The 72,089-nt window shown below is 32.8% G+C and overlaps 1 protein-coding gene, 3 long non-coding RNA genes and 2 pseudogenes across 5 annotated transcripts; 4 read left to right on the top strand and 2 right to left on the bottom strand.

Annotated features, from left to right (window-relative positions):
- The first annotated feature begins 6,336 nt into the window (after positions 1–6,336).
- LOC120116587 lies at positions 6,337–7,816 on the top strand (annotated as a pseudogene).
- Positions 7,817–12,463: 4,647 nt separating this feature from the next.
- On the top strand, positions 12,464–12,842 carry LOC120116525. The gene is made up of 3 exons (XR_005515560.1): positions 12,464–12,475; positions 12,606–12,691; positions 12,772–12,842. It is a non-coding gene; the product is annotated as an uncharacterized LOC120116525 (long non-coding RNA).
- A 29,729-nt stretch (positions 12,843–42,571) lies between these two features.
- Positions 42,572–43,663, top strand: LOC120116524. The gene is made up of 3 exons (XR_005515559.1): positions 42,572–43,256; positions 43,337–43,487; positions 43,628–43,663. It is a non-coding gene; the product is annotated as an uncharacterized LOC120116524 (long non-coding RNA).
- Positions 43,664–44,124: 461 nt separating this feature from the next.
- LOC120116522 lies at positions 44,125–46,238 on the bottom strand (annotated as a pseudogene).
- A 5,660-nt stretch (positions 46,239–51,898) lies between these two features.
- LOC120116586 (calmodulin-binding protein 60 D-like) lies at positions 51,899–54,896 on the top strand. Its single transcript, XM_039137030.1, has 9 exons — positions 51,899–51,924; positions 52,032–52,114; positions 52,185–52,344; positions 53,223–53,415; positions 53,493–53,542; positions 53,653–53,752; positions 53,850–53,908; positions 54,250–54,343; positions 54,870–54,896. Exons 1-9 carry the CDS (start codon positions 51,899–51,901, stop codon positions 54,894–54,896), a joined length of 792 nt encoding a protein of 263 aa, XP_038992961.1.
- A 2,744-nt stretch (positions 54,897–57,640) lies between these two features.
- On the bottom strand, positions 57,641–63,654 carry LOC120116477. Of its 2 annotated transcripts, XR_005515553.1 has the most exons (6): positions 63,551–63,654; positions 63,009–63,072; positions 58,472–58,520; positions 58,291–58,362; positions 58,085–58,166; positions 57,641–58,005 (listed from the first exon to the last, which is right to left on the bottom strand). It is a non-coding gene; the product is annotated as an uncharacterized LOC120116477 (long non-coding RNA). The 2 variants fall into 2 exon arrangements; XR_005515552.1 differs by lacking the exon at positions 63,551–63,654 and having other exon boundaries at positions 63,009–63,212.
- Between the last annotated feature and the right edge of the window lie 8,435 nt (positions 63,655–72,089).

Raw genomic sequence — 72,089 nt, 5'->3', positions numbered from 1 at the left:
AGTTATTTCCACGGATTTCATTCGTTCTTCTAAGCTCTTGATCTGTCTGGTCAATTCTTCATTTACTTTTTCTTTCTCATTCAGCTCATTCAAATCTGGGATTAAATGGTCAGCATTATAATCCCCTATTTTCACATCTGATATAAGTGGATTTTTGCTTGAAGATGCAGGATCCACTTGTCGATTTTCATGTGGTTTGGCTTCTTAAAATGTTGATGTGCGGGCATTGATTTGTATAGGTGTAGTACCAGAGTGATAAATTGGTTCTGGTGAAAAACCTAAAGGATACATAGGTTCTTGGTCGAAAGATACAGGATTTTCATGCATTTTTCCAATGATAGCCTGCCTTTTAAACATGTCTTCTATTTTCTGCATCATGTTGTCTTGTGAGTTTGCAATACTGGCTTCAATTTTCTCTAGCTTCATTCTCATTTCTGCTTGTTCTTTATTATGTTGTTCCTCAATACGTTGTATTTTATCCTCCATAATTCTCTTAGTATCTTGTCTAGTACCGTAGTGATGTTGTATTTCTCTTTTGGCCAGAATAACTGCGATTGAAAAATCTTCTGATATTATTATATTTTTTTTCAAATTTTAATTAATGAATTTTATCTTAATAATAAAAATTATACATAAAGAAAATCATGAAATGAATAATGAATGTATGCAAAATGTATGTATGCAAAAAGGTATTGATCCCAAAAAGTTAACTGTCATAGAACAACTTTCATCGGCATACAAAAGTTTCTTTATAATAGTTCATAACTATAGATAAGGCGTAGCTTTCCTATTAAGCTCTATAATTTCTTTCATTAACCATGACACCTTCTTTCCGAACTTAGAAACTGGATCAACGTGATGCTCAATTATTTTAGCTTCAACAGCTAGTTCCCCAACATATCTGGCAACTTCCCTCATTTGTACCATGGCCTCGAATACCATATTACTTCTTTCTTCACTTCTTTCTACATAGAAATCAGTTGACTTTTGCCATTGTTCATTAGTTCCTTCAAGAGTTTGCTCTAACTCAGTGATCCTGACTTGACAATTGTGCAGAGTTTTTTCAAGATCTCTAATGCGTCTTCACAGTGAAGCACTTTCCTAATTACTTTCTTTGAGATCATTAGGTCCTAGACGAACCTTTTCTTGAAATAATGATTCTTCAAGTTGCAAAATGTAAGCGTTAAACTCTGAGTTTTTGTTTCTAGACTGATCCAGATCTTCTTCAAGTTTTGTTCGTGCTTCTTGCGTTCTTTGATTAAGCTTCTGGATTTGAACATTCTTGTTTCTGCATCTTTGCATCCAATTGCTAGCCATTTCTTGCTCTACCTCAAGTTTGGTGTTGAAATTCTTTCTTTCCAGCTCCCATTTTTCTTTTTCAATATTGAACTCTTCAATCTTTTGGCCTCTGACTTCAAGTTCGGCAATCAGCTGGTTCATTTCAGATTCAAATCCCTTGAACATGATATTTTTCTCACCCTCAAATTTATCAAGAATATCACTCTTCATCTCTTCTAAATCTTTGGCTCGATCCCTTTCTCTTTGCATTTCATTCATGATCTCGCGGTGTTCAGCTTTGTGTTTTATAATTCGCTCTCTTCTGTCAACCTCAAAATCTTCCATTTTTTGCTTTCCTTTCTCAAGGCTTTTGAGTAGACGGCTATTCTTTCCTTTCAGATCTTCAACTCGACTTTTCTCGATGTTCAATTCTCTGGTCATTTGTACTGTTGATTGGCTTGGTCCTGATGCTTTCCGGGATTTATATAACTCCTGGTAATTTATCTTTAATGCTCTAAATTCACCATCAACTTTTTCTTTGTTTTCTCTCAACATTGCACATTGTGATGAATGAAAGTCAATGTCAACACCCAACATAGCTTTATCTCATCTCATTTGCTCTAATTCTCTCGACCAGCCTTCTCTTTCTGCTTTAAACTCAGCTCTCAGGATTTCAATCTCTGATGGAACCACCTTAATGCGATCTTCCATAGAGATATCCTCATTTTGATCTGGTAGAGGAATATTTTCATTTTTCCTGACAGATCTCTATTCCTCATAATCAGGAGTTAGCATTTCTTTTACTGCTTTAGCTCGGATACAAAAAGTTGTTTTCCAAGCTGTAAAGGCTTCCATGATATTTATTTTATAATTTTTGCTGTGGAATGCGAACTCAGATGAATGTAATCCAGCAGTAACAGGTACAAATTGACGACCTTCATACTGTCTTATGACCAGAAGTGGTGCATATCCAATTCCTCCCCACAATCCGAGAAGCATTATCCAATTGTAATCACCACATCTGTAAAAGAATTCTCTTTGGATTTGCCATGGGGCTCGCCAAACAATGTCATTGCTTTGCAGATTTCGAAAGGCATTAATCCACATATCTTTCTTAATTTCTTTCGGCCATTCTTGCTCCAGAAATTCTTTTAATGGTGAGTAATCCGTATTAAAGCGTCGGTATGAAACCTTTTCTGTCCTCCAGAAATGGCTACGGATCCAAACATATAACAATTGGGTACACCCTGAGAATCGTCCACCTCCTAGCTTTCTACAAGCATTTAACGATCTGAAAGTCTTTGCTAGAATTGCAGAAGCAGGATTAATCTTTTTTGGTAGCTGCTCAAACAAATCTACTACTGCAGCTTCAATATATCCCAATACTTTTGGGAAGATTACCACACCATACATACCCAGAGCAAATAGATCTAATCATATTTTAGTGTCTGGATGACTCTAAATAAGTTCTTTAATGTTGGTCCAAGCAATGCCTTCGCTTTCGCCCTTTTGTTTTGTACGGGATGCCACCCATTCTTCTCGTACCCCGGCAATCTTTGCTAATTTAACTCGAAAGGGTTGAGTTTTAATTGACTTTGAATAAATTCGATTCTCCAAAGCCCCTTCTATATGTAGCAAAGTTTTGTATTCTTCAATAGTAGGGACCAAGTCCTCCTTATTGAGAGTGAAGCAATTGTACCCGGGATTCCAGAATTGAATTAGGGCTCGAAGTAAGTCATCATCAACTTCGACATAGAGCAAATATGGGATGTCTCCATAAGTCTGATAAAACTGCAACTTTTTGTTTGATTCCCAACTTTCCCAAATGCTTCGCAAATCTAGCATTTCATTTCTTTTTAGCGAAACTGGAGCATAACTGGCTAAGTCAGATACATAGTCATCTTGCAGACTGTCTCCTCCTTGTCTTTGTAAGTCCTCAGCCCATTGTCTTACTTCTGAGTTTAGAATTATTTGATTTGAACACTTTTTATCCATGGATGAAGGCTTTCCAATGAGACAATTAACACGGGGATCAATGCCTTTTATCCTGTATGATGCTATGCAAACAGAAGAAATAAAGAACACACAAAAAGAAATGAATTAGTTTACATAATAAAGAAATTTAATAATAATATCTACCTAAATATCCTTATTTAAACATGCTTTTTTCATAATTTAAATAATTTAAATTCACATGTAATTTAATCAGTAAGAAAATAAATAAATAAATTAAAAGGAAAGTTAGAATTCATTTCTCCTGTGTGTACACCTATTTTGGACAAAATTTCGGCATGGCTTCAGATCGGAAGAGTTTCTAGGGTTTATTATATGCAGGGTTTCAGATCTAAGAATAAAGGTACCCGAACTGTCCTTGTTGATGCCCCCTTGGGCTATCAAACCCTCAATCCTAGTCCATTACAGACTTTAAACGGATCGAGTTCAATTCGAGGGGACACATTTCTCTATGCCTGACACGGAGAATAAATTCTCACGAAAACATAGAGCATATGAACCCCGAAAGTTACTTGCTAGGTCTGACACGGAGAATAAATTCTCACGAAGACGTCGCTTTCACTCCCACTTAAAAGGGACAAACTCAATTATAGAGCTTTATGTTATGCAATGCAAGTGTTGTGTGTGAGGAGAAATGTTCAAACCTCTGACAGAAAAAATAAATAATGAAATAAAATACTTGTAAATAAAATGAAATATAAATAAGAAAATATATAAATGCTATGAAAATAATAAGTATATATAAAAAATTTGAAAAGAAAGAATTATAAATCAAATATATGAATTTTTAATTTATAATTAATAGAGACAATTTATAATTGATTTTAAAAGTTTGACGTTCCCCAGCGGAGTCGCCAAGCTGTCGTAACCGGTTTTCGTCCGGGCAAGAAATATTTATTTGGAGGGAAAAGTGATGTGAATAAATGGTTTTAAAATAATTTGGGAGTCACCATCGGCCTTTCGGGTCAGGTAGGTCGAATACCTAAAAATCATCCTTTAAAAGAGTTTTTAAGAAAACATCGATTAAAAGATAAACTGATCTGCGCTTTAACCAAAAATTCGTTCTTTTTAATAATAAAAAAAGGGATTCGTGGTCGGTTACGTTTAGGGAAGGATTAGTACCCCTACAATGCCCAAAATTGGTACTTTTTAATTAGAAATTGTCTCTATTATTTAGAAATTAAAAAATCAAAATATATTTAATTTATAATCCTATTATTTTAAGATTATAACTATGAAAAATATACATTAATTTATATATATTTATAAATAAAATATTTATTTAGAAATATCATAAAAGGACTTCTAAGTGCCTTAAGACAGCTCTTTTCTTTGATATTAATAAATATTATAATAATTAAAATTTTTTATAATATTTAATTTTAAAATACCAAAATAGGACATCCAGTTGTATTAAGACTGCCCTTTTCTTCGATATTGAAAAATAAATAAATAAATAAATATTAAAATATGATAAAAATAATTTATGTAAAAAAATATAAATTATTATTTATTATATATATCTTTATATGACTATATAATAAAAATAATATTTAAATATATAAATAAGTAAAATTAAAACAATAAAAATACAATTAGAACTATATATTTAAAAGCATTAAAATAAATGAAAATATTTAAAATTAGTGACTAAATTATAATAAAATTAAAATTAAATACCTAATTCATAATTAATTATTTAAAATTATAGGGATTAAATATGCCATTTTCCTTATTTATTAATTTGGTGACTAAAATAAAATTATATAAAATTCGAATATCAGATTAAAATAAATTAAAAATATATACTCAGGATTAAAATATTATTTATTAAAACTAAAGGACTAAATATGTATTTTATCTAAAATATTTATAATTACGGTTAAGGGCTAAAATATAAATAAATAAAATTTAGAGACCAAATTAAAAGGATTATAAATTTGATTTAGTGACTAAAATGAAAGAATTACAAGTTAAGGGACTGCGGACGGGATTTAACCCTTAGTTAATTACACAAATAGCCCTCCCCGAAACGACGTCGTTTGGGAAGGGCTATTTAAAGCCCGAAACCGGCTGGCCCGAAGGGCCAGCTCTCATTTCCTTTCTTCCCTCTCTCTCTCTTCACTGAGAGAATTCAAAATTCTCTCGCTTCTCTCTAAAACAAAGAGAAGCACACCGGCCGGCAGCCATTCGCCGGCGTTGACCCCGCCGCCTTCGGTGGCCGGAAAAAAAATTTTACACTAAAACGTAGATCGGACCGTTCTAATGACGGTTCCGGTGTTCTTTTCTTTTAAATAGCTCCCGATCGGAGCAAATCTAAGAAAGTACCTTCGATTTTCGAAGGTTTTTGGTGACGTTTGAAGAGGTCCAACGGTCGTGGCTTCCTCGGTAAGCTTATCTCCTTTCTTTTCTTTTGTTTTTGGTTGCTGTGTTGTGGTTTTTTTTTTTTTTTTGTTCTCCGTTCTTCCTCTCTCCTTGTTGGCAGGGGGCTCGGTGGCTTTTATAGCCACCACCGGTGATAGCTTTGGACCGGTCCAAAAGGGGTTCTTCGGTGAGTCACCAGACTTCCAGTGGTGACTCACCGTTTGGGGGAGACGTGTGCGGCTGGAGTAGTTCTTCTGGAAGCCTTCGACGAGACGTGGCAGCGGTGGAGATGGTGGGAGCAGTTGCGCCGGCCGCGTGCCCCTAGGGTATCATACCCTAGGGTTTGCATCTGGAGGAGTGTGGACCGTTGGATCTCTCAGATCCAACGGTTGAGATTGAGGCGGCGGCTAGAGCTAGGGTTTAGAAACCCTAGTTGAAACCATAAATGTTTAGGGTTTCCTTTTGGGTTTGGGTCGGTTCTGGTTGGGCCTGGGATTTGGGCTTGTAACTATTATTTTTTTAATAATAATAATAATAATAATTATTATTATTATTATTATTATTATTATAATAATAATTATAATAATAAAATAAAAATGGGTAAAAAAGTTAGTATCTTCACACCGGACGCTTCAAGATGTGCAATGTCAACTAGCAGTTATATCATCACAATTGGGATTGATGTCCCAAGCACAACCTGAAATCTATGAATCGGGGAAAGTGGAAATCAAGCTAGACGATTCAGGCACAAAGCTCCACCAAGTGTTCGACAAAATGTCAACATCAGTTAACACTAAAACTTTTGATCAACTGGTTCAGAAAAATGAGGGACTTGATTCTTTAGTTCGTCAACCCAATGATTACGGGCTCTCTGACCATGGCGAGGAGATGAAGGGTAAAGAATTGGTAATCCATGGTGAGGAGATGAAGGGTGAAGAATTGCTAAACAGGACGGTGAAATTAGGTATGACGACTGCATTTGATAATAACTTTCACATTGAACAATTATCAAACACTTGCCAGACACATCACCAAGAACATGAAATCAGTTATTTAATGATTGAAAAAAATTATAAGGGTGCAATGGACAAGCCAAGTGATTTTTATATGTTATATGTTTTAAGGATGAAATTGCTCCCGAAACCACCGACAAGTGTTATTTAGGAATTGTTCATGCTTGCACTAATCGGCATGGAAAATCAATGCTTATAAATTTTGATGAGTTTATGGTAGTGCAAGACCCTTATGGATTTAGGTTGTTACTAATGGACAAAGATATTGCTTCATTTCAAGGGGGATTATTAGAGTTGTGGTGATAGATGCATCTCTAAATATAAGAGAGACATGGTTCGAAGAATGATTATTGAGGCAGCATTTTATATTCATGATTACATGTTGTCGGGATCATTTGGTGTTGTCGAATGAATGACTAGTGCCGCCATTTATGAACTAGTTTGTGTTGAATGTGTGAAGATTGGAACAAATGCACCTTATTTTTATGTTGGTACTAGCGGAGGAAATTACGAGCACCTACCGGAAAATGGCTCTAAAGTACCATCCTGATAAGAATAGAAGTGACCTTGTTGTAGTTGATATGTTCAAGGCTGTCACATTTTCTTATAATATATTGTCTAATCCAGCTAAAAGACAACAGTATGACACCGCTGATTTTGAGGCAGTTGAAGCTAATAACCATGTTTGATGCACTTTTTAGTAAACTTGGTGTTCTAATTAAGACCATTATGTTTGAAAATGTTTTAAAGGAGGCACTTAATGGAATAGTGACTATTTGCCCACTTTTGTTGGGGCAACCTATTTCTAGGTAGGTTGAAAAATAATGTGCTCATTTTTATTATATTGCGGTAACAAAAGAAGAAACAAGAGATGGGTTTGTTTGCCAAGTACAATCGTATGATAAAGGAAAGTTCAAGTTATTGTATTTTGATCTAGAAGATAATAGTGGATTAAGACTTGCGCTACGGGAGAATAGTGCCAAGATGAAAAAAGTTACACGATTACATCTGCTGAAATGTATGCTACATGTATTTTCCGTCTATGGTGACAACTTTTCAAAAGTGCAAGTTATTCAATAGAAGTTATTTGTGCCGCCCCTTTCATAGAGGAAAAAGAGAACCTTAGACAGGTGCTTGGATGCCTATAGAGGTGTTTTGAAGAACAATACCAGCTAAGAACCTTGAGGACAAGGTTCTTTTCTGAGGGGATGGTATTGTTATGAACAAGGGATTAAGAGAGAGCAACCAAGTCGACTTTCATAACCACTACAGTTGTACGAGAGAACACGTGTCAAGAAATAATTAACCTTGGAATTCAAGAAGCCATTGATGATATTGTTGATGTAATATTTGTATCTTTGGCAAGACCAATGAAGTACCATACAACTTACTTTCAAGAAAAGATGAATCTTAGAGCTTTTCGTGCCATTAAAAAAAATATTGTGGTATGGTATTAGCTGCGAATTTGGGTGATTAAGTAATAAGTTTCATACCACCCTGGGTAATTATAGTTGGATCATATAATTCTGGAGGTAGTTTATAACAAATATTGAGTTAGGAAGTCGAAAAATATTGAATGTTATTTTTATTTCATATCTGAAACATATAATACTAATTAAGTTACTGCTTATTTTTAATACATATATTTTTCACCATATAGGGAATTGGTTCATTTATTACTTAAGATCAAGAAAACCATGAACATGAAGTTGTTTTGTGTTCCAAGTAAGTTAATTATCATTCATAAGATTTTAATTTTTATATTTTAATAGATTGAACTACAAACATTTTTAATAGATTGAACTACAAACATGATTAATGTCTTGTAGTTGTTATAAAGAACAATTAAGGGAACAAGCATATATGCAAACAAATGTGGTTGTTTGTCATCACATGGGTTTTGCGATAACTTTTACTAGGTTTTTGGTTGGTTGATTGGTATTCTAGTTTTCTTGAATAAGTTTGATCCTTTTAAAATAAGCCTAGTGAGAATTAAGTGTAATTTGTTTTCATTTTCCTCTTTTTTCAACAAATAACCAACCTTTCTTTAGCATTAAGGTCAAGTATGCAACATTTTTTTATGTAGAAAATCTTATAATATTTTTGGTTTTCAGGTCTTCTCCAAAATGGTTTGATGGTCTAGATGGAAGGAGCTTACAACTCCATTTCAGATCCATGTTGTCCCTTCCTATTTTCACAGCAGTAAAGGTAAAAACTTTGTGTTTATATAAATATGATATCTCTTTCAATCTCTTCAAAATCTCTAAAATTCTATGACCCTAATTTTTCAATCCTCCTCCATTCTCGATCGTTTGTAAAATTTGAACAATTAATTATTCGATTGATGAATGCAGAATATAATTATCCAACAAACAACATTTAGGATGCAAAAATTTGGAATGAACAAGCAAATACAAAAAGAATTGGAGGTCGAATATAAAATTTCAGAATATAAAATTTGCTTTTCAATAAATTATTTTTATAAAAAGTAATTTTAGTTAGCTGATGAAAAGAAATTTTTTTAAATTCTTTATAACTAGTAAAATATATGAATTAATTTTGAATGAAGAAATAAAAATTTTACCTTATGTAAGGAACTTTTATATGACCATCTTTCCATTTTCGTTAATAATATAAAAAAATATTCTTATCGTGAAATGATATATGATTAATATTTATGCAAGAGTCAATGATCCCAATAACGTTTCTATTTTTATCAACATCTGAAATTTTATATTCGACCTCAAGTTCTTTTTGTATTTGCTTGTTTAACCCAAATATTTGCATCCTGAATGTTGTTTGTTGGATAAGTGTATTCTGCATTCATCAATCGAATAATTAATTGTTCAAATTTTACAAAACGATCACGATTGGAGGAGGATTGAAAAATTAAGGTTTATAGAATTTTAAATATTTTGAAGAGATTGAAAGAGATATCATATTTATATAAACACAAAGTTTCTACCTTTTGAAAATAGGAAGGGACAACATGGATCTGAAGTAAAGTTGTAGGCTCCTTCCATCTGGACCATCAAGCCGTTTTGGAGAAGACTTGAAAACCAAAAATATTAGAAGATTTTCTACATAAAAAAATGTTGCATACTTGACCTTAATGTTAAAGAAAGGTTGGTTCTTTGTTGTAAAAAGAGGAAAATGAAAACAAATTACACTTAATTCCCACTAGGCTTATTTTAAAAGGATCGAGCTTATTCAAGAAAACTAGAATACCAATCAACCAACCAAAAACCTAGTAAAAGTTATCGCAAAACCCATGTGATGACAAACAACCACATTTGTTTGCATATATGCTTGTTCCCTTAATTGTTCTTTATAACAACTACAAGACATTAATCATGTTCATAGTTTAATCTATTAAAATGTAAAAATTAAAATCTTATGAATGATAATTAACTTACTTGGAACACAAAATAACTTCATGTTCATGGTTTTGTTGATATTCAGTAATAAATGAACCAATTCCCTATATGGAGAAAAAGTATGTATTAAAAATAAGCAGTAACTTAATTAGTAATATATGTTTCAGATATGAAATCAAAATAACCTTCAATATTTTTCTACTCCCTAACTCAATAGTTGTTATAAATCTACCTCCAGAATTACATGATCCAACTGTAATTACCCAGGGTGGTACTTCATCATCCAAATTCCCAGCTGAATAGCATACCATAATTTTTTTTAATGGCACGAAAAGCGCCAAGATTCATCTTTTCTTGAAAGTAAGTTGTATGGTACTTCATTGGTATTACCAAAGATACAAATATTACATCAACAATATCATCAATGGCTTCTTGAATTGCAGCATCTGAAATTCCGTCTATGTTGATATGTAATGGATGTTTCTCACTTATGACTGCAGCTGACTTAGACATGACTGTGAAACCTGAAGAAATTGTAATGGAGAATGAAGAAATGGAAGGTATTAACCCTGGAATTCTATTATTTTCCTTTTCAAGGCTTCTACCTTTCACTTTCTCACTTAGCTATTTTGGATTTTATGGGGTTTTTATTTTATTTTATGGAATTTGGGAATCCACATATACTGTTATTTGGTTGTGGTGGATTTTATGCTGCAAAAGAATTAATAGGCACCGGTATGCCTTAAAAGTGTTGTGGTTATTTTTTATTTTAACTTGTCTGCTACTCATTGAATACTTTAAGTGTTGCAGGTGCCAAAGACGAGGGGGTAAGAAAGGTTGGTTTTACTCCTTTGGTTTATGGTTGATGATTTTCATATAATTGAATTACATGATTTTCAAAGAGGATTATAAATAGTTGACATTACTATTTCTTATGTGGTGGCTGAATGTGCAATTGCAGTGGTACGATGTAAATTTGTTTCTCAAAACGCCACAAAATATGAGAAAATATGATAAATAGGATTATAAATAGGACACATATTTTAAAACAACTATTTAAAATTATAAGCGAAAAATAAATGTATTGGAACAAAATCATGTTCGGACAATTAAATCATAAGCAAAAAATAAATGTTCCAAGTCTCCTCAGATCATAAGCAAACAAGTTTCAATGGAGAAAAGAAAGGATTCGAGAACCTAGGGTTTTTAAAACTATTAAGGTCCGAATAAGGGAGGAGATTGGGAGTAAAACAAATTTGAGGGAGTAAAAGCAGTGAAGACGGTGGTGTTAATGAAATATATCTTTGAGAAAGAGAGGGAGACACCTTTTAGCCTTTCAATTTGTTTTTGTAGTTAGTATTTAGAAATTCATACAGATTGTATCGTCAAGTATTTTTCCTCTGTTTGTTGCCTGGTTTGTTCAATTTTGAATCATAAATTTTCATTTGACATGTGAATTCAGATGAGTCACACAATCCAAAATACTCAGATGGACGAAGATATTTCAGAAAATGTAGAGAAAATTGGTATTCAACGACCCTCTATCTTTTTCCTTTTTTGCTTTTGAATGATATGTTTCTGCAGCTGATTCAGACATGACTGTGAAACCTGAAGAAATTGTTATGGGGGTGAAGTAAAGGAAGGTAATCCTAGAATTCTATGCCTTTCCATTTTCCTCTTTAATGCTTCGGTGTTTCACTTTCTCACTCGGCTATTTTGGATTTTATGGGAGTCTGTGTTCAATTTATTTTGATTTTATGGAATTTGAGAATTCACATATACTATTATTTGGTTATGGTGGATTTTATGCTACAAAGAATTACAAGCACTGGTATGCCTTACAAGGTTTACAAGTGTGGTTGTCTTTGATTTTAACTTGTTTGCTTCTCATTGAACACTTTATGTGTTGCAAGCAGCAAAACCCTTGAACCTTAACAGAGCACAGACGAGGAGGGAAGAAATGTTGGTTTACTCTTTTTGTTTGCTCTTTTGGTTTACCCTTAGAATGTTTTTCAAAGAGTGATTATAAATAGTTGGCATGATGCATTATTATTATTTTTATGAGGTAACTTGATTGTGCAATTGCAGTATTACACTGTAAAATTTTTTTCCTGGTTTAAGTCGTTACGAACAGGAATTGGTTTTTTACGTTCTTAAGTTAGAGTGATGAGTTAGTTTTTTACGTTCTGGTTTTATGGCTGCAGTATGCTATATGTTTTTAAATCTTATGTAAAGCATTCTAAAACTAGGAATTGGTTGTACGTTATGATTCAGAGTAATGAAATTCAGAGGTGCTCTAGTCCTCCTTCCTATGTCCTTCATGCTACTGATATAACATGTAGGATATGAAGGGGGTTTCTAATGAGGCCTTTCTTTTATAAAAAAAAGTCATTACGAATAGGGGTGCTTGATTTTAACCACACTTCCCAAGTAAGCATGGTTATTCCACTTCCACTTGATTCGGTTTGATTATTATATGTATGTTTAACTGCTACTTTGCATTGAATTGGATTGGATATTGAAATTGCTATTTTTCTTTTCCTATGTTTTTCATCGACAGTGAAGGAGTTAGTTATATTAGCAGCGTCAAAAATCCAAGAATAAAGGAAGTTTACATGACTGAGGAAGAAGCTGATAAAATTGCTGGTCCAGTTTACTAAATTTTAACTAATAAATTTGTGTGTTATATATGGAAATTAATGCATATGTTTATTTTGTTTTTCCAGGGTTAGCTGATGTTGAATTTGTGATGCCTGGGGAATATCATGTTCTATTTCCAAAGCCACCTACTCCACCTCGTGCAGAAGATCGTTATTATCCATGTTAAACATCTTTGGAGCCACCCGGTCCAGAAGCTGCTGGTGCAACCCCGCAAATATATTTGAATCCTTTGTTAATTCCGATTTTGGTTCGGTAATTTAGATAGCATTTGAAGGATTGAGTTAGATATTTGATCACTATATCCATGAATTTAGCCTGGTTGTATTAAGTGGATTTTATAATTGGTTGGTAATAGGGATGGATGCTTGGATGTTGACATAATGCCACCGTGAAAATATGTTGCTACATTCATCTGGAATTGAAACTTTGTTTTTCCATTGATTTAGGGTAAACTACGTGTTTAGTACCAAAATAAAACAAACAAAATTTTAGGTATGATTTTGAAAAAAATTGAAATATTAAGTACTAAAATAGATCAAAATTGATAGTTTAGGTACTAATTGTGTAGTTTACCCTTGAATGTATTTATAGGCCTGTGAGGATGATATCCTCTAAGAGGCTTGCACGTTCTCAAAGCAGATTATAAATAATTGACATGCGTGACACATTTGTGTGGTAATTGATTATGCGGTTGCAATTTTCAAAAAAAATAAATAAATAACTTCATGTTCATGGTTTTGTTGATCTTCAGTAATAAATGAACCAATTCCCTATATGGAAAAAAATATGTATTAAAAATAAGTAGTAACTTAATTAGTATTATATGTTTTAGATATGAAATAAAAATAACCTTCAATATTTTTTCACTCACTAACTCAATATTTATTATAAATCTACCTCTGGAATTACATGATCTAACTGTAATTACCCAGGGTGGTATGAAACTTATTACTTCTTTATCATCCAAATTCCCAGCTGAATAGCATACCACAATATTTTCTTAATGGCTCAAAAAACTCCAAGATTTATCTCTTCTTGAAAGTAAGTTGTATGGTACTTCATTGGTCTTGCCAAAGATACAAATATTACATCAACAATATCATCAATGGCTTCTTGAATTGCAGCCAGAAGTTCGTCATCATTTACAGCTATGTATGATTTTTCACGTATGTCTGATGCACTTCCATAAACCTTATAGGAATCAATCTGTGCATTTGGATTATCACCACTGATTTCCTTTGAAATTCCATCGATACCTTAAAGACACTCTAAACTTAAAAAAGAACCAACATCAATTGATGCAATATTAGTTCCATGACTAGTCCTATCTTCTATTAAAGCAGAACCAACCAAATCAAATAATTTGTTAAAATTCTTCAATGACAACATTTTTCTGCATTATAAAACAATACAAATGTTAATAAAGTAGAGTAATTACAATAAATTATTTTTATAACAAGTAATTTTGGTTAGATGATGAAAAACAAATTTTTTAAATTCTTTATAACTATTAAAATATTTGAATTAATTTGAAGGAAGAAATATAAATTTTACCTTCTCTAAGGAACTTTATATGACCATCTTTCCATTTGTCATCAATAATATCAACAATATTCTTATCGTGAAATGATCTGTGATTAATATTTTTGCTGGTGTCAATGATCCCAATAACTTTTCTATTTTTATCAACATCTGAAATTTTATATTTGACCTCGAGTTCTTTTTGTATTTGCTTATTCATCCCAAATTTTTGCATCCTGAATGTTGTTTGTTAGATAAGTGTATTATAAAATAATCAATCGAATAATTAATTGTTCAAATTTTACAAGACGATCGAGAGTGGGGGAGGATAGAAAACTTAGGGTTCATAAAATTTTAGAGATTTTGAAGAGATTGAAAGAGATATCATAATTATATAAACGCAAAGCTTCTACCTTTCCTGCTGTGAAAATAGGAAGGGACAACCTGGATCTGAAGTGGAGTTGTAAGCTCCTTTCATCTGGACCATCAAGTCATTTGTGAGAACACCTGAAAACCAAAAATATTAGAAGATTTCTACATAAAAAATTGTTGATACTTAACCTTAATTCTAAAGAAAGGTTCTTTGTTGGAAAAAGAGGAAAATAAAAACAAATTACACTTAATTCCCACTAGGCTTATTTTAAAAGGACTGAGCTTAATCAAGAAAACAAGAATTTCAATCAACGAACCAAAAACCTAGTAAAAGTTATCGCAAAACCCATTTGATGACAAACAACCACATTTGTTTGCATATATGCTTGTTTCCTTAATTGTTCTTTACAACAACTACAATACATAAATCATATCTGTAGTTCAATATATTAAAATGTAAAAATTAAAATCTTATTAATGATAATTAACTTACTTGGAACACAAAACAACTTCATATTCATGGTTTTCTTGATCTTAAGTAATAAATGAACCAATTCCCTATATGGTGAAAAATATGTATTAAAAATAAGCAGTAACTTAATTATGATTATATGTTTCAGATATGAAAAAAAATAACCTTCAATATTTTTCCACTCCTTAACTCAATATTTGTTATAAATCTACCTCCGGGATTACATGATCCAACTGTAATTATCCAGGGTGGTATGGAACTTATTACTTCTTCATCACCCAAATTCCAAGCTGAATAGCATACCACAAATTTTTTTAATGGCACGAAAAGCTCCAAGATTCATCTTTTCTTGAAAGTAAGTTGTATGATACTTCATTGGTCTTGCCAAAGATACAAATATTACATCAACAATATCATCAATGGCTTCTTGAATTGCAGCCAGAAGTTCGACATCATTTATAGCTATGTATGATTTTCCACGTATATCCAATGCACTTCCATAGACCTTATAGGAATCAATCCGTGCATTTGGATTAGCACCACTGATTTTCTTTGAAATTCCATCGATACCTTTAAGACACACTAAACTTAAAAAAGAACCAACAACAATTGACGCACAATTAGTTCCATGACTAATAATATCTTCTATTGAAGCGGAACCAACCAAATCAAATAATTTGTTAAAATTCTACAATGACAACATTTTTCTTCATTGTAAAACAATACAAATGTTAATATAATAGAGTAATTGCAATAAATTATTTTTATAACAGGTAAATTGTGTTAGATTATGAAAAGCAAATTTTTTAAATTCTTTATAACTAGTAAAATATATGAATTAATTTCGAATGAAGAAATAGAAATTTTACCTTCTGTAAGGAACTTTTATATGACCACTTTTCCATTTGTCATCAACAATATCAACAATATATTATCGTGAAATGATCCGTGATTAATATTTATTCCGGAGTCAATGATCCCAATAACTTTTCTATCAACATCTGAAATTTATATTCGACCTCAAGTTCTTTTTGTATTTGCTTGTTCATCCCAAATTTTTACATCCTGAATGTTGTTTGTTGGATAAGTGTATTTTGCATTCATCAATCGAATAATTAATTGTTCAAATTTTACAAAACGATCGAGAGTGGAGGAGGATTGAAAAATTAGGGTTTATAGAATTTTAGAGATTTTAAAGAGATTGAAAGAGATATCATATTTATATAAACACAAGGCTTCTACCTTTCCTGCTGTGAAAATAAGAAGGGACAACATGGATCTGAAGTGGAGTTGTAAGCCCCTTCCATCTGGACCATCAAGCCGTTTTGGAGAAGACCTGAAAACCAAAATTATTAGAATATTTTCTACATAAAAAAAGGTTGCATACTTGACCTTAATGCTAAAGAAAGGTTGGTTCTTTGTTGAAAAAAGAGGAAAATGAAAACAAATTACACTTAGTTCCCACTAGGCTTATTTTAAAAGTATCGAGCTTATTCAAGAAAACTAGAATACCAATCAACCAACCAAAAACCTAGTAAAAGTTATCGCAAAACACATGTGATGACAAACAACCACATTTGTTTGCATATATGCTTGTTCCCTTTTTTGTTCTTTATAACAACTACAAGACATTAATCATGTTCGTAGTTCAATATATTAAAATCTAAAAATTTAAATCTTATGAATGATAATTAACTTACTTGGAACACTAAACAACTTCATGTCCATGGTTTTCTTGATCTTAAGTAATAAATGAACAATTCATTATATGGAGAAAAAATATGTATTAAAAATAAGCATTAACTTAATTAGTATTATATGTTTCAGATATGAAATAAAAAATAACCTTCAATATTTTTCTACTCCCTAACTCAATATTTGTTATAAATCTACCTCCGAAATTATATGATCCAACTGTAATTACCCAGGGTGATATCGAACTTATTACTTCTTATTCACCCATATTCTCAGCTTAATAGCATACCACAATATTTTTTATTGGCACGAAAAGCTCCAAGATTCATCTTTTCTTGAAAGTAAGTTGTGTGGTACTTCATTGGTCTTTCCAAATATACAAATATCAATGGCTTCTTGAATTGTAGCCTAAAGTTCGTCAACATTTATAGCTATGTATGATTTTCCACGTATGTCCAATGCACTTCCATAGACTTTATAGGAATCAATCCGTGCATTTGGATTAGCACCACTGATTTCCTTTGAAATTCCATCGATACCTTTAAGACACTCTAAACTTAAAAAAGAACCAACAACAATTGACGTACAATTAGTTCCATGACTAATAATATCTTCTATTGAAGCGGAACCAACCAAATCAAATAATTTGTTAAAATTCTTCAATGACAACATTTTTCTGCATTGTAAAACAATACAAATGTTAATATAATAGAGTAATTGCAATAAATTATTTTTATAACATGTAATTTTAGTTAGATGATGAAAAACAAATTTTTAAATTCTTTATAACTAGTAAAATATATGAATTAATTTTGAATGAATAAATAGAAATTTTACCTTATGTAAGGAACTTTTATATGACCACCTTTCCATTTGTCATCAACAATATCAACAATATTCTTATCGTGAAATGATATGTGATTAACATTTACGTCGATGTCAATAATCCAAATAACGTTTCTATTTTTATCAACATATGAAATTTTATATTCGACCTCGAGTTCTTTTTGTATTTGCTTCTTCATCCCAAATTTTTGCATCCTGAATGTTGTTTGTTGGATAAGTGTATTCTGGATTCATTAATCGAATAATTAATTGTTCAAATTTTACAAGACGACCGAGAATGGAGGAGGATTGAAAAATTAGTTCATAGAATTTTAGAGATTTTGAAGAGGTTGAAAGAGATATCATATTTATAACACAAAGCTTCTACTGTAACATCCCCAACCCATACCCGACTTGGATACGAGTCCGAAGTGTCATATTAACTTTTCAAAGCTCATACATTTATATAAAAAGACATAGAAAATTTAAATTTCTATTAACACAAAAACAATATTTACATAATTGAGTTCAACCCATTACAAAATTGATCAGAGCATGCGTAAATTACACTTTTGTACATGCCAAAACTTTTAACTCAACCAAAATACATATTATGAATGTACTTCTGATCTGATCTCTGAGTGAAGATATGTTGTTCTACAAATTCTATTCTTGATCCTCTTGCTCTTCAGAACCTACGTGTAAAAACACTTACACGCTAAGTCACAGACTTAGTGAGGCATTATAAAATATAATACACTTATAACAAGTAACAATGTATGCATACTATATTCTATCATGTTATCCAAACTCATTTCGTTTCATCACATAAGATAAAATCATCTCAAATTACGTATCAAGAAATAAATACATATGCATAGATCATTATTAATCTCCTTATCTATTAACTACATATTCTTATACCTTTATAATATATATTTATATTCCTAACATATATTGATCAATACCTCTTTATTAGTTCATATGCATACATGATTCAATACAAGCAATGGTAACATACCATCATACAAACTCTTTTCATATCTTTTATAAGCCCATGCACATTACTGAGAACTCAAGGTATATGAGTACTATGAGGTTGTGCACACATATGTTGTCACCACAGCTCGTACAAAAATCCACTAAGTGGCATATAAAATTTGTGTCTCGAAGGACATGTCCATATGTTCCTAAGAACATAGGTAAATTATCCATATGTCCCAAAGGACATAGGTAATCCTATCCATATGTCTCAAAATACATAGGTAATCTGTCCATATGTCCCAAAAGACATAGGTAATCTGTCCATATGCCTCGAAAGACATAGGTAACCCTCGACTCTTGGCATGCCAACTATACCTATAGCTCTCATGTCACCTATCATGGGTAATATCATTATAATTTATACCATTGCTCTTATGATCACATATTTCTTTTCCTCTTTCACATACTACATGTATGTGTAACCATCCATCTCATATCATATAACATATATCACATACTCATACCATTCATACAAAACATATCACATATACAATAACATATAACTCATATAACACTTCCATATACTCTCATAGTTTATTTCACTTTCTTATGAAATCATTTATATCATATAGTTTATACTTTGTCCTCCTATATTCACATATATCACGTAACATATATGATTACATATCACATGTTCATTCAATTCCTCATATCACATAGATCCAACACAATCATGTAACATATATAACCACATATATCATTTATATACTCATTCACTATTATATTAACTTGTACTCATGTATATCATATAGCATATGCAATAACCATTAACATACATACATCATGTCAAACATATGCATGTCAAACATATGCTCCTATTACGAGTTCATACATCATATTCTAGGAAATAGACTTATCGCAAGTCTTATTTCCATGAAACATCATGTAATAACTAACATGCACTCACCTTAGCCTTGCTTGCTTTAATTTGATCCTAATTCTTCGATTGTTCCAGAACAGGATTACGTTCTATATCTACATAATAATACATTTTAAGGCAATTATTAGATACTTACACCTTGTAATTCGATGCTAACAACTTAAACGAACTTAATAAACCAATATTCATTTTTTTCCTTTAGGGGGTATCGATACCCTTCTTAGGGTATCGGTACCCTCATTGCATTATGTGATTTTTTGTTTGAGAGGGTATCGGTACCTGTTGAATGGGTACCGATACCCCTAGCCCATAAATCACATTTTTATGCACGAAAATTCTCTCCGTTTTTCAAAAATACCTCATATTTCAGCCCTTTACATAATCATAATTCATATACACATGCTTAAACCCATTTATACTCATAAATCACATCATAAACCTCAAAATCCTATCCACCACGTAAAATTCAAGAATTAAACTAAATTTTCAACATGTTCTAAAACTCATTCTATCACTTCATATCTCTTAATTTAACCATTGACAAGTCAAATTTAGCTTTAAATTTAACTTATTAACTCTTCTTCAAAATTTCACTTAAAAACTCCCAATCTTTGATCCATATTATCTTTTTCATCTTATAGTTTTAAGATAACTTAAGCTTTCTTTAAGCTTAAGTATCATCCAATAATCAAAAACCAAACTTAATTTCAACTAAAAACCAACTAATAAGAAATCTTACCTTAACAAGTTGGAGTTCACGGCTGGAAGAAGATGAAGAAGATAACTTAAGAAAGCTTCCTATTTCTCCTTCATTCCCATGTGTAACCCATATATATCCTCAATTAATAATTATCTTTCCATCAAATTACCATTTTGCCTTCTATATTTCCTTCTTTAATATTTAAATCCTACACAACATTTTTGATATAATTCCCCAAACTTTTCAATTTATCTATTTTGACCAACAAATTCTGAAATATTTCAATTTAGTCACTAACTTGATATGGAGGATGTTACATCTACCTTTCCTGCTGTGAAAATAGGAAGGGACAACCTGGATCTGAAGTGGAGTTGTAAACTTCTTCCATCTGGACCATCAAGCCGTTTTAGAGAAGACCTGAAAACCAAAAATATTAGAAAATTTTCTACATAAAAAAATGTTGCATACTTGACCTTAATGTTAAAGAAAGGTTGGTTCTTTGTTGAAAAAAGAGGAAAATGAAAACAAATTACACTTAATTCCCACTAGGATTATTTTAAAAGGATCGAGCTTATTCAAGAAAACTAGAATACCAATCAACAAACCAAAAACCTAGTAAAAGTTATCGCAAAACCCATGTGATGACAAACAACCACATTTGTTTGAATATATGCTTGTTCCCTTAATTGTTCTTTATAACAACTACAAGACATTAATCATGTTCATAGTTCAATCTATTAAAATGTAAAAATTAAAATCTTATGAATTATAATTAACTTACTTAGAACACAAAATAACTTCATGTTCATGGTTTTGTTGATATTCAGTAATAAATGAACCAATTCCCTATATGGAGAAAAATATGTATTAAAAATAAGAAGTAACTTAATTAGTAATATATGTTTCAGATATGAAATCAAAATAACCTTCAATATTTTTCTACTCCCGAACTCAATAGTTGTTATAAATCTACCTCCGAAATTACATGATCCAACTGTAATTACCCAGGGTGTTATGGAACTTATTACTTCTTTATCGCCCAAATTCCCAGCTAAATAGCATACCACAATATTTTTTATTGGCACGAAAAGCTCCAAGATTCATCTTTTCTTGAAAGTAAGTTGTATGGTACTTCATTGGTCTTGCCAAAGATGTAAATATTACATCAACAATATCCTCAATGGCTTCTTGAATTACAAACAAACGTTTGTCATCATTCATAGCTATGTATGATTTTCCATGTATGTCCAATGCACTTCCATATACCTTATAGGAATCAATCCATGCATTTGGATTAACACCACCAATTTCCTTTGAAATTCCATTGTTACCTTTAAGACACTCTAAACTTAAAAGGGAACCAACATCAATTGATGCACAATTAGTTCCATGACTAAACATATCTTCTATTAAAGCAGAACCAACCAAATCAAATAATTTGTTAAATTCTTCAATGATAGCATTTTTCTGCATTGTAAAAAATACAAATGTTAATATAGTAGAGTAATTGCAATAAATTATTTTTATAACAAGTAATTTTAGTTAGAAGATGAAAAGAAAATTTTTTAAATTCTTTATAACTAGTAAAATATATGAATTAATTTTGAATAAAGAAATAGAAATTTTACCTTTTGTAATGAACTTTTATATAACCACATTTTCATTTGTCGTCAACAATATCAACAATATTTTTATCGTGAAATGATCCGTGAATATCATTTACGTCGGAGTCAATGATCCCAATAACTTTTCTCTTTTTATCAACATCTGAAATTTTATATTCGACCTCGAGTTCTTTTTGTATTTGGTTGTTCATCCCAAATTTTTGCATCGTGAATGTTGTTTGTTGGATAAGTGTATTCTGCATTCATCAAACGAATAATTAATTCTTCAAATTTTACAAGACGATCGAGAGTGGAGGAGGATTGAAAAATTAAGGTTCATAGAATTTTAGAGATTTTGAAGAGATTGAAAGAGATATCATATTTATATAAACACAAAACTTCTACCTTTCCTGCTGTGAAAATAGGAAGGGACAACATAGATCTGAAGTGGAGTTGTAAGCTCCTTCCATCTAGACCATCAAGCCATTTTGCAGAAGACTTGAAAACCAAAAATATTAGAAGATTTTCTACATAAAAAATGTTGCATACTTGACCTTAATGCTAAAGAAATGTTGGTTCTTTGTTGAAAAAAGAGGAAAATGAAAACAAATTACACTTAATTCCCACTAGGCTTATTTTAAAAGGATCGAGCTTATTCAAGAAAACTAGAATACCAATCAACCAACCAAAAACCTAGTAAAAGTTATTACAAACCACATGTGATGACAAACAACCACATTTGTTTGCATATATGCTTGTTCCCTTAATTGTTCTTTCTAACAACTACAAGACATTAATCATGTTCGTAGTTCAATCTATTAAAATGTAAAAATTAAAATCTTATGAATGATAATTAACTTACTTGGAACACAAAAAACTTCATGTTCATAGTTTTCTTGATCTTAAGTAATAAATGAACCAATTCCCTAAATGGAGAAAAAATATGTATTAAAAATAAGCTGTAACTTAATTAGAATTATATGTTTTATATATGAAATAAAAAAACATTCAATATTTTTCTATTCTCTAACTCAATATTTGTTATAAATCTACCTCCGGAATTTCATGATCCAACTGTAATTACCCAGGGTGGTATGAAACTTATTACTTCTTCATCACCCAAATTCCTAGGTGAATAGCATACCACAATATTTTTTAATGGCACGAAAAGCTCCAAGATTCATCTTTTCTTAAAAGTAAGTTGTATAGTACTTCATTGGTCTTGCAAAAGATACAAATATTACATCAACAATATCCTTAATGGCTTCTTGAATTGCAGCCAGAAGTTTGTCATCATTTGTAGCTATGTATGATTTTCCACGTTTGTCCAATGCACTTCCATATACCTTATAAGAATCAATCTGTGCATTTGGATTAGCACCACTGATTTCCTTTGAAATCCCATCGTTACCTTTAAGATACTCTAAACTTAAAGATGAACCAACAACAATTGATGCACAATTAGTTCCATAACTAATCATATCTTCAATTAAAGCGGAACCAACCAAATCAAATAATTTGTTAAAATTCTTCAATGACAACATTTTTCTGCATTGTAAAACAATACAAATGTTAATATAATAGAGTAATTGCAATAAATTATTTTTATAACAAATAATTTTAGTTAGATGATGAAAAGCTAATTTTTTAAATTCTTTATAACTAGTAAAATATATGAATTAATTTTGAATGAAGAATTAGAAATTTTATCTTATGTAAGGAACTTTTATATGACCACCTTTCCATTTGTCGTCAACAATATCAACAATACTCTTATCGTGAAATGATCTGTGATTAATATTTTTCGCCGGAGTCAATGATCCCAATAACTTTTCTATTTTTATCAACATCTGAAATTTTATATTCGACCTCGAGTTCTTTTTGTATTTTCTTGTTCATCCCAAAATTTTGCATCTTGAATGTTGTTTGTTGGATAAGTGTATTCTGCATTCATCAATTGAATAATTAATTGTTCAAATTTTACAAGACGATCGAAAGTGGAGGAGGATTGAAAAATTAGGGTTCATAAAATTTTAGAGATTTTGGAGAGATTGAAAGAGATATCATATTTATATAAACACAAAGCTTCTACCTTTCCTGCTGTGAAAATAGGAAGGGACAACATGGATTTGAAGGGGAGTTGTAAGCTCATTCCATCTGGATCATCAAGTCGTTTTGGAGAAGACCTGAAAACCAAAAATATTAAAATATTTTCTACATAAAAAAATGTTGCATACTTGACCTTAATGCTAAAGAAAGGTTGGTTCTTTGTTGAAAAAAGAGGAAAATGAAAACAAATTACACTTAATTCCCACTAGGCTTATTTTAAAAGGATCGAGCTTATTCAAGAAAACTAGAATACCAATCAACCAACCAAAAACCTAGTAAAAGTTATTACAAACCACATGTGATGACAAACAACCACATTTGTTTGCATATATGCTTGTTCCCTTAATTGTTCTTTATAACAACTACAAGACTTTAATCATGTTCATAGTTCAATCTATTAAAAAGTACAAATTAAAAACTTATGAATGATAATTAACTTACTTGCAACACAAAACAACTTCATGTTCATGGTTTTGTTGATCTTCAGTAATAAATGAACCAATTCCTTATGTGGAGAAAAAACTATGTATTAAAAATAAGCAGTAACTTAATTAGTATTATATGTTTCAGATATGAAATCAAAATAACCTTCAATATTTTTTGACTCCCTAACTCAATATTTGTTATAAATCTACCTACGGAATAAGATGATCCAATTGTAATTACCCAAGGTGGTATGGAACTTATTACTTCTTTATCACCCAAATTCCCAGTTGAATACCATACCACAATATTTTTTAATGGCATGAAAAGCTCCAAGATTCATCTTTTCTTGAAAGTAAGTTGTATGGTACTTCATTGGTCTTGCCAAATATATAAATATTACATCAACAATATCATCAATGACTTATTGAATTGCAGCCAGAAGTTCGTCATCATTTACAACTATGTATGATTTTTCACGTATGTCTGATGCACTTCCATAAACCTTATAGGAATCAATCTGTGCATTTGGATTAGCACCACTGATTTCCTTTGAAATTCCATCGATACCTTTAAAACACTCTAAACTTAAAAAGGAACCAACATCAATTGATGAACAATTAGTTCCATAACTAATCATATCTTCTATTAAAGGGAAACCAACCAAATCAAATAATTTGTTAAAATTCTTCAATGACAACATTTTTCTGCATTGTAAAACAATACAAATGTTAATATAGTAGAGTAATAGCAATAAATTATTTTTATAACAAGTAATTTTAGTTAGATGATGAAAAGTAAATTTTTTAAATTCATTATAACTAGTAAAATATATGAATTGATTTTGAATGAAGAAATAAAAATTTTACCTTCTGTAAGGAACTTTTATATGACCACTTTTTCATTTGTCATCAACAATATCAACAATATTCTTATCGTGAAATGATCGGTGATTAACATTTATACCGGAGTCAATGATCCCAATAACTTTTCTATTTTTATCAACATCTGAAATTTTATATTCGACCTCGAGTTCTTTTTGTATTTGCTTGTTCATCCCAAATTTTTGCATCCTGAATATTGTTTGTTGGATAAGTGTATTCTGCATTCATCAATCGAATAATTAATTGTTCAAATTTTACAAGATGATCAAGAGTGGATGAGGATTGAAAAATTAGGGTTCATAGAATTTTAGAGATTTTGAAGAGATTGAAAGAGATATCATATTTATATAAACACAAAGCTTCTACCTTTCCTACTGTGAAAATAGAAAAGAACAACCTAGATCTGAAGTGGAGTTGTAAGCTCCTTCCATCTAGACCATCAAGCCATTTTGGAGAAGACCTGAAAACCAAAAATATTAGAAGATTTTCTACATAAAAAAATATTGCATACTTGACATTAATGCTAAAGAAAGGTTGGTTCTTTGTTGAAAAAAGAGGAAATGAAAACAAATTACACTTAATTCCCACTAAGCTTATTTTAAAATAATCGAGCTTATTCAAGAAAACTAGAATATCAATCAACCAACCAAAAACCTAGTAAAATTTATCGTAAAACTCAGTTTATTGTATGGCTTTCATATTCGTGCATTAATAATGTTTTTTCATCCAAAATTAAGCTGTTACTTGACCAATGCTACCCTACAAAGCAAGGACAATAAATAACTAACCATATGATCAGACATTAATTATTTACCTTCCATTAAATGTAGGGGTGCTAATTTTGCCAAAGCTCTTTCCACCTCTTCACTTACCTACAAAAGCATCGGTTGCTGACATAATACGAGACATGAGGATAATTATTTTGTATATATAAACACAAAGCAAAAAAAATAAAAAAAAGAGTAAATAACTTACAAACTTCACGCCAAGGATGGCGAAACAACCATATTCATTGCAATAGGCATCCACCACTGGTCGACCATTGTGAGTCAAAACAATCTTTCGCAGATTAACACTATATTTCAATGAAGCACGAAGATTAAAGTTTAGTTAATAGTATCCTTTATTAGTTATTACGTAATCAAATGTAGCAAAAGGTGATCGAGTTGTTCGACGGGAAATATATCTTACGGTGTGTTGGCGTTGCAGAGAATTCCGTCCAAGTCCACTTCATTCGGGGCCGTCCATTGCATCTGAAAATTTTAGTCAAAGAAGAAGTCACTCACAGATTATATATAATATGTATATGTATAGAGAGAGAGATGATACTCGGAGAAAGTTCTTAATGGCATTGAGGATATGGTTGCTTTAAGAACCACATGAGTCCAGAAAATCGTATATATTATTGAAAACAACACCACTGGTTCTTGAATCATCAGTATAGTAAACATAGAGCTTCCCACTCAGCACACAAGTCTTCATGATCTAAAAGAGCTTTCCTCATCTTATTTGACATGCCACCTCCCAAAATCTACAACACACAGCAGATGAAAAAATTAGAAAGCAACTACAACATAATAGTCTTTTGATTTCAGAACCAAAATCCTAACTCACATTTCGTAACTTTTGCTGATCCCTGAGAACAAGTCGCAAAAAGTCTTCAACAGTGACTATTCCTGTAGTGTTAAGCCTCTTGTGAAATGACCCATCTTTCCCAGTCTTTTTCAATCTCCATACTTCATTCGATGCAGGTGGGTAGTGCTTCTTATACACTATCAAACAACATAATTAAAAAAATTGCAAGAAATACACAAATGAAAATAGATATAATAGAAGTATGAACAACCATCTTCATTGGAATAGGCATCCACCACTGGTCGACCATAGTGAGTCAAAACAGTCATTATAGAACAGAACCGTGGATTGACACTATATATCAATGAGGCACAAAGATTAACGTTTAGTTAATTAGTGTCTTTTATTACGTAATGAGATGTAGTAAAAGGTGATCGAGTTGTTTGACGGGAGTTATATCTTACGGTGTTTTGGCGTTGCAGAGAATTCCATCTAAGTCCACTCCTTTCGGCGCCGTCCATTGCATCTAAAAAATTTAAGTCAAAGAAGAAGTCACTCACAGATTATATATATGTATATGTATAGAGAGAGAGAGAGAGAGAGAGAAATATAATACTCGAAAAAAGAAGTTGTTCTTGATGGCATTGAGGATGTGGTTGCCGCAAGAACCATATAAGAAGTAACGACTTTCCTCATCATTCAGAAAGGTAACCGGGTCTGGAGAATCCGTCATTGGGAATGGGAGGAAGAATAACGTAGGTTTCTGCAAATAGGGCATGGGACAGAAGTTATTTCTCATTTCTCACATACATGTTCGGTTGGAACGAAGAGGCAATGAGAGATTTCTTTCTTTCTTTCTTTTTTTTTTTTTGAAATGAGAATGAGCTATTTCTTGATTACCAGTAATGATCTTTCATCAAAATGGATTTGAGCAACGAGAGGTTTCTGACTTTCTTTGGTTTTATTTACACAAACAACTGCAATGAGATTTCTGCAAAACAGATTTTATGCAGCCAAATACGTCCGACAGAGCGTGGTTATCCAACCGTTCTTAACCCCACACCCCCACGGGAAGACTGTAGCTGGCAGCTGTATCCTATGTTTACCTTCGGATGGAGGTGACTTATTGGACGAAGCAAAGTGTGAGTATTTTCTACGAGCAGCTAAAATCCGGCCCACACCTGGTTTGATGTTTGCTCAAAACTGGAAACAAATGGAAAAGGCGGCAAGAGAACGGTTTCATTGATGTTTATTATTATTATTATTAAATTAAACAATTTGTTTAATAAGTTTTGGATTCCACTTCAAATCGGTTTGTTAAGTTCGGGTCAAATCAGAAAATAGGTTCTTATATATTTTTATTTTCTTTTACCTATATTTTTCCCATTTTCTGCTCATTATTACTTGTGTATCTTGCATAATAATTATTAATCAATGGTTTATTTTAATTATGTTTACAGCCAAGGCAGCAAAAGATGGCCTTGTTAGTGACAAACATGTTTTATACTGTACAGAACTTATTTTTCTTATCACTAATCACAATTTTGGGAATCTTTTCTTGAAGTTTGATGTATTTTCAATTTTCCTTTCTCTTTGGTGCAGTTATGTTGTATCCTTTTATGCCTAACCCGAAGCAAATTGCAGATCTTGCTTTCAGATATGTTGATACTGTTAATGGCCAGAAATAAATTTACCCACTTCTCGTAACATGTGAGCTTTTCAATTACCCTTGACTATGGGCTAGATGTTGCATTTGATGTTCTTTATGTTGGAGATACTAGTGTTATTAATTAAAGTTTGAAGGGCATGAACTTCTTAAAAAAGTTGTAAAGCCTTTTAAGGGTCGTTTAGAGATTTTAGTGCCTAATGTTGGTCTCAACTCACATTGTCCTCCTGGTAAAGAATTCTAATATTACAATTTTTTATTGGTTATTTTTAATATTTTGTCTTTTATTATTTGAACACAACATTTTTTTGGGAAAATAATTGAAAATCAGGTTTAAGTAATGTTTATAACTTTATATAATTAGCAAGGATGTCTCCTTATCATTTTTGAAGTCCATAACCACTATGATTGATATAAATTAATTCATATTTGTTATTTGCAAATGATGGAGTGCAGTCTAGTAACATAGTCAACAAATGAAAATGGAATTAGAATTTAGTGATTAATGATTCACTTGGTTCTGCCGCAATTTCTTAAGAAGAATATTCAAACTTCAATTCATCTATTAGTCTTAATCTGATGGCTTGTTGAGGCCTCTGTTACGCTCCTGACATACTAGTGGGTGAATGTTGTATAACTTTAGGGGGTTTCCTCATAATTATGTGGTGCATAAATATACAATCAGTCATGTGGATTTGTGAAAAGTATGCATATTTTCTACTTATGCGAAGAGCATAAATGATTTCGACACTAATTTTGTATGGGAACCTTGTTGGTCATCTCTTGCTCATAGTGTGAATGATGTTGAGAGATTTTTTGAAGGAAACAATTGAAAATAGGTCTGGGTATATACATAATATATATGAAGTTGGATGCCCTTTCCTCAGTATATGCAATATGTATTAGTTTGAAATTTTTTCTTTTGTTTGGTTGTTTATGGGTTCAAATAAAGTGTTATGTTATCTCACTACTTATTGCATTTCTGGAAATGCCCCTTCTAATACGCTTGCAGTTTTTGGGTTCTATCCATGAATCTTGATTTGGTTCCATGAGATGATATAACTGTAAAAACAATTTATGTTGTAGTGTGTTGTCTCTTAGTTTTTTCCTATAGCTATGGATATGCATTTGGTTTATTCTTTTCTCTTACCGACTCCATCGATATTATTATTTTTTAAATTCTGACTTTATTTATATTTGTACCATGACATTTTTTATTTTAATTAATTATTCATTTTATTATTAGGAAAAATTGAGGGAGAAAAGGGCAGAGTATCATGCTACTGCTTCGAGTCAAGGTATTGTTAATGATGATGACATTGAAAACCAAGCTATTAATGACGTTTTGGGTCCTGAAAGATATGGTCGGGTGCGCTGTCAAGGATCATTCGTTACTCCCACCAAATATTTTGGATCCAGTTCATCACAGTACATGTCATCACAGTCTCGATCTTCCCAATTAGAAGTTGGTCGTTTAAAAGAAAAGTTGGCTGAGATGGATCAACAAATGGCTAACTTGAAAGCGGAAAATGAAGCAAGGGAAACAGAGAGAGCAGCAGCGGAAGCAGCTAGAGCAGCAGCGGAAGCAGAGAGAGAAGCAGCGGCAGCACAGAGAGAGGCAGCGGCAGAACAGAGAGAAGTAATATATCAGCAGAGATGTAAAGAATTTGAAAAACGACTCAATGATATGATGCTGATGATACAAAAAACGCAACCTCAGAATCCACCATCGTAGCCTCATTTATGTTATGAGCATTATGTTAATGTTATTGAACCGTGTTTAACTTAACCTATATTACGTTAATGAAAACTTTTATTTATTATATTGGATTTTGATGTTATTGATGTTTTGTTTGTTAGATAATGGAACAGGTTGAAAAAACAGATTTGGGGTATTAAGTATAATTTTTAGAATTGTTAAATTCTGTGTTATTTAGCGGCGTTTGTAACAAAAATGCTGCAATATACCATACAGTTAGCGGCGTTTTTGATAAAAACGCCGCAAAATCTCAATACATATTCTGCGGCGTTTGTAAGAAAACGCCGGTAAAAATAAAAAACTACTGCGGCGTTTTTGTAGAAAACGCCGCTAAACATCAACGACTATTGCGGCGTTTTAATGATAAACGCCGCTAAATATCAATACCTTTTGCGGCGTTTGTTGAACAATCGCCGCTATATGTTGTAACCTATTGCGGCGTTTTTTGTTGAAAAACGCCGCAAACTTTAGCGGCGCTATTTTTTAGCGGCGCTTTTAGCGGCATTTTTTTTACGCCGTATGTGTTTTTAGCGGCGTTTAAAAACGCCGCTAGAAGTAAAAAAAAACGCACAATAAGCCACTTTTGCTGTAGTGCATGTTGTAATACTTATCATCTTAGGGATGAAGGAATTGTAATAAAAGACCATAGTTCCAAGTGGGAACCAAGTGATAGAAGCGGAAAGTGGTTGCAGTTGAAGCCTGATTACATTCGTGCCGGTTCTGACTTGATCTTCTAGTTCATGGTCTGAAATATTTATCTTTATGTTTTTATTTCCTTTTTCTCCGTGTAAAATTTGCATTTTCTTGTACAAGTTTAATAATTGTTATTTTTGTTTTTAGAACTCAGGAAGTCGAGGTGGAGAGGTCAGTGTTCCATTCCTTTTACTTATTTGTTTTCCCTTTCTGTTCTTTCCTTGTTAACATTCTTATTTATAATTAATTTTTGCAGGTAGCTCAATTCTTAGTAGGCCTAGCTGATCCTCAGGACCCCAATGCTTATCCCAGATGGTAATATTTAGCAACTCTCTTATGAATTATCTCTCTCTAAGCTTGAAATGTTCACCTAAACTGATATTAATGAAATATTTCTTTTACTTTCTTGCTATGTTACTTTGAGTTTGGATGTGGGTGGTATGGGTATGTTCATTTTTTCCCCAAGTTTTTCAATGTATTTGGGAAATCCTTGGAGGTCATAACTATGTATACTCATGTCTCGGAGACTCCGCCATAAGAAGTAACGACTTTCCTTATCATCTGAAAAGGTAACCAGTTCTGGAGACTCCGCCATTAGGAATGGGAGGAAGAAGCGGAGCGAAATCTAATTATAATGTCGGTTTATGCAATGTGAGATTTCTTTCTTCTTTCTTCTTTTTTGAAATGAGAATGACAGATTTCTTGATTACCAGTAATGATCTTTTTTCAATATGGAGAGGTTTCTGACTTTCTTTGGTCTTATTTACACAGGCAGCTGCAAAGAGATTACTGCAAAACAAATCTTGTTCAGACAAATACATCCGACACAGCGTGGTTATCCAACAGTTCTTATCCCTGCACCCCACGGGAAGACTGTAGCTGGCAGTTGTATCCTATGTTTACCTTCGGATGGAGGTGACTTGTTATATATATATTTTTAACAATTAAAATTTTAATATTAAATTATAAATATTTGAATAAAAATTTATAAAAATATTTTAATTATTACACTATCTAAGTTTAAAGAAAAAATATATTTAATATATAATTAATATAATTAAATTAGTATATTAAACTTGTAATTTTAAATAATTTTTATAAGTATCATATTTATTTATATAAAATATATCATAATATGAAAAATAATATTGTGATCTCGAGTGGACAGATATATTGATTTTTAATATATAAGATCTATTTTTTAATAACTCAAAATTAAATATTATTTTAAATAATTACATTTCTACAATAATAATATTTTCACCTCATAAAATTATAATGTAATTAATATATGAAATATTAAATATATAAAATAATTTTAACTACTCAAAAATATTTTATTAAATTAAACGATTTGTTTATTATTATTATTATTAAGTTTATAATTTTGAGTAAAACACAAAGAATATGAATTGAGAAGGATTCATATGAAAAATATTTATTATTTTAGGGGTATTTGTGTCTAAAATTAATTATTGTCCTTCATTACGTAATCAAATGTCGCAAAAGGTGATCGAGTTGATCGGGAGATATCTCACGGTGTGTTGGCGTTGCAGAGAAGAGAGACAGAGAGAGAGATGATACTCAGAAAAAGAAGTTGTTCTTGATGGCATTGAGGATGCGGTTGCTGCAAGAACCACATAAGAAGTAACGATTTTCCTCATCATCCGGAAAGGTAACCAAGTCTGGACAATCCGCGATTAGGAATGGGAGGCAGAAGTGGAGCGAAATATAATTCTAACGTCGGTTTTTGCAAACAAGGAATGGGAAAGAAATTATTTATTGATTATTGTTTGAGGGTTTGAGATTTTGAAATTTAGGGTTTAAGATTTGAAATTAGGTAAAAAGAGATTTTTTAATGCGAGTTAAATAATATTTTTATTTGAGTTACAAAATTTTAATTAAATTAAATTTATCTATTTATTTAAATTTTGATTATTATAAATTAGTGTAAATTTTATTAATTTTATATAATGCAAGTCGAATATATTCTTATTTTAAATATTTTTCTTATATTTTCAATTGATAATTTATTTTCATATTTCTAAAAAATTTATCCTCTCTTAAAAATGTAAAATTATCCTCTCCTACTATAAGATCAAACATTAAGTAAAAGACATACTACAACAAATTTGTTTATTTGTGACATCTAAAATAATGTCACTATAACATACATTTACGTCACTATTTATATTTTAAGACGCAAAAATAAACGTCACGACGAACGTCACGTTAGGTGTCACTAAATGTCAAATGTGACGATGCATATATTTTCGTCACGTATTAGTAAAGATATAATGATGTTAATGCATAACGGCACCTTATAATTTATATTCAATGACCTTTGATTATGTCATCAAATAATATAAATTTTTTTGCCTGATTAATTAAATCATCATAAATAATATAATAAATTTATTACATTAGTGACGAAAAAATATCATCGTAATTTATTTATTAAAACTAAAATAAATTAAAATTGTAATAAAAGGCTAAACTTTCTAAAATTTATCATAAAGAACAAAACTATTAATAAATCAAAATAAAGTACATAATTTTTTATAAATCACAATAAAGTACAATGCTATTTATAAATTACAATTAAATACAATTTTTTTAAAATTAAAATAAAATACAAAACAATTTATAAATTAAAATAAAATACAAAACAATTTATAAATTATTATAAAATACAAACAAACAAAAAGGGACAAAAACCCTTAATATTCAGGTTAATCAACGCCCCAGGTGATGCTGTCGGCGACTTATGCAGCCCTTGCGGATCTAGGTCTACAGATACAACCTCTGCCACCCCTTTGCTCTCTCATAAAATCCGGCCATGATACAATTATGGTTTCCCGATTATAGCACCAAGACAAAAACCTTTAACAGTCCACACATCTCCACCTCTGAACAAAAACATGTTAAGGAAAAGGGTAAAAAATTAGAGAATAAATCAAATGGGAAAAGGAAAGGAAAATCCTACCTGTGCTCCACGACGGCCGAGACCACATCTGACAAATCTGAGTGGTGTGCAATCTCATAGTAGTGAAGGGACAACCATACATGAAGACCATCATGATCCAACAGTGGTCGGTTGTAAATAACAAAGGTAAAAGCCAATGTAACACCCCATTAGCCCAGTAATACAAACAATATGTATATATGCAAAAGGGTTGATTTTCCTCGAGTTAAAAATTAAACAAATAAATTAATTGAGTAAATCCCAAACAGGAAAGTATATTCATTATATGAATCAAATTATTTTAAAATCCAATCAAAAGTTGTATACTATATATGTACTATTTAATTAATATTGGAGATATTAAGTTTCTATTATGAAACCATCCAAAAGGATAAAGAATCACTAATACAACATATTTTACTTTACAACATGTATAATAAAATAAGGGGAAAAGAATACATTACCTTTCAAAACGTGATTGTCAACAACAAAATGTTCAAAAATACTGCAAACAATGAAACCAGATTTGCTTAGTTTAGGCGCAACAACATGGGAACAAAAGAACGTGAAGCGTACGATTATGCACAATCTAGAATGGAAGAACTGCTCTAGACCAAGACAACAATACAAATATACAACTGACGAAAATTTATTTTATCCTCAAGTGATGCCACTAACCACAAGAGGTACTTGCAGTCTTGCAAAACTCTAGACAAGAGTCATTCACATGGATTTTAAAAAATAAATCGAACAAGTCGGTTCAACCGGTTGGTCAAACATTACAACTATATAAGCCAAGCTGTAAAATAAGAAAATTAGTAAAAAGAAAACAAATATACAACTATATAAACCGTGTTCATATATACATCCAATCCATATTTCAATCACAAGTCTCGGCTAAGATAACAAATTTATTCAGGAGATTGTGAAAGATAAGCTACACACCTTCCTGCTGTCATCAATGGACAAAGTTTTCACAATTTTAGGCCTTGATGAAAAGAACACACTCCCAAGGGGACTGTAAGCAAAATCTCAATGCCAAGTTCTCTGGAAAATCATAAAACAAATCAGTCTCTTAAAACTTTTTTCAAGTGTTATGAATAAATAAACCTGCAAGTTGGAATAATGCCAGCCTCAACATCTCTGGACCACAAAGACCACTCTAACTGCACAACACTATCAACTAGTTTATTAAGTTCTTCAATTTGGGTCTAAATCCATTAATATAAATATCCATTTCAGTGTGACATTAAGACAAACACTTTATCAACTACGTGATCATCAAGCAATAGGATGGTAATTGAAAAAACACAAACCGTGATTTAAATGGGAACCTTGGTATCAATCCGATGCTGATAATAAAGATCAATACAATCAACACCCAAACGTTTCAAGCTACCTTCAAAAGAAGCTCTAACATAAACAAGATCACCACAGGTATCACTTTTTCCATCGGTAATATTGTTGGAAATAAAACACACACAAACAACTTTTATTGAAACTCAAACAAATATTACAAGAGCACTCTCACTCAAAAACAAGAACTACAACTCACTCTTATAAGACTTTGCTTCTTCACTCACTTAGAAGCTATTAATTTTTCTTGATGCTTAAAACTAAAATGGGAAGGGGTATTTATACTACTCAAGAACAATCCTACACCACACAAATAAACTAATTTAAACCATTACAAATTCAACAAACATCTAACTCTCACTTAACTAAATTGATGTAAGCAATGACATCATTACTTAAATGATGTAAGCAATGACAGCTTTAATTAAATGATGTAAGTAATGACATCAATTTAGTTTGGGTTTGGGTTTAGGCTCCCATAATGGATCAAGTTTATGATCCAACACCCCCCTTAAACTTGATCTCGTGACCCCTAGTAGGTTTCTTAATCTTAAGAAGTCTTCGATGGTCAGTGGCTTGGTAAAAATATCAGCAACTTGATCTTGTGACTTCACGTATTCAACTTCCACATCTTTTCTTGCAACACACTCCCTTATATAGTGGTAGCGAATATCAATGTGCTTGCTTCGATCATGGAATACTAGATTCTTCGCTAAGGCAATGGCTGACTTGTTGTCGACACAAACCTTGGTAGGCTCTTCTTGTATCAAACCAATCTCCTCCAATAGATTTCTAAGCCAAATTGCATGACAAACACATGAGGTAGCAGCAACATATTCCACTTCACAAGTGGACAATGTGACAATCGGTTGTTTCTTTGACATCCATGTGAACGCAATATCTCCCATGAAAAATACGAATCCAATAGTGCTCCTTCGATTATCTATGTCTCCACCCCAATCACTGTCGCTATATCCAGCAAGCTTGCAATCATTAGAAACGGAATAGAACAAGACAAAGTCAATTGTACCTTTCAGATAGCGAAGAATTCTCTTTGCGGCTTTAAAATGGGTGGTTGTTGGAGATTCCATGTAGCGACTAACCAATCCAACTGCGTGAAGAATATCGGGTCTCGTGCAAGTTAGATAGCGTAGACTTCCTACCAAACTTTTGAAGAATGTTGGATCTACACTTTCGCCTTCTTCATGTTTGGTCATCTTGATCCCGTATTCTGCCGGTGTGCTTATTGGCTTACAGTTCTCCATCTTGAACTTCTTCAGTATCTCCTTTGAATAGCTTTCCTGTGAAATGAAAATTCCATCATTTTGTTGCTTAACTTCAATGCCAAGGTAGTACGCCATGAGCCCCATGTCTGTCATCTCGAATTCTTTCATCATCACATCCTTGAATTCATTAAACATGCTTGGGTAACTTCCAGTGAAGATCAAATCGTCCACGTAGAGGCACACGATCAAAATATCTCCATCTTTGATCTTGATATATAGAGAATGCTCGTAGGGACATTTGTTGAAGCCATTCTCTTGGAAGTACTTGTCGATTCGGCTATTCCATGCCCTTGGTGCTTGTTTTAGCCCGTAAAGAGCCATCTTCAACTTCAACACCTTGTCTTCGTGCCCTTTGACTTCATAGCCTGATGGTTGCTGAATGTAAACTTCCTCTTCAAGAACTCCATTTAGGAAGGCAGACTTTACATCCATATGTTGTATCTTCCACTTATTTTGAGCTGCCAAAGAAATGATTAGTCTGATAGTCTTCAATCGAGCAACAGGAGCAAATACCTCATCATAGTCAATTCCAGCCTTTTGACTATAGCCTTTAGCAACTAGCCTCGCCTTGTGCCTTTCAATCTCTCCTTTGGCGTTTTGCTTTGTTTTGTACACCCATTTGACACCTATCGCCTTATGTCCCTTGGGAAGTGAGGTAAGTTACCATGTGTTATTCTTCTCGATGGCCTTGATTTCTTCGTCCATCGCATCTCTCCATTTCTTTTCTTGTACCGCTTCTTGAAAGCTCACTGGTTCACAATCGGCAAATAGATAAAATAATGTAAGATTATCTTGTCGTTCAGTTTCCTCATAGAGATCTCTAAGGCTTCTCTTGTACATTGCATAACTCTTTCACTTTGACTCCCACTTGACGATGATGAAGGTGATGAGTCTCCTTGAGTGGTTGATGTTGGTGAAGTGGGTGGAGTTGCAAGCTCTTGTTGAGATTCATCTAGTTGCTCCCTCATTGTCTGCTCATCTTCTTCAAACTGAGGAAAGAAATTGAAGTCATCTGTATGAGAGTTAAAATCCCATTATCCTTCTTCGTTTAAGACCACATCTCGACTAATCACAAACTTCTTATTGTCTGGATTGTACAACTTGTAGCCCTTCGAATTAGCATCATAGCCGATGAAGATAAAACTCTCGCTTTTATCATCAAGCTTCGTTCTTCTCTAGTCTGGTACGTGAACATGGGCTATACTTCCAAAGGTTCTCAAGTGGGAAATGCCAGGCTTTCTTCCACTCCATGCCTCTTGCGGTGTCTTACCCCATACACTTCTTGTTGGAGATCGATTTGACAAGTAGGCTGCACACGATACTGCTTCCGCCCAAAATTCTTTGGGTAGTTTCTTGCTTTTGAGCATGCTTCGTGCCATGTCGAGGATTGTTCTATTCTTTTTTTCTACCACACCATTTTGCTGGGGGGGATCTAGGAACTGTCATTGGTCGACGAATTCCATTTGCTTCACAAAACTCTTGAAACTCCTTGGAAGTAAATTCTCCACCTCGGTCGGATCTCATGGCTTTGAACTTTCTACCGCTTTCTCTTTCCACTGCTGCTTTGAACTTCTTGAAGACTTCGAAAACTTCTGACTTCTGTTTCAAGAAATATACCCAGGTTTTTCTTGAAAAATCATCAATGAAGAGAAGAAAATAGTTACTGTTACCGAGAGAGCTCGGCTTGATCGGTCCACACACATCGGTATGGATGAGCTCGAGTGGCTTCTTGGCTCTTGTCTCTGACTCCTTTGGAAAGCTTTTCCTGAATTGTTTCCCAGCTAGACACCCTTCACAAAGCTGATCAGGATGGTTGATGCGAGGTAGTCCCTTCACCATCTCCTTCTTAGATAGCAGCTTTATAGCAAGCTTTCAGGCACTTTGCAACATCATTTTGTATGCTGATCAAGAACATTCTATTCTTTGACATCGGCACTTTAACAATGAAGTTATTCTTATCATCTTTTATAGAAAGATTATAATTATTCATATGAATATCATAACCTTTCTCTACTAGTTGCCCTAAACTTAAGATGTTACTTTTCATATTGGGCACATAGTAGACATTTGAAATAAATTGATGTCTCTCATCTTTCAAACGGATAAGAATGTTACCTCTCCCTTTCACTGCTATTGTGGAATCATCTCCAAATGAAACATTTCCGCTTACTGACTCGTCTAGCTCCACGAACATGTCTTTCCTTCCACACATGTGATTGCTTGCACCACTGTCAAGATACCAGGAATTTTCTTGGCCACCATCAGTTTCCTTTCATGCTAGAAGAAGAGTTTCTTTGCCATCTGTCTTTTCCTCCACGTAGTTAGCCTTCTCCTCAATTTTGTTGTTGGGAGCTCTACATTCTGAAGCATAATGCCTAAACTTTTGACAATTATAACATCGAACTTGAGATTTGTCATGCCTTGAGTTCGGATTGATTCTTCCACGGCCTCGTGTTGAGCTTTCTCCTTTCTCATAGTTGTTGTTGGAATTGTTGTTGTTGTAATTCCAGCCTCGTCCACGACCTTGACTTCCACCTCGTCCATGGCCTCTACCTCTGTCTTGGCCACGTTGGTTTCTATCATTGCGTTGGCTTTCATGCATATCTTTGAGTTGCAGCTTGAGGAGTTGCTCAGTAAACTCATGCTTCTTCTTATGCTTCTCTTCATATGCTTGCAATGATCCTTGGAGTTACTCGATCGTCATTTCTTCCAAGTCTTTAGTTTCTTCAATCGTCACGACGATGTGCTCAAATTTGGGATCCAACGAATGGAGTATCTTCTCTATTATCCTCACATCGTCTAACTTTTCACCATTTCTTTTTAATTGATTAGAAACAACTACTACTCTTGAGAAATAATCTGAAATAGACTCAGATGCTTTCATGTTTAAGGATTCAAATTCACCTCTTAATGTTTGGAGACGAACCTTCTTCACTTGCTCGGATCCTTTGTAAGAGGTTTGCAGCTTCTCCCACGCTTCCTTGCTAGAGCTTGCACTTGAAATCTTTTCAAAACCATCATCATCTAATGCTTGATAGATGAGGTAGAGAGCCTTCTTGTCTCTCTTTCTTGAATCCTTCAAAGTTGTCTTTTGATCTGGTGTAAGAGTAGCAAAAGCATCATCATCCGCAAGCTCGTTATAGCCTTTCTCTATGATATCCCACACATCTTGTGATCCAAGAAGTGCCTTTATTTTGATACTCCAATTGTCATAGTTGTTGTTGTTGAGTGTCGGAACTTGGAATGGTGCCATACCATTTGCCATATCTCTCAATATAATGAGATTTTGTAAAATCCGATTGCACGAATGAATCCGGAACGCCGAAAAACCCTTGGGAGGGACTTGGAAACCTCGGTCAAGGGCTCCAACTCGGCTAACTGGGCTCAACTCGGTGAGTCAACTCGATTTTCTGGCAGCAGTCTTCCGGCGGTGCGCGGCAGTGTGTCAGAACTCATATTGAGAAAATTCTGGCGGCGTCGGATTCCTCTCGTCGAGACCTTCGATCTTTCCAACTCGCTCTGATGCCACTTTGTTGGAAATAAAACACTCACACAAACAACTTTTATTGAAACTCAAACAAATATTACAAGAGCACTCTCACTCAAAAACAAGAACTACAACTCACTCTTATAAGACTTTCCTTCTTCACTCACTTAGAAGCTCTTAATTTTTCTTGATGCTTAAAACTGAAATGGGAAGGGGTATTTATACTACTCAAGAACAATCCTACACCACACAAATAAACTAATTTAAACCATTACAAATTCAACAAATATCTAACTCTCACCTAACTAAATTGATGTAAGCAATGACATCATTACTTAAATGATGTAAGCAATGACAACTTTAATTAAATGATGTAAGTAATGACATCAATTTAGTTTTAGTTTGGGTTTGGGTTTAGGCTCCCATAATGGATCAAGTTTATGATCCAACAATAACATATACAAAACTTGGCAGCCAATTCAACCTTTTCTTCAATGTCTTCTTTCAACACCTCCTCGAAGAGGAGTTCATTCGTATGAGGGTCATAAGAATCAGAACGTCGAGATTTCTTAATTCATAAAAGTGTAAAACGATAGAGTACGAATTAAGAACGATTTAGGTGTGATATTAAGGGCACGACTATGTCTATTAAAGATGTGGATGGAAGAGCGGGTAACTCAAAGAGTTACGAAACGAATGCGAATGAGATGATCGATGAAAAATTGGCCGACGATTGTGTGGTCAAAGTGGTTAAGAGAGCTAAAGGAAAGTAAAGGCTCAGACTAAGGAGATTAGGGTTTAGAAACTTCCAAAGAAATCCAGGAGAGAATGAAAATAGAAGGTATAAGAAATAAAAAAAAGGTGAAACTATGGAACTGATCCATAGCTTTCTAATTTTAGCAATTTGGGATCTAAATTTTCATAAATTACTGGTTTAATTCAAACTCCAAGTTTTTTTTTAATTAAAGTCCATAATTGGATTTTTAATCATCAATTAATTGTTGGACTCTTACATTTTCATCATTGGTTGGTTAATTACATATTTAGTTCCCTTTAGTTTGTAACAATTCTAATTTAATCCTTACTTTGCATGTTTAATTACTATTTTGACCATTATTCTTTTATGTTTTGGTAATTTAGACTTAATTGTTTTATTTAAAGTTTTATTATTATATTATTATTTTTTATTATTATTGAGATCAAACCTTAACCACATAAATTTGTTGGCAAAATATCTGCATCATACCCAATCATAAGGATACTCGAAAAAAAATGTAATTTTGTGACTTAGGCTCGATCTATGAAATGTCTAGCCTGGTACTCGACCCTATCAGGTAATTTTTTTAGATAATTACTCAATATTTCTAGTTTGGGTCGCCGGGTCAATAGGGTTGGATATTTTTCAACACCCCTAATTAAAATACATGTAATTTGAATCAATAAGGTTGGTTCAAGTGGTAAGGAGCTTGATTTCGTTTAAGTAGGTCTCAAGTTCGAGTCATTATTAATGCAGAAATTTTCCACTGGGAGACTCGCCCACCAAAACCAGGTGTACGACCTAGTTCGGTTCAGATTAATCAAGAAGAAACCTTGGAACCTTAAGGGTAACAAAAAAAACCAAAAAATACGTGTAATTTGAAAGTTTAATGATTAAAATTGAAAGGTTTTAAAGTTTAATGAATAAAATTGGATGATGTAATTGATATTTTACTCTTATTTCTAATGTTTCCTTCCCCAGATATTAATCCTTGCGATGAGAACGAAAACCTTTCCCTGTTATTATTATTCCCCTCTCGTCTTTTGTTGGTATTATTATTCCCGGTTAAGGTTTGCCCTTTGTCTCTCTATCTTCTTCTTTTATTCAAGAACACATGATTCTTTCGTGAACGGCGATGATCGCATCTGATTTTCAACGAAATCGATAATGAAAACATTTCAAACCCTAGCCCAACATTATTCCCCAAATCAGATTGCAGTTCTGTACCTGCCTTCGAATCTGAATAATCATCACTGCCCATCTCCCCATAATCGAGAACTAGGGTTTTAAAAATAATTATTAAGGTTCGAAGAAGGGAGGCAAAGATGGAGAGATTGAGAGTATAGATCTGAGGGAGTAAAAGCACTTGAAACGGTGGCGTTAATGAAATATATCGATGAGAAAGAGTGGTAAGCGCTTGTTAGCCTTCCAATATTTTTTTTAATTAGTATTTAGAAATTCATATGGATAGTATTGTCAAATATCTTTCCTTTGTTTGTTGCCGAGTTTACTCAATTTTGAATCTTAAATTTTCATTTGACATGTGAATTCAGACGAGTCACACAGTTGAAAATACTCAGATTGACGAAGATATGTCGGAAAATGCAGAGAAAATTGGTATTCAAAAGTTTTGCTCTATCTTTTTTCTTTTTTTTCTTTTGAATGATATGTTTATCACATATGACGTGCAGCTGATTCAGACATGACTGCGAAACCTGAAAAACTGTTATGGGGGTTAAGAGAAGGAAGGTAATCCTGGAATTCTATGCCTTTCCATTTTCCTCTTCAATGCTTCGGTGTTTCACTTTCTCACTTGGCTATTTTGGATTTTATGGGAGTATTTATTAAATTTGTTTTGATTTTATGGAATTTGGGAATTCACGTATACTATTATTTGGTTGTGGTGGATTTTATGCTACAAAAGAATTAACAAGCACTGGTATGCCTTACAAGGTTTACAAGTGTGGTTGTCTTTGATTTTAACTTGTTTGCTACTCATTGAACACTTCTATGTGTTGCAGGAAGCAAACCCCTTGAACCTGAACAGAGCACAGACAAGGAGGCAAGAAAGGTTGGTTTACTCTTTTTGTTTGCTCCTCTGGTTTACCCCTTGAATGTTTTTGAAAGATGGATTATAAATAGTTGACATGATGCATTACTATTTTTATGAGGTAACTTGATTGTGCAATTGCAATGTTACATAGTAAGATTTTTTCCTGGTTTAAATCATCATGAACAAGCGCACTTGATTTTAGTCACACTTCCTAAGTAAGCATGGCTCTTCCACTTCCACTTGATTCGGTTTGATTAGAATATGTTTGTTTAACTGTTAATTTGCATTGAATTAGATTGAATATTGAAATTGCTAATTTTCTTTTCCTATGCTTTTCATAAAGGAGTTAGTTTTATTAGCAGCATCAAAGATCGAAAAATAAAGGAAGTTTACATGACTGAGGAAGAAGCTGATAAAATTGCTGGTTCAGTTTACTAAATTTTAACTAATAAATTTGTGTGTTATATATGGAAATTAATGCATATGTTTATTTTGTGTTTCCAGGGTTAGGTGATGTTGAATTTGTGATGCCTGGGGAATATCATGTTCTATTTCCGAAGCCACCTTCTCCTCCTCTCGTGCAGAAGATCGTTATTATCCATGTTAAACATCTTTGGAGCCACCCGGACCAGAAGCTGCTGGTGCAACCCCACAGGTATATTTGAATCCTTTGTTAATTCCGATTTTGGTTTGGTAAATTGGATACCATTTGAACGATTTAGTTAGATATTTGATCACTATATCCATGAATTTAGTCTGTTGTATTAAGTGTATTTTATAATTGGTTGGTAATAGGAATGGATGCTTGGATGTTGAAATAATGCCACCGTGAAAATATGTTGCTACATTCATTGGAATTGAAACTTTGGTTTGCCATTGAATTTAGGGTAAACAGCTTGTTTAGTACCAAAATAAAACAAACACAAAATTTTAGCATGATTTTGAAAAAAATTGAAAGATTAAGTACTAAAATAGATCAAAATTGATAGTTTAGGTACTAACTGTGTAATTTACTCTTGAATGTATTTATAGACATATGATGATGATATCTTATAATAGGCTTACACGTTCTCAAAGAAGATTATAAATAATTGACATGCATGACACGTTTGTACTTTTACGTGGTAATTGATTATGCAATTGCAATTTTCAAAAATAAAATTATGCAATTGCAGTGGTAGAACGTACGATTATTAAATTTCATTCGCTTTTAATATTATAATAATTTAAAACTAAAATTAAAACTTAGGACCAAAATCATAAACCCAAGTTCATTACATAATGGGATCTAAACCAAATAAGCTGTAAAGTACTAACACAAATGCAGCTTGAAGAGTATATTAGGGCTAGAGGGAATCATTGACATTATTTATGCAAGATCACCATCCATACTTGGCTTGGGTTTCAGCTTTAGTAAGCAAACCTCTAGATTGCCTCTCTTGCAACTCCATCTCCTTTTGCTTCATATCGAAGTACAAGGAACTGATTTGGTGCTTCCTTTTGTGAATTTTGACGGTTTACCCTTCAACGAAGCAGGCTACATTCCAAGTGAGCATGGTAAATATAAATACCACAAATATTGAAGGGTATAAAAGAACAAACATATTTGTTAGTGCAGGTTGTGAACAGGCTCAACAGCACAAACATAATTTCATGTATTTAGAACTCGATTTCACATTAACAAAGTAGAAAATCCTGAAGATTAAAGAAGTTGAAGAACAAGATTTAGGCTTCAAAACAGGAGTCATGATTGTTTAATCTGATGGCCATAACTTGAAGTACTAATTTCTGTACCAACAACAGGCTACTAATCTGATTCACAAGCACAACTTCATTGTGAACAATTTTATCTTCTTTCATATTCCCATAAAACTCTTTTGTTTCAAATTCCAATAGAACAGGTTACTCATTTGATCGAATACTTTCTTTCATGGGTTTATGTGTGCCTAGAGAACACTTTAGTCAATTTAGCATTACCCCTTAAAATACTTTCTTTTATAATTTTGCAAACCAGGACGACGAAAAAACCCATTAGGTATCTTCCTCAACAACCAATGAAATCCATATGAGAATTAACAAAATCACAAAATCTTGGTAACATAATCCCAGTTTTGAGGGAAAAGAAAGGCATAACATAATAAGCTTCTTTTACCTCATGCACAAAAAACAATTTGCTTTATTCACATTGCAATTGTTCCGCAAACAATGGATCATTGTAAGCATTATCAGTTTATACTACACGACGACGGGAATCCGGTTGATTGCTATGCTGTTTTGTGGAGATAATCTATTCGAAATCTAAAACATTAACAACAACAGCTACAACAGAAAAAAGACAAACAACTAGCTCATGCAAATATCATTAGACAAAAATTAGACCAACAAGCTGATAAAGTAGATTAGCTTTGAAGTTCGATACCTGATAAGATGGCCCGAAAGCTATTCTGGTCATCTTGACCTGGTCTTCCGTCGGCCGATTCTTCATAAGTTCAACCTGCTTCACCTCAACAATTTCTGTTGGTATCTCATTCCTCCCTCTCTTTCCCTCAACTTTCACCCCCAAGTTCAGCCATCCCCGAGGGCTTCGGCGACAGTTGTTGCTTACAAATCGGCCCAATTATTCTCATATTGTACATTGTAATTCACATAACTCCCAAAAGTAGTAGTGGCAACATCAGTGCTCCCACTATTTGGATCAACACTCAATTGGTAGTTGCTATAATCAGCAGCATAATTTACATAATAGTTTCCAGGATTTTGATCAATATTCAACTCATCATTTGCATCAGTGCTTCTATCATAATTCGAATAACTAGGTGCATTACTATCAACATTTGCCTCGCTTTTGTCTTTAAAAGTGGATGTGGCGACTCGGGTGGTTTCGATAATGGATCTTCTTCCTAAACCCGAAGAGGGGGCAACACCCAAAGTAGTCGAGTTCCTGGGCGCAGGTATGCTCGAGAGAAAGGATTCCACAGAGGGACCATGGGCTAGCTTTTCGGATTCTCTGCCCTTTCGTCTTTCTTCCACTTCGTTATTGTCGTCGTCATCGGAGCCGACGTGGTTACTGGGGTTTATGGAAGGCTTGAATTGAACAATTCTCTTGGCGATTGGAGGACTGGGTGGCTGTTGTGGTTGGGGGAGATGGGAGATGGGAGAAAAGCTTGGATGAGTCCTTGGTATCAGGAATTGGGAGTTTGGGGATACCAGAAGCTACTTTACCGCCGCCGTCGTCGTCTTCGACATTTAGGGCGGATTTGAGGAGTTGTTTAGGCTGCGGAAGAGAGGAGAAAAGGGAAGAAAATTTGGGTGGAGGGACAGAGGGGTCCCTTATCGTCGGAGGGCGTGTGATTTGTTGGGGTAAATCGACGTCGGAAGAAGTGGAATTGGCTAGCAAAGATTTCATCGCCGTCGTGCCGGAGAGAACCAATAGCAAGAGAGTATATCAAATCCGTGGACGATGGATAGTTTAAGGTTTAGCCATTATGGGGAACAATCCACCCAACTAAAGATATCGCATCGTGTAGGAATTGAAACGGGCCGACATTTTTCTCCATCCAATTTTAATGCAAGAAATATTCAAATTATAGAAATAATTTAAAAAGATATGTATTTTAATATATATCAAGTGAGATGGATTTTATATAAATTTAAATCCAATATGATTTTATAAAGTTTATGAATAACTTTAAAAAAATGTTTAAAAGGGATGAAGAGGTTAATTAACTTTTGTTGGAAGAATGATAAATCTTACCATAACATTCAATAACACTTACGGTAATTTTAAGGCAATAAATAATCATAAGTAATTTTTTTTTAAAAAAGAATAATATGGCGTCGTATTATTCTTTCTTATGGTTTCTTTAATTTAGAAAATAAATTTAATGTAATTCTTCGATTGATATTTTTTGTCGTTTATTATTACGGTACTAACGTTATAGTTTATGATGTTGACTTAACAATCCACAGTGATTGATAATGTGATGAATGACATGATAGATGGTTAAATTAGTAATTAATTCAAATATGATAGATGAAATGTCACGTAAAAACCGTGAATTGTTATGTCAATATTGTAAATTGTTAAGTCAACATCGCAGCAACGGTCAATAATGGAAATCATTAATCAAATTGTCATATTAAATTTTTTTTTGAGCTTGAAAGTCACATTAATAAAAAAAAATAATTTAAGGGCTATATTGTTTTTTTAATTGCAATGATTTCTGATTTTTTTTAGTATAATTTTAATATTAGTTAAAAGATTTTCTTGTGAAAGGAAGAGACTTAGAAATATTATTCCATCGAAATTTCAAACACAGTGCATTGGAGAGACACTTATTTTACAAGGACACATGGACTCGCCAAACTTACCTTTAAAACATAAGACTGCCGAAAACTAAATACTCTACGAAGATGGACACATGGACTCATCGTTACATGCTCATCGGACTCTCTGGATCGTTCAGAGCTGCAATGGCTGTTTCAATCTGCACCTTTAGCTCATCCTTCTCCCTTTCATCCGCCTGCATTTATGTCGACCCACGAGACTATTAAACAATGGAATTTAGTAATGAAGCTCAAAATTACATTTTGTTTTTTAAAATGAACCTTTTTAAGAAATATAAATAGAATAAAAATATTATCTATTGAAAATGAAATATCTTGGTTATTTTGGGCACAGTGTGTGTTCATTCCCTTCAACAAAAAGGAAATTTAAAAGGGAAAACATGTGAGAAATTTGCAAATAGAGTATATATTTGACACGCTCTTTAATTCTTATCTGATAGATTCATCACATATTTCTAAACAACAAATGAAATTATTAATAAAACCAAAGCAAGCCCTCCACATGGACCACATCCCAGGGAAAACTATAAAGATACAGAAAATTAAGGAAATTATAAGCTATTACGTATTATGGGGAAAAAACATATTCGAATATATCCATATATATATATGAAAAGCAAATGTGAAAAGATGACACAGATTAAACCCTGCACGTTTTAAATGCAACTTTATATATATATATATATATTTGACGCGTGATGTTTCCATGTGGTTTCTAAAGTTAATTTTGGAGTTTTCTTTTGAAAGTTTTTGATGAAAATTACAGCTGCAATGAATGGGAAACAAAATTAGGTGCGTCGGTCCAAATACTAGTGTAATGATGGAATGAGGGGTTGGTTAAATGTGGTCTAATCTTTTGAATTTTTTTAATTTTTTTATTAATTAAATTTTATGATTTTATATATCCTAATGTTTAATATAAAATTTAAATTTGTATCATTAATATGAAAAATTATGTTCATTTTTATTATTATTCATAATCACCACACTTTTCATCTCGAATGTAAGATAATGGAAAAATCAACGAGATAATACTCTCAAATTTTTTTTTTCACGAAATAATGTTCTCGTCAGATTAATTGTTGAGATAGGGTGAACTCTACAGTCTCATGCAGGTAGCCAAGTGCTCCGGGTGACGTAGTTGTGTTGATGTCAAGGTCGCCATGTACGCCGTTCTGCATGCGGGAGGTCGCCATGCACTCCCACTGTGGTGGTCTTTGGAAACCAATTCCCAACAGAAATATGTTTGTTCTGCTCATTATTTTATTATTCTAGAGGGGCCAATTTTGCTTTTAGGTAATCAATTAATCCTGGTACTTGTACAATTGTTCCATCCAGCCAATCAACATATCTGAACCGCATTGTCATGACAAATGTGCATATTCACAGTTATCACCCTGCGAAAGAAAACAAAAGAAATGGGAAAGAATCAACTCTGCGAATTGAAATCTACCTAGAACGGGCGTGCATGGCAACCTGCATGTCGCTAGGAGTGCATGGCGACCTACCCAACGGCGTGCATGGTGACCTACCCTACGGCGTGCATGGCGACCTTGACATCAACACAACTACGTCGCCCGGAACACTTGGCGACCTGCATGGGGACTGTAGAGTTCACCCTATCTCAACAATTAATCTGACGAGAACATTATTTCGTGAAAAAAAATTTGAGAGGATTATCTCATTGATTTTGCCGTTGGACATGATGGTCTTCAAGTATGGTTGTCCCTTCACTACTACGAGATTGCACACCACTCAGATTTATCAGATGTGGTCTCGGCCATCGTGGAGCACAGGTAGGATTTTCCTTTCCTTTTCCCATTTGATTTATTCTCTAATTTTTTTACCCTTTTCCTTCGTAGTTTTTGTTCAGAGGTGGAGATGTGTGGACTGTTAAAGGTTTTTGTCTTGGTGCTATAATCGGGAACCATTTGTGTCTGGTCGGATTTTATGAGAGAGCAAAGGGGTGGCAGAGGCTGTACCTGTTGACCTAGATCCGCAAGGGCTGCATCAGTCGCCGACAACAGCACCAGGGGCATTGATTAACCTGAATATTAAGGGTTTTTGTCCCTTTTTGTTTGTTTGTATTTGTTCCTTTTATTGTATTTTATAATTTATAAATGTTTTGTATTTTTTTATTTTTAAAAAAATTTGTATTTAATTGTAATTTATAAATAGTATTGTACTTATTGTGATTATAAAAAAATATGTACTTTTGTAATTTATTAATAGTTTTGTTCTTTATGATAAATTTTAGAAAGTTTAGCCTCTTATTACAATTTTGATTTTTTAGTTTTAATAAATAAATTATGATGATATTTTTTCCGTCACTAATGTAATAAATTTATTATATTTTATGATGATTTAAATAATCAGGAACAAAAATGTATATTTAATGACATAATCAAAGGTCATTGAATATAAATTATAGTGACGTTATGCATTAACGAAACTATATATTTAATAATAGAGACGAAAATATATATTGTCACATTTGACATTTAGTGACACACCTAACGTGACGTTCGTTGTGACGTCTACTTTTACGTCTTAAAATATAAACAATGACGTAAATGTATATTACAGTGACAATATTTAGGTGTCACAAAAATAAATTTGTTGTAGTTTGTCTTTCACTTAATGTTTGATCTTATAGTAGGAGAGGAGAATTTACATTTTTAAGAGAGGTAAAATTTTTAGAAATACGAAAATAATTATCAATTGAAAATTAAGAAAAATATTTAAAATAAGAATAGATTCGACTTACCTATAAATTAATAAATTTACACTAATTTATAATAATTAAATTTAATAAATAGATAATTAATTAATTAAATTTTGTAACTCAAATAAAAATTTATTTAAATAAATTTAATTAAAATTTTGTAGCTCAAATAAAAATTTATTAACTCACATTAAAAAATCTCTTTTACCTAATCTCAAATCTTAAACCCTAAATTTCAAAATCTCAAACAATAATCAATAAATAACTTCTTTCTCATTCTCTGTTGTAAACCGACGTTAGAATTAGGATGATGAGGAAAGTCGTTACTTCTTATGTGGTTCTTGCGGCAACCACATCCTCAATGCCATCAAGAACAACTTCTTTTCTAAGTATCATCTCTCTCTCTCTCTCTGCAACGCCAACACACCGTAAATATCTTTCGAACAACTCGATCATCTTTTGCGACATTTGATTACGTAATAAAGGACAATAATAACTTTAGATTCAAATGCCCCTAAAATAATCAATATTTTCATATGAATCCTTCTCAATTCATATTCTTTATGCTTTACTCAAAATAATAATAATATAATAATATAATATAATAATAGAAATTTGTTTAATTTAATAAATATTAGTAAATTTGAGTAGTTAAAATTATTTTATATTTAATATTTAGTATTAATATATTATTTTATGAGGTGAAATATATTATTGTAGAAATGTAATTATTTAAAATAATATTAATTTTGAGTTATTAAAAATATCTTATATAAATTAATATGTCCACTCGAGATCACAATATTGTTTTTCATATTATGTTATATTTTATATATAATATGATACTTATGAAAATTATTTAAAATTACAATTTTAATATACTACTTTAATATATTAATATATTTAAAGTATTTTCTTTAACTTAGATAGTGTAATAATTAAAATATTTTATAAATTTTCATTCAAATTTATAATTTGATATTAAAGTTTTAGTTGTTAAAATATATTATAACATGAATTATTTGGTAAAATATATATTCAAGTAATCTTATATTCCTCTAATTAAACAATGAAATCTTACCTTCCTACTAAGTTAACTAAATAGGATAACATAACATTCCTAGAGTAAAATTATATTCCTATAATCTTATATTTGAATGAACCGTTATCTTATCTTGCCGCCTTTTCCATTTGTTTCCAATTTAGGGCAAACCTCAAACCAGGTGTAGGCCGGATTTTAGCTGCTCGTAGGAAATACTCACTTTGCTTCGTCCAACAAGTCACCTCCATCCGAAGGTAAACATAGGATACAACTGCCAGCTACAGCCCAGTCGGACGTATTTGGCAGCATAAAATCTGTTTTGCAGAAATCAGTTAAGGGAATCTAGTGGTTATGCAAGGACAGTACAGCTGGCATTCAATTCTTAACGAATTCATTATATACTGGTTGTAAAACAAATGAAATTATGAATGAAAATATATGAAGTTCTTCCTTCATCTATATTTCTCTTAAACCCTTTCTATCTTCATACGAATCATTGCAAAATAAACCAAAGAAAGTCAGAAACCTCTCGTTGCTTAAATCCATTTGATGAAAGATCATTACTGGTAATCAAGAAATAGCTCATTCCATTCAAGAAAAGAAAAAAAAGAAAAAGAAAGAAATCTCTCATTGCCTCTTCGTCCCAACTGAACATGTATGTGAGAAAGAGAATAACTTCTTTCCCATGCCCGTTTGCAGAAACCTTCGTTATCTTCCTCCCATTCCCAATGACGGATTCTCCAGACCCGTTACCTTCTGAATGATGAGGAAAGTCGTTACTTCTTATATGGTTCTTGCTGCAACCACATCCTCAATGCCATCAAGAACAACTTCTTTTTCGAGTATTATCTTTCTCTCTCTCTCTATACATATACATATATAATCTGTGAGTGACTTCTTCTTTGAACTTAAATTTCAGATGCAATGGACGGCGCGAATGGAGTGGACTTAGATGGATTCTCTGCAACGCCAAACACCGTAAGATATATCTCCGTCGAACACTCGATCACCTTTACTACATCTCATTACGTAATAAAAGACACTAATTAACTAAACGTTAATCTTTGTGCTTCATTGATATATAGTGTCAATCCACGGTTCGGTTCTATAATGACTGTTTTGACTCACTATGGTCGACCAGTGGTGGATTCCTATTCCAATGAAGATGGTTGTTCATACTCTACTCTATTATTTCATTTGTATATTCCTGCAATTTTTTTAATTATGTTGCTTAACAGTGTATAAGAAGCACTACCCACCTGCATTGAATGATGAAGTATGGAGATTGGAAAAGATTGAGAAAGATGGGTCATTTCTCAAGAGGCTTAACACTGCAGGAATACTAACTGTTGAAGACTTTTTGCGACTTGTTGTCAGGATCAGCAAAAGTTACGAAATGTGAGTTTGGATTTTGGTTCCGAAATCAAAAGACTATTCCATTGTAGTTGCATTCTGAGTTTTCTGTATGCTGTGTTTGTGATTCTGGGAAGTGGCATGTCAAATAAGATGTGGGAAGCTCTTTAGATCATGCAAAGACTTGTGTGCTGAGTGGGAAGCTCTATGTTTACTATACTGATGATTCAAGAACCAACGGTGTTGTTTTCAATAATCTACGAGTTGAATGGCCTTATTTCTGGGGAACAATATTTACCTGCCGATTTCTATCTGATAGTCAGAAGGTGGGTAGGATTATATGCTTTTTTGCAATTTCTAATGAAATGCAACATTGCAATAGTTCTTTTCTCTTTGGAAGTTACCATGTGGGATGCTCTAGCAGCAATGTTTTATAGGTGTAAAGAGATTTCTTTTTGCAGTATTTCTCATATTTATATATATTTTTTTTGAACATGTTGGTTATAGGGCCTATGTTGCTCCAGACTTAATTTTTCTTGAAGTACCGGTGCAGTGTCCGACACTAGTGTTTGACTCATATTCAAGAGTATGGCGATAAACCCTAAAGTAACCCTTAAATAAATGGGGAAACTTTTCTTAAAAAACTGAACATACCTGTACGTAACACTCGTAGCTGTATCCAACGTGCATACCTGCATCAGACACGCATACCCATCCCAAGTTTAGTGTAGGACTGTTCTATACAATTTAACCGTCTTATGTGCTAAGATAATGGCCTTTCCCATTTCATGTTGTATATATATAATGATTATCTGCTTTCTTTAGAACATTGTTTTATTTATATTTGGATAGAGGGTATCGCTTATGTGCTAAGATATGGACTTTTCCCATTTCATTTGTATATACAATAATGCTGTTTGTAGATTCTGGCATGTCAATAAGATGGAAGCTCTTTTAGATCATGCAAAGACTTGTGTGCTGAGTGGGAAGCTCTATGTTTACTATACTGATGATTCAAGAACCAGTGGTGTTGTTTTCAATAATATATACGATTTTCTGGACTCATGTGGTTCTTACGGCAACCACATCCTCAATGCCATTAAGAACTTTATCCGAGTATCATCTCTCTCTCTCTATACATATACATATTATAATAATCTGTGAGTGACTTATTCTTTGACTTAAATTTTCAGGCCCCGAATGAAGTGGACTTGGACGGAATTCTCTGCAACGCCAACACACCGTAAGATATATTTCCCGTCGAACAACTCGATCACCTTTTGCTACATTTGATTACGTAATAAATGACACTAATTAACTAAACGTTAATCTTCGTGCTTCATTGAAATATAGTGTTAATATGCGAAAGATTGTTTTGACTCACTATGGTAGACCAGTGATGGATGCCTATTGCAATGAAGATGGTTGTTTCTCCATCCTTCGCGTGAAGTTTGTAAGTTCTTTACTCTTTATTTTTTTGCTTTGTGTTTATATATACTAAATAATTATCCTCATGTCTCTTATTACGTTTGCAACCGATGCTTTTGTAGGTAAGTGAAGAGGTGGAAAGAGCTTTGGCAAAATTAGCACCCCCAACACTTAATGGAAGGTAAATAATTAATGTCTGACCATATACTGTGTAGTTATTATTGTCCTTGCTTTGTGGAGTAGCATTGGTCAAGTAACTGCTTAATTTTGGAAGAACAAACATTATTAATGCACGAATATGAAAACCATAAAATAAGCTGGGTTTTGCGACTTTTACTAGATTTTTGGTTGGTTGATTGGTATTTTAGTTTTTTTTAATAAGATCGATAAAGAAGCATAGTGGGAATTAAGTGTAGTTTGTTTTCATTTTCTTCTTTTTTTTAACAAATAACCAACCTTTCTTTAGCCAAGTATGCAACATTTTTTTAATGTAGAAAATCTTCTAATATTTTTGGTTTTCAGGTCTTCTCCAAAACGGCTTGATGGTCCAGATGGAAGTAGCTTACAGCTCCACTTTAGATCCAGGCTGTCCCTTTCTATTTTCACTGCAGGAAAGGTAGAAGTTTTATGTTTATATAAATATGATATCTCTTTCAATCTCTTCAAAATCTCTAAAATTCTATGAATCCTAATTTTTCAATCCTCCTCCGCTCTTAATCGTCTTTTAAAATTTGAACAATTAATTATTCGATTGATGAATGCAGAATGCATTTATCCAACAAACAACATTCAGGATGCAAAAATTTGGGATGAACAAGCAAAGACAAAAAGAACTCGAGGTCGAATATAAAATTTCAGATGTTGATAAAAATAGAAAAGTTATTGGGATCATTGACTCCGGCATAAATGTTAATCACGAATCATTTCACGATAAGAATATTGTTGATGACAAATGAAAAAGTGGTCATATAAAAGTTCCTTACAGAAGGTAAAATTTCTATTTTTTCATTCAAAATTAATTCATATATTTTTACTAGTTATAAAAAATTTTCTTTTCATCATCTAACTGAAATCACTTGTTATAAAAATAATTTATTGCAATTACTCTACTATATTAACATTTGTGTTGTTTTACAATGCAGAAAAATGCTGGCATTGAAGAATTTTAACAACATGTTTAATTTGGTTGGTTCCTATTTAATAGAAGATATAATTAGTCATGGAACTACTTGTGCATCAATTGCTGCTGGTTCCCTTTTAAGTTTAGAGTGTTTAAGGTATCGATGAATTTCAAAGGAAATCAGTGGTGCTAATCCAAATGCACGGATTGCTTCCTATAAGGTCTTGGAAGTGCATGGACATACGGAAAACCATACATAGCTATAAATGATGACGAACTTCTAGCTGCAATTCAATAAGCCATTGATGATATGGTTGATGTAATATATGTATCTTTGGCAAGATCAATGTCGGAACATACAAGTTACTTTCAAGAAAAGATGAATCTTGGAGCTTTTCGTGCCATTAAGAAAAATATTGTGGTATGCTATTCAGCTGGGAATTTTGGTGATAAAGCAGTAATAAGTTCTTTACCACCCTGGGTAATCACAGTTGGATCATGTAATTCAGGAGGTAGATTTATAACAAATTTTGAGTTGGGGAGTGGAAAAATATTGAAGGTAACTTTTATTTCATTTATGAAACATATAATACTTAATTTACTGCTTATTTTAATACATTTTTTTCCTCAATTAGGGAATTGGTTCATTCATCACTGAAGATCAACAAAACCATGAACATGAAGTTGTTTTGTGTTCCAAGTAAGTTAATTATCATTTATAATATTTTAATTTTTACATTTTAATAGATTGAAATATGAACATGATTACTGTCTTGTAGTTGTTATAAAGAACAATCAAGGGAACAAACATATATGCAAACAAATGTGGTTGTTTGTCATCACATGGAGTGTCCACTGGCCGATAGTTTAACAGGAAAAGTAGCAGGGATTTTGTTTCTGATCGCACTCTTGATGTTGATATAGAGTGTGCGTTCCAAATCCAAAAACTTTTTCCAGGTAGGGAAGATAGAACACTGATCGAGGCTTACATGGACAAGTGCAGGTATGTTTTTTTAAGAGAGAGAGAGTTACACTCAATATTATAAATTAAATAGTAAACTTTATAAATATCTTTTTTTTCCAGGCGATCAGAAGAAAGACCCACTCTGAAGTTTTTAGGGAGTACTTACGAAGAAAATGAAAATATCTGTAGAGTAAGTAACTACTCCGGAAGATGTATTCATCCATACGATGGATATATCCTCAAGGTAGTTATAATTTCTATGATTTTATGTTTTAAATATGCAAATACATTTTACTTGATTACTTATTATTAAACAAAATTTAAAACAATATATGTTTTTATTTTGTAAATTTTAATAAATGATATATATTAATGATTTGTTTTAATTTTAATTTTGCAACAGCCATATATTTGTGCTCCAGGAGAGAACATTTTATGTGCATCTAAATGGGATTCAATTAACATGTATGGAAATTATTGCCTTGCCCAAGGCACTTCAGCATCTACTGCAATGGTGGCTGGAATGGTTTCTTATATCATGACAATACATCCCGAATGGGAACTTCAAGAATTAAATCTGCCATCATGACTACACATCGTGTTAAATTAAATTAAATTTACTTTTTCAATGATAACCACATAAAGTTATATGTATGTTAAATATGTAAGTTGTGATAATATATGAAATAGAAATCAATTTATATATTAGCGAGTTCATATATCATGAATTTTTTTGCATGACAGCAATACCTATGGAAGTCAGGAATGAAAGAGATTATGGCAATCGGGGCTGGACGAATAAATCCCTTACAAGCAATTCATCCCGGTTTAGTCTATGACATAACTTGGGATGAATTTAGGAGGTACTTGTTAAGTCGTGAAGAAGACAAAAGAATGTTATCTGAAATAGGGAAATAGATTCGGGAGAAGAAATAACGGGGCAAATTGAATTTACCTAGCTTTAGCCTGATCATAGGAAACGAGACTTCCTATACATTTAATAGGGTGGTTACAAATGTGGGGCCTAGCGGTAAATGTACCTATACAGCTGATATTGTGCGGGGAACGATATGTCCATATTACATTAGATTTTCTGTTGAGCCTTCTACATTGCAATTCGGCAACGTCGAAGAAAAGCAACATTTCAAAGTAAGAATAGAATAATAAGAAGCTCGACCGTAGAAAGCAATATGGTTGCGTATGCGAGGCTAGTATGGACTGAACAAGGAGTTACCGAGCCACACATCGTTTCCAGCCCTATTGTTATAAGGGGTCCAACTTTTGGTTAGTTATAATTAAATTAGAACTTTGATTACTTGTCAAATTTTATCCTCCAAACTAATTTTCTTCTTTCATTTATACAGGGTTAGAAACTGGTTTACGCTCGCATGATATACTTCAGGAACTTCAAGCCCAAGAACGTCTGAAAGGCCGAGAGCATCAAAGGAAAGGGAAAGAACTTGCGATCGGACTTTAGGTTTTTTAGTATGTTTTTCTTTACCTGTCATAATTGTATTGCTTTTAAACATATACTATGAACTATTTTGTTTCTTAGGTTGTTTGGATGGTTCCTGGATTGATTTAATTTTGAAGAGTTGTAATCAGACACATTTTTCTCTACTAGTGTGATCTTCCAAGTGTAAAAAACTTAGCAAAGGGATATACTTTGTATTGTTCTCTTCAATTACAAAGTATATCCCTTTCCAAAAAAAAAAACTTAGCAAAGGAGTTTGAGGGCTGATGAAACTCACAAGGTTAGCAAAGGAGTTGTAATCAGACACATTTTACTCTATCGCATATTTCGGGCAAGAGGAAACCTACAAAGCTTGTTTTATTTTGTGTTCGTTTTATTTTGGTACTAAACACGTAAAATCAGTGGAATTAATGTAGCAAGATTTTGACGTTGGCATTGTTTCAACATCCAAGCATCCATCCCTATTACCAACCAGGTTAAATTCATGGATATAGTGATCAAATATCTAACTCAAACCTTCAAATGCTATCCAAATTACCAAACCAAACTCAGAATTAACAAAGATTCAAATATTTGTGGGGTTGCACCAGCTTCTGGACCGGGTGGCTCCAAAGATTTAACATGGATAATAACGACCTTCTACAGGCCAAGGAGTAGGAGGTGGCTTCGGAAATAGAACATGATATTCCCCAGGCATCACAAATTCAACATCAGCTAACCCTGGAATACCAAAATAAACATATGCATTAATTTCCATACATAACACACAAATTATTAGTTAAAATTTAGTAAACTGGACCAGCAATTTTATCAGCTTTCCTCAGTCATGTAAACTTCCTTTATTCTTGGATCTTCGTTGCTGCTAATAACCAACTCCTTCACTGTCGATGAAACACAATAAAAAAAATTTGCAATCTCAATATTCAATCTAATTCAATGCAAGTAGCAGTTAAACAACATATAATAATCAAACCGAATCAAGTGGAAGTGGAAGAGCCATGCTACTTGGGAAGGTGTCTAAAATCAAGCACCCTGTTCGTAACGACTTAAACCAGGAAAAAATCTTACAGTGTAAAACTGCAATTGCACAATCAAGTTAGCTCAAAAAAATAATAATGCATCATGTCAACTATTTATAATCCCTCTTTGAAAAACATTCTAGGGGCAAACCAAAGAGTAAACCAACATTTCTTCCCTCCTCGTCTGTGCTCTGTTCAGGTTCAAGGGTTTGCTGCCTGCAAACACATAAAGTGTTCAATGAGAAAGCAAACAAGTTAAATCAAAGACAACACACTGTAAACCTTGTAAGGCATACCAGCGCTTGTTAATTCTTTGTAGCATAAATCCACCACAACCAAATAAGTATGTGGATTCCCAAATTCCATAAAATTAAAACAAATTGAACACAGACTCCCATAAAATCAAAAATAGTCGATGAGAAAGTGAAACACCGAAGCATTGAGAGGAAAATGGAAAGGCATAGAATTCCGGGATTAAACATTTCTTCAGGTTTCAAGTCATGTGAATCAGCTGCAGAAACATATCATTCAAAGCAAAAAGGAAAAAATAGAGGTTGTTGAATACCAATTTCTCTGCATTTTCCGACATATCTTCGTCCCTCTGAGTATTCGGTGTGGTCTCATCTGAATTCACATGTCAAATGACAATTTATGATTCAAAATTGAGCAACAGGCAACAGACAGAGGAAAAATACTTGACAATACAATCCATATGAATTTCTAAATACAACTACAAAAAACATTGAAGGCTAACAGTGCCTCCCTCTCTTTCTCACGATAGATTTCATTAACACGTCTTCACTGCTTTTACTCCCTCAGATCTGTTTTACTCCAATCTCTATCTTAATTACCTCCTTCTTCGGACCTTAATAGTTGTTTTAAAAACCTAGGTTCTCGAATCCTTTCTTTTCTCCATTGAAACTTGTTTGCTTATGATCTGAGGAGACTAGAACATTTATTTTTTGCTTATGATTTAATTGCTTGAGCGAATCAAATAAGGGTCTTGAATCGGAATTATTTAGGATTTTCGGATCGTTGTTAACGAAAGATGTGGCTACAGTCGGCGACTAAAACAACCAAGCACGAAGAGGAGAATAATAATAAGGTAAAGGTTTTCATTACTGGAGAATCCTTGGGTAACACAGAAATATGCACCGTTGCACTAACAAGGGAGATCAATATTTAGGGCAGGTTACATCAAAGGTCACTAAAGTTTTAATTAGTTTCTATTTTGCAATTGAAATTTTTAAAAATTACAAACAACACTAATATTATATTTTATAACATAACAATAACTCAGCAGTTAACCCTGTCACTTCAATTACGAAAGTATGACATTTCAATAAAGTAATGCACATCATCAGTGAAAAAATAAAATATACCATTATTGAAGCCACCCAAGACGCCACATCCAATTTGAAGACAAAAACGAGGCAAGTGTCGATAATAATTTATCCAGTTATTCAAATTATGATAGGATACCGATGCAAATGCCGGAAACCCTATGGATTACGGTAATTATGCAATGATAAGTTGAATATTGATCAAAATCCTGGGAACTATTATGAAATTATACGGATTACAGCAACTACCAATTGGGTGTTGATCCGAATAGTGGAGCACTGATGTACTACTACTTATGGGAGTTATGTGAATTACAATGTACAATAATGAGAATAATTAGTTGATGGGTCGGCAACTACTATGTTGCCGGAGCCCTCAGGGCTGGCTGAACTTGGGGTGAAAGTTAGGAATGAGAGGAGGAATGAGACCAACAGAAATTGTTGAGGTGAAGCAGGGCTTATGAAGAATCGGCCGAGGGAAGATCAGGTTAAGATGACCGTGATAGATTTTGGGCCATCATCAGGTATTGAACTTAAAACATAATTACTTTATCAGCTGTTGGTCTAATTTTTGTCTAATGATATTTGCATTGCCATTTGATCCTGGTTTGGCATGAGCTAGTTGTTTGTCTCTTTGCTGTTGTAGTTATTAGTTTATGTTTTAGATTTCGAATAGATTATTCAACAAAACAGCATACCAATCAACCGAATTCCCATCGACAGTTTCTTCAGGTTTCCGTAAAATAAAAACAGATTGACACAGACTCCCATAAAATTCAAATAGCTAAGTGAGAAAGTGAAACACAGAAGAATTGAAGAGGAAAATAGAAAAGAATAGAATTCCAGGATACCTTCCTTTCTTCACCCCCATTACAGTTTCTTCAGGTTCGCAGTCATGTCTGGATCAGCTGCACGTCATATGTGAGAAACATATTGTTAGGAACAGATCTGCAATTTCAAAGAAAGAAGAAATATAGAAAGAGATAGAGAAGCAAGAGGAATTGGAGAAGAGAAGTATTTAAGGTAACAATTGCAAAATCCATTCTGTTACAGCTCCTTTTCCTTATAAAGCAATTAACTCAATGCATAAATTCATCCAACGTCTTTGGCTCTTTTTGACATGTGTTCTCTCGTACAGCTGTAGTGGTTATGATAGTCGACTTGGTTGCTCTCTTAATCCCTGTTCATAACAATACCATCCCCTCGGAAAAGAACCTTGTCCTCAAGGTTCTTAGCCGGTATTGTTCTTCGAAACACCTCCATAGGCATCCAAGCACCTGTCTAAGGTTCTTTTTCCTCTATGAAAGGGGCGGCACAATAAATTCTATTGTGTAACTTGCACTTTTGAAAAGTTGTCACCATAGACGGAAAATACATGTAACTTACATTTCAGCAGATGTAATCATGTAACTTTTTTCATCTTGGCACTATCCTCCCGTAGCGCAAGTCTTAATCTACTATTCTCTTCTAGATCAAAATAAAATAACTGAACTTTCCTTTATCATATGATTGTACTTGGCAAACAAACCCATCTCTTGCTTCTTCTTTGTTACAGCAACAGAATAAAAATGAGCACATTTTTTCAACCTACCTAAAAATCGGTTGCCCCAACAGAAGTGGGCAAATAGTCATATTCCATTAGGTGCCCTTTAAAACATTTGCAAACTAATGGTCTTGATTAGAACACCAAGTTTACTAAAAGTGCAGCAAACATGGTGTTCACGGGCCCAAAACTTGAAGATCTAGCTCCAATTCTTGGTTATTAGCTTCAACAGCCTCAAAATCTGGTATAGGTTGATCTAGTGGTTATGTGGTGTGGTTCTTAAGTTGTTGTGTTCAGTCAGTTTTTTAAGGATTCTGGTTTTAGCGTGCAGTATGTGTTATGTTTTTAAGTCTTAGTTACAAGCAGTCTATGGTTAGGATTGGTTGTATGTTGATTCAGATTAATAAAATTCAGAGGCACTCTTTTCCTCCTTCCTATGTCCTTCATGTTACTGATATAACATGCAGGATATGAAGGGGGTTTTTAATGAGGTCTACCTTCTATAAAAAAAAAACAGCCTCAAAATCAGCAGTGTCATACTGTTGTCTTTTAGCTGGATTAGACAAATATTATAGAAATGTGACATCCTTGAACATATCAACTACAACAAGGTCACTTCTATTCCTTTCAGGATGGTACTTTAAAGCCATTATCCAGTAGGTGCTCTTAATTTCCTCCGCTAGTACCAACATAAAATAAGGTTCATTTGTTCCAATCTTCACACATTCAACACAAACTAGTTCATAAATGGTGGCACTAGTCATTCCTTCGACAACAACAAATGATCCCGACACCATGTAATCATGAATATAAAATGTTGCCACAATAATCATTCTTTGAAGCATGTCTCTCTTATATTTAGAGATGCATCTATCACCACAACTCTAATAATCCCCCTTGAATGAAGCATATCTTTGTCCATTAGTAACACCTAAAGCATAAGATCTTGCACTACCATAAACTCATCAAAATTTATAAGCATTGATTTTCCATGCCGATTAGGCCATCATGAACAATTCCTAATAACACTTGTAGGTGGTTCGGAGCAATTTCATCCTTAAAACATAACATGTAAAACATCACTTGGCTTGTCCATTGCCCTTATAATTTTTTTCAATCATTAAATAACTGATTTCGTGTTCCTGGTGATGTGTCTGGCAAGTGTTTGATAATTGTTCGATGAGAAAGTTATTATCAAATGCAGTCGTCATACCTAATTTCACCGTCCTGTTTAGCAATTCTTCGCCCTTCATCTCCTCGCCATGGATAGAGAGCCGTAATCATTGGGTTGACGAATCGAAGAATCAAGTCCCATTTTCTGAACCATTGATCAAAAGTTTTAGTGTTAACTGACGCTGACATTGTGTCGAACACTGGTGGAGCTTTGTGCCTGAATCGTCTAGCTTGATTCCACTTTCCCGATTCATAGATTTCAGGTTGTGCTTTGGACGTCAATCCCAACTGTGATGATATAACTGCTAGTTGATGTTGCACATCTTGAAGCATCCGGTAGATCATTTCGCTCACTTGTTTCTGCACTTCGGCATGCACTTGCAGAGAACCCAGAAGATGTTCGTGATGAGCAACAGTCTCCTGCAGACTTTTAATGGCCTCTGTGTCATTCACCATAGCTTAGTCTCTCAACGAGAGCACAAATGTTAGGAAAAAGAGAATTCCAGGATCACCTTTCTTTTACACCCCCCTAACATTTTCTTCAGGTTTAGCAGTCATGTCTGAATCAGCTGCAGTCATATGTGAGAAACATCCATACTTATCATACAAAGCGAAAAAGGAAAAAGAGAGAAGCTCGTTGAATACCAATTTTCTCTGCATTTTCCGACATATCTTCCTCAATCTGAGTATGTCCTATTATGTGACTCATCTGAATTCACATGTCAAATAAAAATTTATGATTCAAAATTGAGCAAACCAGGCAACAAACAGAGGAAAAATAGTTGACAATACAATCCATATGAATTTCTAAATACTAACTACAAAAACATATTGGAAGGCTAACAGGCGCCTTTCTTTTCTCCATTGAAACTTGTTTGCTTCACAACAGAGCTGTGACACTGAGGAGGCTTAGAACATATTTTTTTCGCTGATGGCTTGAACTTAGGCATTTTTATTCGAAGTTATTTAGGATTCTCGGTAACGGGGGGATGAGCAGTGATGATTGCACATATTAGTAGGCAGGTAGAGGACATCAATCTGATTCGGCGAATAATGTTGAGCTAGGGTTTGAATTTTTTTCATTATCGATTTCGTTGAAAGTCAGAGGGGATCATCTTCGTTAACGAAAGAATCATGTGCTTCTGAATAAAAAAAAGAAGAAGAAGATAGAGAGACGAAGGACAAACCTTTACCGGATGGCTGGCGAGAGTGGCTACGGTCGGCGACTAAAACAACCAAACACGGAGAGGAGAATAATAATAACAGTAAAAGGTTTTCGATCCCAATATAGGGTTTGACGCAAGGATAATAATTTATTTTAAATTAAAATATATAATATTTTATTTATAATTTTTGGGTAAATTACACTTACTCACTGAACTTTACCCTATCTCCTATTTTACTCAATGAACTTTCAATTTTTTTAATTTGTTCACTGAACTCTATACATTGAATATTTTTTTCAGCCTGCCGTGAATTGTTTAACAATGTTATTATAACATGACAAGTTTATATCAAAACGAAGTAGTTTTGAATCTTTAAAAAAATCAATTTTAAATTAAAATGATGTTGTTTTGATCTAAAAAAAATAAATTTCTTTTTTTTTCTCTCTTTTTTTTGTCATTTCCCTTCTCTCTTTCTTTATCCTCATCCATCTTCTCTGTATTTTATGTTCTCAACCTGAAAAAAATTCAGTTTCCGATCATCAAGTCGATCGTCGTTATAACCACTGTCAACAACCATCTTTATTTTAACGGTTCAAATTATCTGCAATATAAAAGTTGTAGGAGCCCCAATAGGATTGAACAACGAATGGGTAAGATCAACATTTTCCTTTTACTTTTTTCAGACTCATCTCTAAGACTCAAACCAATCTTGATAGATTTTACCCCAAATCTTCCGAGGAGAAAAAGGCTTATTTGGTTTATCAGAGTTAAAGAGTTAAATCTTGGAATCTAGAGTTGGATTTTCATAGCCATCAAACCCAGAAAATCCAAGTTTACCATTAAAGACAATCCAAAGGTTGACTACAACTACCCAATGAATCAAAACTTCAAAAAACAATTCATCGTTTCTTGGATTTTCTCAAAGTTTGTCATTTCTTTCATTCTTCGCATTTTCATTCTCTACATATTTCACACAACAAGCTTCTTAATGCTCCAAACAATTTCACTTCTGGTTTAATGTCATTTCTCATCTATAGGAAAAATTTCCCTCTCATTGAATGCTCCCTATAATGGTGGAGAAAAATTCTTATCCATCAACCACCCGTTTCATCTCTCAAACCAAATGTCATGTCATTTCTCATTTTATTTTAATAAATTATAAATCCTATGTGACATATCATAATATTAAAATAAGCCACATAATCACCCCGTTAACGAACTAATGAAAGAGTGACCAAACAAATTCAATGTTTAAAGTTCAATAAACAAATGAAAAAAATTAAAAGTACGGTGAGTTAAATAAGAGAGCAAAGTTTAGTGAATAAGTGTATAATTTACCCATAATTTTTTTTAAAATTATACTAAGTCTATTCTTTCAAATAGAAATATCATTCTATATTAAAATTAATAAAAAAAGGAGAAAATTACTGAAAAGCAACAGTAAAAATACAACTTAAAATTCCTTAAAGAAAAAATTACTCCTATTGGTTGATAACCTCTATATTCATCATCGTACTAGAAGTGGTGGTTGTCGTCAAGCCTCGAATTTCTTTGTACTAGAAGTTTATCGCCATCGTCATCGTCAATTTACCTTGATGATTGTTCAACATTACCATGAACTAATAAGTTGTAAAGGTGGATGATCAGTCGTAAAAAATAGTGAATGCGAAGCTGTGAGAAACATTCCACCGTTGGATGGAGGTGAAAATGGAGAGAATGACGACGATGAATAGGAGGTTGGTAACTGATATACTAGAGTAGTGGTGTTAGCCTTGACGCATATGCAACATACGTCGAGTTCGACATCATTGGTGTGTAAAAATCTTGTTGCATTGGACTATAATTGCCTAGAACATTCGACATCGATGGGGACGATAAAAACGACTATATAAGCTCGAAGGGTGTTGATGATGACAACACATAAATGTTCCCTCCTTCATGATTCCCCTGATACAGTAAGGGTTAATGGTGTTGCGTTGGTTAATGCCTTTCGCATCGTCGATGAATTTCTCGACTCGGTCTGAATCAAACAATAGGAATCTATTTCCATACTGAGAAATCATCTCATATATTTTTAGAAATCCCATATCAAGATTTTAAATTATATAATCTTTTATTTATAACTTTTTTAAAATAATACTAAGTGTATTATTTTCAAATAGAAATATCATTCTATATTAAAATTAATAAAAAAAGAGAGAAATTTACTAAAAATAAACATAAAAATACAACTTAAAATTCCTCTAAGAAAAATTACCCCTATCGTTATAATATCTATATTCACGAGTCCTACATCGTGGTGGTTGTCGTCACGCCTCGAAGTTCTTTGTACTAGAAATTCGTCATCATCGTTGCCATCAATTTACCTTGATGATTGTCCGACATTACCATGTACTGATGAGTTGTAAGGCATATACCAATGCTTATTAATTCTTTGAGTGTTTATTTGTTGATACAACGGATTTTCCATTTGTAATGATACAGATGAGTTCTTCTTCGTTAACCAAAGAATTATTAGTTGTTCTTGAATTATATATAATAAATGTAGAGAAGAAGAAATCTTTACAAGAGGCTAATGACGGCATCTACAATAGACAACTATAAACGAAGACGGAGGGGAGAATGGCATTGGGGAAATGTTTTTCCGATTGTAAGAAACCAAGAAAATTAGTCAGTAAGGTTTTGATTAATTTCTTTTTTTTAGAATATCTTCTTATTTTTGTATTGTTAATTTCAGTATTTGATTCTCTCTTATCCGATGATGATAAAAAAGTATACAATTGGATCTTAACACATACATATATAGTTCAACTAGTTTTTATGCAGCAACATTTTAAATATTGAAACTGTCGATACTTTTTTTTGATAATTTTATCATGTTTTTTTAGCTTGTTTAAATTATGTATATTGCTTTATTCTATTAACTTTATTTTTCATAAAAGTAGTGGATTGCTATGCCCGCTCTTAAAACATGATATTTGTCTCTTCTTGTAATATGTCTTCTATTTTCTCCAAATTTGGATTTGATATTATCTTTACATTTGATTGAAGTTTGTGTCTATTATCTTTTCGAATCGTTTAAATTTATTTGATTAAAGTTTACATTTTAATAAAATAGGAATTGATATTATAACAAACTTTATCAGGCCACTTTAAGCCTGCGTTTTCTTCTGCTACTTGATTTTGATGAAACTCGAATTCCCTGCCGGCCATTCCAATGTGTTCGGGTTCTCTATCCCCTCGTTTGTTTTGTCATCAAACCACTCTCCTATGCCTGTCTTCATTAATCTTAACAGACATCTTTCCACGACGTCTTGGTACTCTCGGAGCTTGGCTTACAATGGCTTTCCCTTGTGTTCTTGCTAGCAGGTCTTCTCTCCTTTCCCATAATCAGGCGTAATCAATGAAATTGATTTTTCCAGGTGATCTTTGCTGCTCTCTCTCTTCTGTTTTTACTTTCGTGAGAAGTAGATGTAACCTGGTTCTGGACGATGTTCACATCTGGCATGGTCTCGCTCGGATCTCGGTCCAATTTGCTGCACGAAATGATAACATAAAGCAATGATCATTTACGACATCCACGTAGAGGAAAAAAAGGGAGCAGGCTTGAACAAAGATCACTGATACAGGTACAGATATGTGCTAACTAAGTTCGATAACGGCAACAGAACTGAAAGTGTATTTGCGCAAACCGTTTGAGGTAGTTTGTTTCTTCAACATCACAGGTTTCAAGCTATATTGGTCTTCTTGCAACTTCTTTCGCTGCTCTAAGCAATTTTCCAACCACCGAGATCCCAAAACTGAAGCCCCTTTTTCCAATAGAAGATTTTCTCTTCGAAAGAACAACTACAGAAAGAACAAAGTCAAACAGCCAGCCCAGGATTTAGATGGGAACCGTAGACAAGCTCTGTAAAATAGGCAAACAAAAAGAGATTTGGCCATTCTATGCCAAGATGGTTATATCTCAATTAGCCATTTTTACCCTATGTTATCCAAGTGAAACAAAGCTGAAAGTAAACATGATAAACTAAAAGTCCATCGCCATAGAAGAATAATGCCTTCAGAATATCACAATCAAGAAGAACTCAAATAACAATCCCTTTTGAAGTAACAAACAATCGTCCAAGAATTATATGAAATTTCAGTTGCCAAATCCCAATAGCAAGTTTTAATATTCGAGAATATCTCAAATGTTTTACAAAAACCATGTTTTAATGAATTTCATAAACCTAAAAAGAAGCCAGCAAAAAAGAACTAAACTGGGTCCAATTACAATCCCAAGTAACAAAGAATATTGTTTTTTTCCCCTTAAAAAAGATAGTTCCTTATTCACAATGTGGAACGAGTTCCTGAATATCATTTAATGTAAATTCATTTTTCATTGATATAATGCCACATAATAAGACAGAGGACTTGCTAATTTCACCAAAGAGGAAAACAACCACATAAACTAATTGTTCGTCAATTTCACATGTTGCAATTGAATTTGAGCATAAAAATGTTTTTTTGGGTACGTAGTACCGATCTGTTCGTATAGTATCGATATTGTATAAACAATATCGATATTGTATGAACAATACCGATATTGTTCACGTGGTACTGATACCAAATGTGAGAGAAGTATCGATACTCTCAAGGTAGTATCGATACTACCATGTGTTTTCCAAATTGCTCAAATTCCAGAATGCAAAATAGGTACCGATACTCAAAGGAGTATCGATACTACTTTACATAGTAGTATTGATACTATAAGCATAGTATCGATATCGTCCGACCCAACAGCTAGTAACGGCTGGTTTTATTTAAAAGTAATAAAGGAAGTACTGATACTCATTAAAGGAGTATCAATACTCCTTGTCCTGTGCAGTTTTATTTTGCAAAGAAAACATTCCCAACGACTCCAAATCACTCTCAAAGGCTAGAAACTGCCCATATAAAAATAAGTTGATGACACTTGAAAAAGGGTTAGAACACCTATTCAAGCAATCAAACATAAGAGAAGAGCTTTTTATTCATATTTTCATTTCCCTAGTAAATAGTTGTGTTTTTGTGAGCTTAATTTTGTAAACATTTACCTTGTAAGAGTCTTCTTGTTTACATTTTTTTTCTTTTTGTAAAAGGGGTTTTGGTTCTAATTTAGCCAAGTTAAAAATTAGGGAGTGTAAATGTTACTCTTCATCCTCGAAAAAGAAATAACAAATTAGTGAATTTTTGAAAAATCCTAAGTGAGGAACTTAGGTAGTAGATGTAAACTTAGTTGATAAGTCGAACCACTATAAATCTTTGTGCAAATTTCTTTATCTTTATACTCCTTACTCCCTAAACTTTAAATTGTCAATTCACCCCCTCTTGGCACATTTTCAGTTGTTCAATCGAGCTTCATCAATCCCAACAATCATATTATTTTCAAAATTTTAATAACATAAAGATCATTTTAATGTATCTTTATGGCCGGTTTATTAGAAGGTAGTAGTTATTCTCCTCGTAAATCAAATAAAGTGTTATTAAGTATCTATAGAAATTTAAATTAACCATATGTAATAATTTTATTATAAATACTAATATTTAAGATGAGTCTGACTCGGATTTTGTTAGATGAGTGGATGGATGGATGGACTCGTGAACGAACAATGGATGTTACCCCATCAAATAAAGCTAAATAATATAATTACAGAATAGTGTAAACTGTTCCACTTAGCTATATTATCATAAGGTTTACACGTGCATTTTAAAATGACAAATTAATTAAAAATAGGGTAAAATATAAAAATGATCCCCTAACTATAGGATGATATTTAGTTGAGTCCCTCGACCATTAAAGGTTACAAAATAGTCCTCCAAGTATAGAACATTACTTTGTTGAGTCTATTAACAATTAAAAGTTATAAAATGGTCCTCAATTATTCATTATATTTCAAGCTCATATTTTTTTCATTAAAAAACTGACGACAATCTGAGTTGAACGTTAGTAAGTTGACTGTGATATGATAAAATTTGATCCCAAAATCTTAAACGCACATCTCAGTTATTATGTTAACGTTCAGGTCATACTACAACAATTTTTAACGAAAAATGATAAGTTTGAAACATAATGGATAGTCGAGTAACCATTTATAACTTTTAATAGTCAAGAGACTCAACAAACAACGTTCTATAGTTAGAATATCATTTTATAACTTTTAATAGTTAAGGGAGTTCATAAAATATTATCTTATAGTCGGAGATCATTTGTATTCTTTACTCTTAAAATAATATTACACAATATAATATGAACATATGAATATTATGTAGAAACTCGAAGTGAGGGAGATTTTTGCCCTTCCTATTATTTGTGGCATAATGATATTTTGGGTCCCTAATAGTTTAAATTTAATCAAAATAATTTGTTCGTCTCCTCTAATTTAAATCAGATTCTGATTCATTCAGTAACTAGAATTACTAAATCAAACTTAAAACTTATCTTAAGAAAAACTCAAATAAATATAAATTACAAACATATTGTATGCACTTCTAACTACAATTAAAGTTTTTTCAGCGTAATCGTTAATTAACAAAGTAAACATGTCATAACAGCATAAGATGGAAGTGACTATTAATATAGCTTAATTCCGCAAACCAATCATTGCCATTCTCTTTGAATACACTAGTACAAGTGGTAATTTAATCCTGATATTAATTTTAGGGTAAATTACATGTTTGGTATCTAAACTATACGTTTTGGTATGTTCTAGTACTTAAACTTTTAACTTTTTCAAAATCATACCTAAATTTAGTTTTTGTTTATTTTATCATCATGTTCAAAATTTAACGTTAAGTTTTGATTTTTTAAAGTATAGTACCTAAACTTTCAACTTTTTCAAAACAACACATAGTACCGATCAATCATAATTTTTTTTGAAAATTGATAGTTTATGTATTAAACATGTTAATTTTTTAATGGTATGGTACTAAAATAAAATAAAACTAATATTAGGTATGATTTTTAAAAAAATTAAAAGTTTAAATTAAAATAGACTAAAACTGATAATGTAAACTAAATGTATAGTTTACTCTAATTTTATGATCGATTGGTACTAGTGTTGCGTGTATTAAACATGATCTATGAATTCGAAAATAATGTTACACGCTATTTTGGTTACAAAGCCAAACTTAACTATTCAAATAGAACGCCTAGAAGAGAAAAAACTATTCAGTAGAGACGCGTCTGCATAGGGTAGTTAATCTATAAATATGGGAGCCTCGAATGTTTCAATAATTAAATGGAGTGTTATTTTTTTATTAAAATTTAGATTTAAATAATTATGTGTAGAGTGTATATATACATTATCAATGATTAAAAAATATTATAAATATATAATACCTTATAATCATCTCATACTATTTAAAAAAGTTAATCTATCAAAGTTGCTTTTAAAATATGAAAATTAATATTACGTTTGTATTTGATTTCTCATATTAATTTGTGCATTTATTTGATTTTTTTTGTTAAAAGATTTAAAATGTAAGAACAAAATTGAATCATTTAATTGGTTTCAATGGTAAAGAAGTATTATTCTCTTTATATTTGAGCAGATACGTATGTTGAATGCATATGTATCGTCAATTGCTAAGAAAGATTTTGAACATGAATTACCTTGTAATCATTTCATACTATTAAAAAAATAAAATTGAACTCATTAAATGGTCTTAGTGGTTCTTCCTATAGGTTTTGGGCACCATTAATTTAATTTAGAGAAAATAACCTCAGTGACCAAAAATCCCAGATAATATACGATTTTGATCAACTTTTTTTGGATTTGCGAAAATGACCAACAAAATCGCAATGCGATCTCTAATTCGCATTGCGATCTCCACTATCGCAAATTCGCGTTGCATTTCGAGTTGCGATTTTTCATTTCGCGTTGCGATTTTCCAGTTCGCGTTGCGATAGTTGAAAATCACGTTGCGATAGTTGAAAATCGCGATGCGATAGTCTACAGTTGTCGTTGCAATTTTCCAAATTTGTTGCGATAGTCTACAGTTGCGGTTGCGATTTTCCAAATTCGTTGCGAAAATCGCGTTGCGATAGTCTACAGTGGTCGTTACGATTCCCCAAATTCGTTGTGATAGTTAAAAAAAAAGATTTTGTTTCTTAAGAATTTTCTCTAAAAAGATAGTATCCGCGCGGACGTGTCGAAGACACATATTACCACGACCACGACCACGACCCGAGACGAGACGGACGGCGGCGCGCGAGAGTCCCCTTGTTCTCTCACTCAACAAGGAAGTGGAAAAGCCAAGCCTTAAATACCATTCTCAATAGTGTTTCCAATACTATGTGGGATTGAGCATTACCAACACTTGTTTCCAATACAATGTGATTATTCAGGAAACAATTAACAATCATGCACCTTAAAACAACTGAATCAGCAACCAATTGCATTAGTATTATACGATTAAATATGTCATAATTAAAGTCAATCTACAATCAATCGCGATTATTGCAATTTTAGCAAACATTCAAAAATAATCACTATTTAAGGCTCAATCCCACATAGTATTGGGAACAAGTGTTGGTAAT

The sequence above is a fragment of the Hibiscus syriacus genome, unplaced genomic scaffold (genome assembly GCF_006381635.1).
Source record: "Hibiscus syriacus cultivar Baekdansim isolate YM2019G1 unplaced genomic scaffold, ASM638163v2 tig00110299_pilon, whole genome shotgun sequence".
In the NCBI taxonomy this organism is placed as follows: domain Eukaryota; kingdom Viridiplantae; phylum Streptophyta; class Magnoliopsida; order Malvales; family Malvaceae; genus Hibiscus; species Hibiscus syriacus.
This window is presented reverse-complemented; position numbering and strand designations above follow the sequence as displayed.

Excerpts from the sequence above, each read along its gene's own strand:
- LOC120116586 (XM_039137030.1), top strand. The coding sequence starts at position 51,899 with ATGGATTCTCTGCAACGCCAAACACC. Across the intron at positions 51,925-52,031 it reads TCTCTGCAACGCCAAACACC|TGTCAATCCACGGTTCGGTT; the intron begins GTAAGATATATC and ends ATTGATATATAG. Across the intron at positions 52,115-52,184 it reads TTCCTATTCCAATGAAGATG|TGTATAAGAAGCACTACCCA; the intron begins GTTGTTCATACT and ends GTTGCTTAACAG.